Source organism: Lytechinus variegatus, chromosome 6 (genome assembly GCF_018143015.1).
Source record: "Lytechinus variegatus isolate NC3 chromosome 6, Lvar_3.0, whole genome shotgun sequence".
Classification (NCBI taxonomy): domain Eukaryota; kingdom Metazoa; phylum Echinodermata; class Echinoidea; order Temnopleuroida; family Toxopneustidae; genus Lytechinus; species Lytechinus variegatus.
This window is the reverse complement of record NC_054745.1, coordinates 2436618-2508706: the sequence shown is the minus strand read 5'-3', so window position 1 is coordinate 2508706 and position 72089 is coordinate 2436618. Positions and strand designations below refer to the sequence as shown.

General features: G+C 35.8%; 4 protein-coding genes and 1 long non-coding RNA gene across 7 annotated transcripts; all 5 read left to right on the top strand.

The window, feature by feature from the left end:
- The first annotated feature begins 1635 nt into the window (after positions 1–1635).
- On the top strand, positions 1636–3908 carry LOC121416442. The gene has a single exon (XM_041609939.1). It carries the CDS (start codon positions 1711–1713, stop codon positions 3367–3369), a length of 1659 nt encoding a protein of 552 aa, XP_041465873.1. The 5' UTR covers positions 1636–1710; the 3' UTR covers positions 3370–3908.
- Positions 3909–18663: 14755 nt separating this feature from the next.
- On the top strand, positions 18664–54503 carry LOC121416823. Of its 2 annotated transcripts, XM_041610338.1 has the most exons (9): positions 18664–20327; positions 23658–23692; positions 24944–25309; positions 25728–25996; positions 47576–47686; positions 48872–49022; positions 49651–49807; positions 51692–51984; positions 53701–53790. In XM_041610338.1, the coding sequence occupies exons 1-9, from the start codon at positions 18664–18666 to the stop codon at positions 53709–53711; spliced, it is 3057 nt and encodes a 1018-aa protein (XP_041466272.1). In that variant the 3' UTR covers positions 53712–53790. The 2 variants fall into 2 exon arrangements, with proteins under 2 accessions (XP_041466272.1, XP_041466273.1); XM_041610339.1 differs by lacking the exon at positions 51692–51984 and having other exon boundaries at positions 53701–54503.
- LOC121416824 lies at positions 27498–38104 on the top strand. Its single transcript, XR_005970260.1, has 4 exons — positions 27498–27608; positions 29543–29672; positions 35682–35794; positions 37620–38104. It is a non-coding gene; the product is annotated as an uncharacterized LOC121416824 (long non-coding RNA).
- Positions 54504–61699: 7196 nt separating the features above from the next.
- On the top strand, positions 61700–69377 carry LOC121416821. The gene is made up of 2 exons (XM_041610334.1): positions 61700–62821; positions 68438–69377. The coding sequence occupies exons 1-2, from the start codon at positions 61709–61711 to the stop codon at positions 68972–68974; spliced, it is 1650 nt and encodes a 549-aa protein (XP_041466268.1). The 5' UTR covers positions 61700–61708; the 3' UTR covers positions 68975–69377.
- Positions 63575–67815, top strand: LOC121416822. Of its 2 annotated transcripts, none has more exons than XM_041610337.1 (3): positions 63575–63880; positions 65444–65543; positions 66503–66714. In XM_041610337.1, exons 1-3 carry the CDS (start codon positions 63709–63711, stop codon positions 66537–66539), a joined length of 309 nt encoding a protein of 102 aa, XP_041466271.1. In that variant the 5' UTR covers positions 63575–63708; the 3' UTR covers positions 66540–66714. The 2 variants fall into 2 exon arrangements, with proteins under 2 accessions (XP_041466271.1, XP_041466269.1); XM_041610335.1 differs by lacking the exon at positions 63575–63880 and adding an exon at positions 67646–67815 and having other exon boundaries at positions 64872–65543; positions 66503–66657.
- Positions 69378–72089: the final 2712 nt, after the last annotated feature.

Here is a 72089-nt window from a genome sequence, read left to right as displayed (position 1 = left end):
TATAGGTAAGTACGTAGCTTAAAGAATTGTATTTTATTTGTGGGGATAGGAAAAAACATGATTTGATAACTTATTCTATGAAAATAATGCCCTATGAATCTTTCTGATAAATTCCCTTTTAATGACGCCATCCCTACAACACACGAAATACAGCTCGTCTCATTTTCATGATTTTGTTTCAAACATGTTTGGCTTATAAAGTTTGCCTCTGTATTTCCCCATTAATATGTTTGTTTACATTGTATCTATGTCTTACACTATATATTATAATAAGATTGTCTGTTGGTTATATGTCATTTAGGCAAGGGCTCCGTAACACAAAGATTAGCGATCAATCGCTAAATGAATTGACCAATCAAGATCGATATTACACGCGCATTTGTCGCTAAATACTGACTAGGAACCAATCAGAAGAGTTCTTTCATATTTACAATTCATCTCGTACCTTTTGTTACGGAGCCCAGGTGGGTGTTTCATAAAGCTGTTCGTAAGATACGAATGACTTTACGCACAACTGGTGATCCTTTCTTGTGCTATGTGATATCCCTGTGTAATTGAGTTATGACCTAAGAATATGTTCCAGTCATGCGTAAAGTTGTTCGTAACCTTACGAACAGCTTTATGAAACACCCACCAGATTACCTTTTCATGCATCCCGTACCATTACACACAAAAAATACATGTTAAGATGATTTGTACATCATAACCCTGAAACGTCGGTCTTTTATGAATTTCAGGCATTAACTGTAGTTGATTATGTTATGTTTTATCAGTAGGCGTTGTATAGAATCATTTTTATTTTATTGCCTCCTTTTGGGGTGGCAGCACTAAAGGTGCTTTTATGCCTTCAAGCTGTCCTGCTCATTTGTGAATTCTGTCTAGGTTTTGAGAGTGGCTGTATATAAAAATTGTCACACATGCATTTTAATCCATGAATGAAATAAATTCATATACATGAATGGGATTTTTTATTTTGTTTATGCAAGTATTGGTAGGGATTTATCTGTACTCTATACATAAGGAATTTTCATATGATATTATTAACCATCAAACGAGCCTTTAGAATTTCTTCTCTTCAAACATTTAAATTTCGCTTTGAAACGCACTATTTGCAAATACTAAACGTAGGCCCTAGAATTGCTAGAAATCCTTTCGAAGTTGTTTGCAGCTTGTATCTGCGCACTATTATAATTTTATTCTCACATTCTTTGCAATTAGAGCAATGATCCACGGTTATCATGAACTAAAAATAAGCACCATACCTCCTAATAAATGTATACACTGCAGTCCTCGTTTATCTTTGTATAATAATACATTATACTACGATATTATATAATTCAGCTAAAGAGAAAATTCGTAATAAATTAAGTGTTGTTTTATCGGTTCACAAAACAACGCAAGAAAAATTAAGATTAAGTCTGAGAAGACTTTCACTGTGAAGGTTTTTGAGAAAGCGAGAGACTTATAAAATGATATATACAGTTTGATCAGAGCTTATCAGTCAAGGGCGTTAATTAAGTGTGGATGTGTTTCTGTTTGTGCGTGAGGATGTCTATCTGTGTTTAGGTGTGTTTGTGGGAATTACCTGTATCGCTATATTAAAGGTGTTAAATAATGTTTATTATTGTCTGATAATTTGTTTCAAATGTTTCTTAATTCACTTTTACGTTTTTGTTTTAGGTAGGCCATTGTCCCTACATTTTCTTCGTCATGGCGTCTAAGTTCCCAACAAAGAAGAGTCGAGAAGACGAGCTTCGTACAAGGAAAGGTCATGACATGACATGGTCATGTGACAAGCATGGTGAGCCAATCAAATTGTACTGTGTACAACATAACATTTCTATTTGTCATGTATGTGCTACTAAAAATCATCAGAAACCATGTAAGCTAGACGACATTGAGGATGTCATCTTTCAAAGGAGGGAGAATTTGGATGATAAAAAACCAAAGATAGAAGAAACGAAGGAACATCTGAAAACTCTGGCCTCCAAAATAGAAACCGTTAAAACTGCTGCTAATAGGAGCATTGATGCAGTCGAGAACCAAGTGAAGAAGACATTTGAAGACAAGTTAAAGAATGTAAGAGACAAGAAATTGAGAATGCTTCGAGATATTAACGAGGAGGCAGATGAAGAAATTAGAATGATTAATGAAAAAAGGGACAAACGGATCAGGGATTGCAACACTGAGATAGAAAAGGAAGAAAATATCATCAAAGATAACGAAGCTAAATTGTTATCAGATACAAAGACAATCAGTGAGGTAGTTACTAAGAAGACACATAATCTCTTTTGTAAAAATAATCATGTAATAAACACTTTAATGAACATTGAATCAACCATCACACGTATAAACCAACATGATGAAACATTGGTGAATGAAGCTCCTCAAGTACTTGCATCTATTGATGAAAATCTAAGTTTGAATATTCATCAAGATGTTAGCGACTCTCTTGACCGAATACAGAGTGAAGTTGAGAGAGTGAAGTTTGTAGAGGGGGAAGTAGGTGGAAAATACTATCGTAGAATTGATGGGTATATCGGTAAATGGGAACTTGTCAAGTCAATCCACATTCCATCAGTTGTTAATTACCCGTGGGTGCGTGGTTTGGTCAGTGAGAATGAGATATGTGTGAAAGACGGCAATAACAAAAACATGTATGTTACAAACATCAACACGCGACACACAGAGAAAGTCATCGATGGAGGTGCGTGGATTACATCATGCGCGCCCATAGACAGTAACGTAATAATATGTAATAAGATGGGATGGGATTTCACGGTCGACAGGTTGGATGGATGCATTACTCTCTATGACAGACAATGGAATGTGATTAGAGACATCAACATACCACGGAATGGAGGCAGTAATAGTGTGTATGTTGATGTTGCCAGGGATGGGATGATCATCGCTTCTCAGTACAATCAGTCTAATATCTACGTCATCAATCCTACTGATGGTAAGATAGTAAACACTATTACGATGCAGGTTAAGAATTTGTTCGGTGGGATACAAGCCTTGTCATCAAGTAGTATCGTTGTGAAGACAGGTAATCAATACACTATCATCTCACGATCAGGAGAAGAGAAGGCTGTCATACACTGTGATGAGAGGGACGACTGGCGGTCAGAGTGTCGCGTTGACAAACTGACAGACACACTCTACATCGCGTACTGTGATGGAGATCTTAATACCTACGCAGTTGATCAGGTGTCACGTGATGGAATCATCCAGGCAAGGAGGATCGTGGAATACGTAAAATCAGATCGCCTTTACCTCATGAGCCCTTGTCTCGTTACTCCTTCTGGTAACCTTGTAGGATGTGATGGAGACAAACTTCTTATCTACAAGAAGACATTCATCTTGTAAATCATCTAGACTATCAAAGGGATGATATCGGATTTGTAAGAGAAATATAGACCAGAGATTTGTTTTCACTTTTACTTCCATTTCAATTTACGTCATTCTAGCTTGATATGTACGTGACTACATATTCATATACACATGATCATGGTGTGTATAATCCATATCAAATAGAAAACTGTCGCTCATATCCACTTCGTCTAGATTTAGGTCTGTAATGAATGCACTAAGATCCAAATGAATAGTTAACTCGTAACCTTAACAAAATAAATGCAAAATGTGTTAACGAATTGCCTACTTGAACCAGATGGTTATTGTAGAAAGTCTTTAAGAATGGCTGAATTCAGTATTGAACGTGTTAATAACTGACTTGTGTGAACTAAACCCGATCATTTACCAAACGACATTTCATTCAATTTCATTCGATGTTATTCACCTAATAGTGATCGGGTTATTACTCGATTGAAATTGCTCTCACCTTTTTTGTGGTAAAAAAAAGAACGAGGAAGGGGATAAATGGTATGAAATGAAAGTTTCGTATTGTATACACCCCCCATGAATGTTAGAGAAACAAAAAAAAAAAACAGATGAAATCTCGTATAAATAGCGGTGACCAATAGGGTTCTTGCGTAGTCTGCATTCATATGACGGTATATATGATGAAAATACAGAGAAAGGGATAATTTTTCCTTTTTATTTTTTTCGCCGATCAAAATCTAGTGATGTTTGAAAATAGGTGAGATTTATCTCAATGTTATTTAGCACACGGCCATATTCACGAAAGTATTACATCATACACCTATTTCAATCAGTTAATTTTTCTTCGTTTGAACAGATTGTACAGCAATCACGCCTCTCGTACAGACAGTGACGTCATCAATTTCGAGTTAATTCAGAGACCGATGCGAGGCATATTTCGGAGAGGCATTTTAGCGTTTTTTAATCGGCGATTTTCACCTTTTGTATTATTTTTGGTATTTTTGAATGACCCACTGATAATCCCCACATCATTACCTTTCCATTGATATATAATAAGACCACATTCATAATCAATACTTTCTCCTTTAATTAATTTGTCAAATAACTGCACATAATGTAATTTTTGCTCATGGTTTCATGTTAATATGATATTTAATTCAATTCAGTTCATTTGTTTGTATTCTAAATTGTGTTTAGTGTGTAAACAGGAAGTCTATTCCAGAGGCATTAGCTAAAGTGAATATTCTAAAGATGAATATGATTGCATTCTTCTGATCATAATTGATCCGCATTGAAGTTATCCATATACATTTCCCCCCCCCCCCTCTATCTCTCCGTTTAACCCCTACATTACCACTGTACTGTATAATACGACACGCGTATCAATGTTGTTACAATAAGTTGTATATACATCGTTATTGTCTTAGGTGTATCGTTTTCATGTATATTATAGGAGTATATTATTTATCGAAAATATTACTATCGAATTTATTCTTACAATAATCAACTTTGTACAGGTTGAGTTTAGCTAAGGTTATGCTTTATTTCAACTATCGATTCGATTGCTCGTTATTGTCAATATAGTATAGGTTATTAAAAGTCTGTTCCTAAAATGGAATGGGAGAAAGTGCAATAATTATATCAATATTTTCTTCCAGCAATATATCAGATTTAACGAATTTTCTTCATTTTGATTGTCTGAGCGCTATTACCATAATTACTATGGGAACTAGTATCGAATGAAACGCTCGACAATGCCAGCATGCTGTTGGATCTTAAACAGCTATAACAATTCGCTTTATACAATTTGAAAAAGGTACATAAAGAACTGTTCTATTATGATATAAAAAATATGATGATTTATAGTCAAGATCTACCGTTTTGAAGTGTATAGTGCGAGATAAATAGTAAGTATACGTTTCGTTTTTAGTACAATATATTTCCATTATGCTTTGTTTTGATTTATTAACACTGTGGAATAGAAAAAAAAGGCCAATGTTTGTTGATGTATAGACTTTAATCAAGGTGAAATATAACATATAGAGGGAAAGGTTTGTCAATCCACTATCAGTTGTATACGAATTATTGACCTTAACGCTAATTATCGACAAATCTGAATCAATTTTTAATTTTTCAAATTAATCAGAATCTTTGCATGGTGAGAGGTCATAATGGTCACGGCAAGAGTGTTTTTATATTTGTTTTTTATGAACAGAAATAATCATGTAATTTTATAATCAAGTAATGTGGTCAACATACATGTATTAAATATTAAACTTTATATGCAGCTCATCTTTTAATGATACCATATAAGACTGGCTTTAGAAATGATAAAATGATGTTGAGAGACAAATGGGGGAAGAGATTATAAAAAGAAATAAAGAAGAATTGGAAGTAGGAAGAGAGAGAGAGAGAGAGAAACGAAGAGAAAAGGTATTAAGAGGGAGATTAATATATTTATAGAGATAAAGAGAATTATCGGAAAAGAAGAGGGGATGCGAGGGGAAGATAGGGAGAGAGAAAAAGACACAAGGGGAATATGGACAGAGAAAGAAAATAAAGATTAGTATAAAGCAGAAAATACAGTGAAACTGAGGAAACGGAAAAATTAAGAGTGAGTGTGTGTGAGAGGGAGAAAGAGAGAGAGGCGATATAAATATGGGAGAGACAAAAGACGAGACGCAAGCTATAGTCCCCAACTAGACAAAAACGTTAAAATAACTATATGATTGCGATTTTGTGCATGGTCAGCCGAGCCCCCCCCCCCCCTCCTCTTTGAAAACCGTTCCGCGGCCCCTGGTTTGTGTGTGGTTGTGTGAGGGGGAAGAAGTATTGAAGAGATATTGAGAGGGTGATAAAGAATGATAATTATAGAAGTGTAGCAATGTTTTTTGTTCTCATGAACTAAGTAATATCATGATCATTGTCAAGTGAATCATAGCACAAGTTATGTCAATAATAGGAATTCTTAGCAAAACTGAAAAAAATGATGAATTTGAACTTCGTAGAATAATATTGTTTCGTGAAAATAAAGTAAAGGAAAACATATTTAGGAGGCTTGCCAGAAAAGTTTACGTATAGGAGATAGAAAATTCCCGGGGGCAATCAAAAATATTGCTGTACACACGCGGGACCAAACAAAAAAAACGCCTTAAAAGGAAGTGTTTTTCAGTTTAGGACGCGGTCCTCGCGTGGACTTGCTAAGTCTATCAAAAAACACCGATTTTCAAAAAAAGGGTGGTTTGGAAAGATTGGTCAATGGTCAATCGCGGGGTCAAACGTATTTAGGGTATGGTTTTTCCCCATGCTTTTTTGTGTAAGACCAGCCAAACGTGTGTAGGGTATGTTTTTCCCAAGCATTTTCCCCCGAGGTCATATTTTGGTGACAACTTGTTTAACCCTTTGCGTGCGGGCCCGCAAAACCGGATACCTCTCCCCGCGGAGGAGCCGTTTTTGTACATTGCTGAGATTTGGATCTGTGGCGGTGTTTTCCTAATCTATTGCTAATTGCGCCAAACTGAAGTATCTTCAGGATTTTTAGTATATGTAAGGATGAAAGATCAGACATTTTTCTTTCTAGAATTAAAGGTCTCGCTTCTCAAATCAACAGAATACATAAGAAATTAACGAGGAAAAGTACTGGGGCCAATTGCACAAAAGGGTCTTTCCAAGGACCGTCTTTCGTGTCGCCCATCTTTTATGATACGCTATAAGCGGGGGTGTTTCTGAAATTTATGATAAAAAATAAGATTTGTTAGCTTGCTTTTAAATCAAATTTTATACAATTTTATGATATATCATATAATTTTATAAACAGATATATATTTTTTTAACGGACGAATGACATATGTTTGCAGATGATTTATTTAAAATGCGTTTTCCATGGCGCATCATAAAAGATGGGCGACACGAAAGATGGTCCTCACATAGACTCTTTCGTGCAATCGGCCCCTGTTATTTTGTCAAATCTTCCCTTTTCCCAAGTCAATAGGCATCGTGTACAAAAATGCGTAAGGGCAATCAGCACGCGCGGACAAGTCGGGTTCGATCGATACCGCCTTGTTGTCTGCTCTGGTGTCTTTTTTTTCATTGCCTATTGTCCCGCTACTCATGAATGGTATCTTTACCCCCTTGTATACAATCATTTGCAAAGTATATAATTACGACGATAATCCGTTTTGGGTGAAATCACAGTATACCAAATACCTTCATTTTCCAGAATGAATAAAAGGGGTGAATATTCCCTTACAAGTAGGGGAAGGCGGGGTAAGTTGTGACAGTTTTTGCTTTTTGCATGTTAGAATTGATATGATTAATAATCTTGTCGAAATAAGTACCTTGCCTTGAAATTTAATTCTTCTGAAATATTTTCCACCTATATATAACTTTCTATCCCCACACTGAAAGTCATCGTGACCTTTGAAAAAAAGGATGTCAAATGGCTCAACTTGCCCCATATATGGGGTAAGTTTGAGCCACCTTCTGGGGTAAGTTGAGCCACAAAAACTATGTACAAAATGTATGAGGGGAGAACCAGCATGTCAGTTTTTTGTTTAAAGTCTTTTCACTTGCTAATTCTCTATAAATACTAACATCCTTTAAAAGGAAAAGAGCAGTCATGTAAATTTGCTCCTTTCAGCCAGCATTTCAATCGATTTTTATGGTTTGTTTGTTTTTTAAGATACATTACCATAGGAATTACCATGGCTCAACTTGCCCCATGCTGTTTGGCTCAACTTACCCCAGTCCAAACTTAGTGCGATAATTTTGTATCCACACATTTATTATGCATCCATCATATATAAGACTATGACAAGAATGAAGATCGATACCTGGACTAATAATGTTGTTATCATGTCTTTATTATATTTAAAGACGTGTGTGTTTATAAAGCACTTATCTATTTCACACTCTTTTTTACTTTTTTGGCTGAAATTCATATTTTTCCCTCTAAAAAACTACTTTTTGTTTCAAAGTTGAAAACAATGTGGTGGGGTTAGGGGTTATGCTATGGGTCATCAATACATGACACCACCACAATGTCTGACTCATTCATTATTGGCCTGGGGCTGGTGGCTCAACTTGCCCCTATGCTCAACTTACCCCGCCTTCCCCTACTATGACGATGCTGCGCAACGAAATTTGAAAAATGATGTTGAGAGACAAATGAGGGAAATAAGTAGGGAGAGGAGAGGGAGAGAGAGAGAGAGAGAGAGAGATGAAGAGACAATGAATTTAGAGGGAGGTTAATATAATAAAGATAAAGAGAATTATAGGAGAAGATGCGAGAGAAAGGTGTGGAAAGAGAAAAAAGAAAGGCACATGGAACATAGAAAGAGAGATAAAGATTAGCATAAAACGGAAAAAAGAGTGAAAGGAAAAGGGGAAAAGAAAGAGGGTGTGTTTGTTTGTGTGTGAGAAATAGAGAGGGAGGGGAGAGGAAGTATTACAATAATATAGAGAGAAAAGAAAGAATGATATAATAGAAGGTTAGCAATGTTTTTGTTCTCATAAACAAAGTAATCTAAAGTAATGTAAAGAGAAATATATCACAGGGCATGTCAATCATAGGAATTCATAACAAAATTAAAGAAAAGATGAATTGGAACTCAGTAGATAGATCTGGTTTCGTGAAAATTCAGTAAAAGAAAAGTTAACTATAGGAGGCTTGCCAGGAGAGATTAAGTTTAGGAGATAGAAAAATGGGGATAAGAGAGAAAGAGAATAAAGAGGAGGGAGATATCAAGCAAGAGTAGAAAGAAGCAGAAAGAGGGATAGAGAGAAGAGGGAGGGGGCATAGATCTCAACGCCCCTAAACTTTGTGAATGTCAGCGCGATTGAAAGCTGGTTGGGCGGCATGAAATGATGTCATTTTTCTTCGACGGTCCATATTGGGGAAACCCCTTTCTTATTCCAATCCATTCTACTTCGAAGGATGGCGCTCACTCAAGCCTGAATACACTCACATTGAACAATGTTGAAGCACTTGTTAAACATGTGGTTTCAGACATAAAATCATTTAAAATCAGAAGCCATGGGAAGTCTACTTTACCTTCATTTAATAACTTCAATAAGCTAAATACAGACCCCCTTTATACAAAACACTAAAACGACATTATATTCGGATTCAGTTCAGTTCAGTTTGGTTTATTTCATTTCAACTCAAATCAATTTTAACAGCAAAAGAAATCATTACAAAGATATAAATGAATATGCAAGTATATACAGTATGACAATGTGGCATATATAAGTAAATATATACAATAGACACGGAACAATATAATCATTATATAATCTTTACTATTTAAATAAATGTTGAGGAAATGGAGGGATCCACTAAAAAGCAGGGCTTGTTGAGTGTGGATTCCTCAAAGAATAAGTTAAAAGACAGGTTTGTAGGTATAAGTATAAATGCAAGAACGAGAAAAAAAATCGTAAGAAAGCTATTGTGATGGAATACAGAAATGATGGATGAAAGTGAAAAGATAGATAACCGAGAAGAAAGACTGGTGCACCTGTGTGGATGAAAGAGAATGAAGGGGGGGGGGGGGGAATAAGGGTGATGGCAGATGAAAGATAAGGACATAGAGGAAAGAAGAGAGAGAGAAAGAGAGAAGTTGGGTCCTGAGCGCTCAATTTGGACTTACTCTATAAGATTCGAGAATGTGCTTTTTTAGCTTGATTTTAAAACAGTTCAGACTAACGGAGTTAATGATGTCGTGACTGAGTGTATTCCAGTATTTAGGACCGTAAAAGGAAATTGTTTTTTGTGCGAGTTGAGTGCGGGTACGGGGAAGGTGAAAACGGAGTGATTGTCTTGTTGGGTAATTGTGAATGGCGTTTTTTTTTTTGAAAACATGTTAATTAATATGTTTGGGAGTTCGTTTGAATTCAATTTGTACATAAATTGCCCTGTTTGAAAAAGAAATAGATCTGGAAGTTTTAAAATATTGGACTTGTAAAATAAATTGTTAGTATGAGAACGAGGAGGAGCATTATGTATAATTCTTATAATGTTCTTTTGTAAGATGAGAATTTTGTCTGTAAGATATTTGTCATTTATGTATATTATAAATAACAAGGGACCTAGTATACTACCCTGTGGAACTCCACAATTTATTGGTCGCAATGCAGAACTGTGATTATCTATTTGTACAAATTGTTTTCTATTCGATAAATAATTCCTGAACCATTCCAAGGCTTTCCCTCTAACACCATAGTGTGACAACTTTACTAATAGGATATCATGGTTAATTGTATCGAAAGCCTTGGAAAAGTCCAGGAATATTGCAATTGTATGTAAATGTTGATCAACGGCATGTGATAATGTATCGATGCATTTCAATACCGCTTGAGTTGTATTGTGATTTGCTCGAAAGCCAAACTGTGATTCGCAAAAAATATTATGTTTGTTTAAGAAGTCTGTTACTCTAATAAATACGATCCTTTCCAAAACTTTGGATAAGGATGGTAACAGTGATATTGGTCTGTAGTTTTTTTGTTTCAGATGTGTCTCCTTTTTTGAATATCGGGATTACTTTCGCAATTTTAATGTTATTTGGTACAATGCCACTAGTGAGTGATAGGTTAAAAATGTGGGCCAGCGGAGTCGCTATTGTTAAGATTATGGATTTGAGGATACAGTTATCAATTTCGTCGTGTCCTGAGCTTTTCTTTCCTTCTAACCTATTCACTATACCGATAATTTCCTCACGGTCAGTAGGGACAAAAAACAAAGAAGATTGGTTATTATTCCCCAGATAATTATCAAATTTACTGCCAGTTGTCGGAATATTTTCAGCAAGTTTTTCTCCAATTTGAGAGAAGTACGAGTTAAAAATCTCAGCTATCGCTTGAGGTTCTTCAATAAGATCGTTAGTCTCTGATTTAATTTTGATAATATTTTGCGTTTTACTGTTTCTGTTTAATGTTCTGTTAATTATTTTCCATGTGTTTCTCATGTTATTTTTATTAAGCTCAAATTGCATTGCATAATAATGTTTTTTCGCTTGTCGTAGTAAATTGGTCAAAATATTTTTATATCGAGTGTATTTTTCACGAGTCTTATTATTTGGATTAGTTTTGTATTTATAAGACAGATTATTTTTCCGGTTTATAGATCTTAAGATAGATTTAGTCACCCATGGAGATCTAGGGTATTTTTTATAGTTATTCACTCGTTCTCTAAATGGTATACAAATATCAAATTTATCCTTTAAGATATCAATAAAATTATTTTAAGCCTCATTCACGTCTTCAGAATCATAAATTTGTTGCCAGTTAACTGTACTTAAATTTTCATTCAGGCGCTCTTAATTTCTGGCATTTAAACATCGAGTTTTTATTTTAGAATTACGACTTTCATCTCGTGTGTTTAAAAGAGTAGTTCTACAGAAAATAGGGTAATGGTCAGATATATCAGAAATAACGATTTCTGAAATTCAGAAATTCAGAAATAACGAAGTCCAAGATTTCTAGTCGAACAGACCGAAACCCATGTCGTCATCAGACTCCTCAGACTCTTCCTTCAAGATATGATCCTGAAATTTTGCATCTTTGCATAGAACAAACATGAATTCGAATGATTCCTCTTTCAAAAAAAGACATATCTGCCATATGCATGCTACTAACCTTCACGCTTCACGTTCACAATGTGTCCAAACATTCTGAAAGAAGATCAAATTAGATATTTCAAAAAATAATTTCGAGGCATCATGGCGATTGTGTGCCTGTGTATAAAAGCACTTCATTTCAATTACCCCGTCTCTCAGATATGACGCAAACTTAATGTCTCGTGTTGACTTAAAAAAACAAAGTACTTCACTAGAGAGGACTTCTGACACCATCAATAACTTTACAAATTGTTTATTATTGCAGAACGAAAATGATAAAAAAAAATTAATGAAATAAATTTCGCGAACTTTTTTTTTGGCTTCTTTCAGGGTTATTTATATATAAATGATTTTATGGAAGTAGGAAGGATGAACATCATCTCTACTTTGGAGTTTTAAAGATGAAAGTATTTTAGTTAACTATAAACTTTTTTGCATATTTCTAGGGAGTATTTACCCTGTAACAATATATCTATCGTAGATGGTTGTTATATGTTTTGTATAATGAGGTATGTACGCCTTGCAATGAAGTGAAACCTTTTTATAGAAAGTTTAATGAGGTATATTGAACGCCTGATTTGCAAGGATACCCTGTAATGCTTCAGATCTAATTTCAATGTAAATCACATCTTTAATGTACATTATGGTGCATCTGTAATGTACATTATGTTACAGCTTTAATGTACATTATGTTACATTTTTAATGTACATTATGTTACATCTTTAATGTATATCAATTTCCATTTTAATGTACATTAAGTTACATATTTAATTTGCATCAATTTACAATTTTAATGTACATCGATTAACAGAAATAATTTACATTATTTACATCTTCAATGCACGTTAATTTACATTCTTAATGTATATCAATTACCATATTCAATATATATCAATATACACCTTTATGGCACATCAGTTAACATAACTAATGCACATCAATTTACATCGTTAATGTGCATCAGTTAACATCTTTAATTTATATCAATTTAGATCTTTAATGTATCAATCTACATATTGAATGAACATTTTTTTTTACATCTTTAATTGATTTACATCATTTGAAACTAGATTGCCTACCTTATTTATTTAACCATCTTCTTTTATTTTCCATTTTCATCACTAAACACCCCCAATTTCAAGTGTTTCAACCAAAATATCTTAATTTAGGAGTCAATAATGAACTTCGTTCAATTGACTTTTCCAATAAATGTATGCACTTGGTGAGTGCTTCTTTTTCTTCTATCTCAAGACATTCAGTTAATTTATCCGAAATATTTTCATTCATCTTTACTGCACAATGATAGCAAACGAACTTTATCTAAAGATCTCCAAACTCTGTTTTTTTTTGATTAATCTGAGTATATTAGTTTTCTCATTAAGACATCCAAACTTGTCATTCAATCACCCCCCTTCCTTTACTCATCAATGCAAACCAAGGAGAGTCACTAAACTTCATTTTGATAACCCTATTGATTAGTAGAACTAGTTGTTGTTTGAGATTCTCTTTTAAATTACATTATTTTTCCCTCCAACTTACCACAGTATTGAATTGTTCCTCTAAGTATATTATATATTCCATCAGAGTGTCCTTTACCTTTGATTACCTACTATACAAAGTTTACGCGTTCTTTGCTCGGTATATTGTTATCAGCTTCTCTAATGATTTGTAATCTTGTACCTCTTAATTTTCGTTTAACTACTTGTAATTTGTTTTTCGTTATTTCACTGATTTAGTTCAAAATAAATACAACAAGTTTTTCTATTATTGTCAGCTACTGATGGTTTGAAATATAAAGGTCGACAATTTGAACCACACGAATCATGATAATGTTTTCATAAATCTATAATAAATTCACCCCCGTTGAATACAAAAAAATGCCATAATTCACCTATTATATTGAAAATATGCCATTGCGTGTCAACCCACACCGTTCTATTATGTTGAAGATATTTAATTGCGTGTCAACACAGACTGTTCTATTATGTTGATACTAATGTACCGGCACCCGCTGGAACGGTAACTAACATGCGAAAATAATAATAACAAAAAAGAGACATGCGTAATTTGGCAGGCTTTTTTTCATAAAGTTGTTCCCAAGTTACGAAAGGCTCTACTCAAGACTGGCGCATGTTCTAATCTGACAAAGTCAGCTACATAGGGATCCGTTTAATAACCAAAGAAATGTTCACCAGTCTGTGTGAAGGCATTCGTCATAACTGACAAACAGTTATATGATACACACAGCAGATAGATTTTCACATTCACATTGACTGATAACAAAAGATTACCAAAACGTTTGACCTCAATTATTGAAAGCATCTTCGTTTATCATGTTTATAGTTCGTGTATGTACGGTTTGAAGGTATGACAGAATAATTGTTAGCATGAAAAGCGGATATAATATTCTAACCTCCGTGGATGAGACCCGCTATAGAAAAATGACTATCTGAATATAAAAACGGCCAAATCAATTTGAGTTAGAAAGGAACACTGTTCCTTATACAATGACTTTTCCTCTGTATAAATGATGAATCTGAAATCATTAAAAATTGCCTTAAATAAAGGGTAAAGAACCTAATATACCTTCATATCATTGCGCCCTCTCTCATTACATTCAACTCTGTACATACACTAAATGCATTTTATCAGTTTTTTAAATTATTATTTGACAGAGATGTGGTTCAATGGTTGTGACGAAATAAATACATTCATCTGAATTTCTAATTTTATGCAGTTCTAGATTAATATTATGATTTTTTATTTTACAAGATGAGAGGGGTATTTTCATTATTGATCAGATGTAAAGTGAAATCTTGTTTTGTTTTGGACCTGGTCTAAAATGTTTAAAAAGTAATAGGTAATTGAAGACCACTTGCAGATGTCTGTGATTGTGTGTTATTTGGGTATAATAATACCCTATGTATGTGTGTGTGTGTCAGAGGATTGTGAGGGTGTTTGGGTGGGCGTGAGTAAATAAAAAAGTAGCTCCTCAAAAAAATAAGAATTGTTACACTAATGTGCGTGTGTGGAAGTGGGGCATGCAGGGACGGATTAAGTATTAATATTTTCATACAAAATTTGCTCACAACACAAATAAAGGTTTTTTTTGGAAGAATCACCCCCTCCCCCTTCACTCACTAGCAAGCAATAAAAAAGAAATTCTGCAAATTTACAAAGGCAGTTAGAAAAAAAAATATCTGGCAAGCATGAAATAAAGGCCTTTGCCAAGGAAAAGTTCTCACTACTATATTTTCGTCCCCAACCTGAACTTAAATGGGGACACCATCTGTATTTCTTGTTTTTTTCTATTTAATTTAAAACATAAAAGGGGAATACCATACCCACCCCCCCCCCTGATTCTTGAACTGTTGTTTGTGTGCTTAAGACTTCTTGGTGTCATGGATAGAGGAAGATAGAACTGTAAATTATGAATGATACGTCATTTTCCAGATTCTTTATTTTATTTTTTTATTTTGCAACACATACGATACGCATGTCCTCACATTTAACACTCACACCAACGCACAAACACCCACTTGCTCATCTCAAACACATCAGATATGAAAAAACCTAAAATACAAAAGGACAAGTGGCACTATTTCTATGATACATAAAACAAATCTCTTGGGTATCTTTTTTTAACATTCAGTAGTACAAAAATCTTGCATGCAAATGAATGTAAGAATGACCAAAGACCATATGATTCTAGAAACGATCCAAATCCACCAGACAAAAGGCCCCGCCCATAAGCAACGATAATATTAATATTCATAAAAATACAATTTGTTTACTGATGTTCTCTGATTTTGGCGAAATATACTTCAATTGCCTAAATAAAAAAATACCTTTTTTTTCTTTTTTGTCGAAATACTTTCAGCGCGCTTTGGTTTTTTATATTCATATACTCAATTATATCATGGCAATTACATGTATAGACCATGGTAAACATGAGATGAATGTTCAAATAATAGTGACAATGATTATGCCCCTCAAGCAAGTTGAACATTTACAGAGTGAAACCTAATTGGAGCTCCATATGTAACATCACATATGAGTATCCTTAATATTATCATCATGTAAATATATGTTGTGGAAAATGTTAAGTTTTCAAATTTTCAAATGTTCTTAAGTGTAGGATGAAATAGTTAATACATCATAAGAAGTCTTTGATGTGAGAGATAATGGGTAGTTTATTCAATAAAAAATATACGATTAAGACAAGACTTTCTTTACATTTATTTAGCCGACTCCATTAGGGATAATCAATCAATTTCAAGCAAATTATTATTCTTTAATTGTTGCCTGTATATAACGTGATTGAAATTCTTCACGGCATGGTCAAATTGTTCATTTTGGAAGAAAAGGCAGTTCAATTTACCCAACAGTTGCATAGAAAGAGACAGGGTGTTTGATTGTTGGTTCATGTTCAAATTTAGCCACGTGGCCAGGTGTAGTTATAACAAATGTTGGATTCTTAGCACAACTTGCTAATTGTTATTCATATTTTTAGTGTAATTATCTATAATAGAGACTTCGTACTGAATTTTCTGTTGGAAATAGAGTTAAATATCTTGACCGGACCGCAAAATGGAAACATGTCATAACATTTCTTACAAACATGACTTGATGAAATCTTCAGTTTTGTGATATCTAATTACGCCTATTTGGCGCAGTTTTCCAATTCTGCATTAAAATCATATGTGTTAACTTCTTCTGACAAAACAATTTAGGTCCAATAAGAGCCAAATATTAAACACATCACAAAATACATCGTTTCACTATTAGTTCCTGTTTGGGTCTTGAAACTTGAATTTGAATATGAATAATGTCTCGAGCATGGGTACTAATCAGTGTATATGGTTGATAAGTGTTGATAAAGGTGGGTGTGTATGTGTGTGTGTGTGTAGGGGGGTGTGACGGAAAATTCAAAAGATGTCAGATATTGCGTTTTTGGCAAGACGACAGAGTTTCAGTTGCGAATAGTTACTACGTTTCTACTTCGCAAACCATTGGCACATTTGCTAAACTGGAAGCCACATTAAACATGTAGTTGTATAGTCATGATAGTTGTAAAGAGATGTGAAATGTAATAAATAATATCCAACATTGAGCATTTCATTTGATTTGTGCACTAATCCATGATGTGGAAAATCCCAAATGTTTCACAATATACACTGCACGTCTACTCAGTTGTACTTTGTATACATTCATTCACACAGTGTATAGAGATTGCATGCTGATATAAGGTGTGTACTTGAACTTATAGGTAAGTGCAAAGCTTAAGAACTATATTTGTGAGGATAGGAAAAACATGATTTTGATAACTTATCATATGAATATATTTGATATTTACTTTAACTCATGTTCGTAACTGTTTGTTACGAACATGAGCTTCGAAAAAAATGCCCTAATGAAACTTTCCGATAAATTCCTTTTAATGACGTCATGCCTACATGTTATGTATACAGTAACTCGTCTCATTATCATGTTTTTGTTTCAAATATGTTTGCTTATATAGTTTGCCTCTGCATTTTCCCCATTAAGTTGTGCGTTTACATTGTATTTATGTCTTAAATTGTTATACACTGTATGTCATTTAAGCCAGATTAGGTTTTATGCATCCCATGATTGGAAACAAAATAGTACCATTTCACCAAAAAATATCATTTCAGTTTTCAAATAAAGATGATATGTACATCATAACCATAAGTACCTCTTTTACAAATTTCAGGCTTTAATTCTAGTTGATTATGTTATGTTTTACCTTTAGGTGTTGTAAAGAATCGCCCTTTTATTATTATTTGCTCCTTTTCGGATGGCAGCACTAATATGCTTTTCTGCCTTTAAGCTGTCTTGTTCATTTTTTAAATTCTGTCTGGGTTTTGAGAGTGGGTTTATATAAACATGAATGAAATAGATACATATGAATGAATGATAATTCTTATTTGGTCTATGGAAGTATAAGAAGGGACTTATTTTACTTTATAAAAGGATTTTTCATACAATATCTTATTTTCTTTTACCATGAAAAGAGCCTTAGACTTTTTACCCTTCGAATATTTGAATTTCGCTTTGAAGTATACTTATTGCATAAACGCAGGCCCTAGACTTGCTAAAATTGTTTGAAGTTGTTTGCATTGTTATTACGCACTATCAATATTTCATTCCCACATTCTTTCCAATTCGACCACTGATCCATGTTTATCATGAACTAAAAATAAAAATTATACCTCCTAATATGTTTATGAACTGCACCTCTTTGTTTATCTGTGTGTAATAATACATTATACGAGGATCGTAATTCAGCTATAGAGAAAAATAGTATTAAATTGAGTGATGTTTTATTGGTTCGCAAAACAAAGCAAGAACATTTAAGATTAAGTCTGATAACACTTTCACTGTGACGGTTTCTGAGAAAGCGAGAGACTTACGAAACGGCTTAAAACGTTTGATCACAGTTTATTAGTTCGACAAGAGCGTTAATATACACGTTAATTCAGTATGAATGTATTTATGTTTGTGCGTGGGTGTGTCTACTTGCGTTTACGTCTGTTTGTGATAATTTTGTGAGAAGTCTGTATTTAACGTTATTAAAGGTGTTAACAAATCTTTAATATACCCTGGTAATATCTAATTGTTTCTTGAGTTCATTTGAACTTTTTTTGCATTTTTTAGGTATTCTACTGCCCCTATATTTTCTTCGTCATGGCGTCTAAGTTCCTAACAAAGAAGAGAGGAAAGGTCGATCTTCGTATAAGGAAAGGTCATGACATGACATGGTCATGTGACAAGAATGGTGAGCCAATCAATTTTTACTGTAAGAAACACAAAATTCCCATATGTCATCAATGCGCTACTAAAGATCAGAGTCAGAAACCATGTGAGCTAGACGACATCGAGGATGTCATCTTAGAAAGGAAGAGACAACTGGATGAGAAACGGCCAAAAATACAGGAACTTCGGAAACAAGTGGAAGCCCTCGCCACGAAAATAAAGACTTCATCAACGTCTGGAAGTACTCATCTTCAGACAATTAACAACAACATTCAAGCATCATATTACGACAAGATCAAATCTGTTGGAGAAAAGGAGAACAGGATGATTAGGGTTATTAACGAGGAGGCAGATGAGGAAATAAGACTAGTAAATGAGAAGAGAGAAAAACGGATCAAGGATTGCAACATCGAGAGAGAAAGGGAGCGACAAATCATCAAAGACAAAGAAGCAAAACTTCTATCAGATGCAAAGAAAATCAGCGAAATCGTTTCTAAGAAGATCAAAGATCTTACTAATAAGAATCAGCATGCAATAAACACTATTAAGAACATTGAATCAACCATCAAACGTATAAACCAACATGATGAAACATTGGTGAATGAAGCTCCTCAAGTACTTGCATCTATTGACATGATTGATGAAAATTTAAGTTTGAATGTTCGCCAAGATGTTAGCGATTGTCTTGACCGAATACAGAGTGAAGTTGAGAGAGTAAAGTTTGTAGAGGGGGAAGTAGGTGGAGAATACTATGGTAGAATTGATGGGTATATCGGTAAATGGGAACTTGTCAAATCAATCCACATTCCATCGCTTGTTCAAAAGCCGTGTGTGCGTGGTTTAGTCAGTGAAGATGAGATATGTGTGCAAGATAGATATAACCGTGACATGTATATTACAAACATCAATACTCAACGCACAGAGAAAGTCATTGATGGAGGTGTGAGGATTACATCATGTGCGCCCATAGACCGTAACGTAATAGTATGTGGTAAGATGACACGTGGTTGCCCAGGTGACAGGTTGGATGGATGCATCACTCTCTATGACAGACATTGGAAGGTGATTAGAGACATCAGCACACCAAGGAATGGAAACGATAGATATGATAGTGTGTATGTTGATGTTGACAGGGATGGGATGATCATCGCTGCTCAGTACTGTCAGTCTAATATCTACGTCATCAATCCTGCTAATGATAAGGTAGTAAACACTATTACGATGCAGGGTAAGAAGGTGAAGGATGAGATACAAGCCTTGTCATCAGGTGATATCGTTGCGAAGACAGATTATGATGAATACACTGTCATCTCACGATCAGGAGAAGAGAAGGCTGTCATACACTGTGATGAGTGGCGCTGGTCACAGTGTTGCGTTGACAAACTGACGGAAACACTCTGCATCGCGTACCGGGAAGAAGCGCGTTATACCTACACAGTCATTGATCAGGTGTCACGCGATAGTATCATCCAGGCAAGGAAGATCGTGGAATACGTGAAATCAGATCGCTCTGACTGGATCAGCCCTTGTCTCGTTACTCCTTCTGGTAACCTCGTAGGATGTGATGGAGACCAGCTCCTTGTTTACAAGAAAGTGTAAGTATACCAAAGATTTGGGAATATTCACCTATTATCTGCTTCAGTTGTATCGTTTTCAGTAACTCGTGATATTTCATTCCGCACCAGACCTAGTCATCACCACAAGCATTCAGTGTGAAGCGCGATTCAAATCTACAGTACACTTTTGTTTTAGTTCCCAAAAAAATCTGAGGAAGGGGGCAACAATCCTGTCTGGCAATAAAATCCCCTGTGCCTCCTACATACTTATGCATGCAAGTGGGAGGGGGGGGATTCATTATGACAGAAGTTCTTAGTATATGTTAGATTTCTTATTGCAACAAGATTCGTTACTTCCAACATGTAGTAGATCGTTAATGCATCGCGCGATGAAATTTATTGAAAACTTACCTTTAAAATGGGCAAACTCAGAGCGCTCCTGAAGGTTTTTTCACGGTTCTTCCCCCTTTCTGCCCTGTTGTAAAAGTACAATTTTTCATGTTTTTGTAGGTTCTCTAGCAGTGGCGTACCGTGGGTCACGGCGTCGGGGGGGGGGGGGGGCACCATCAACAATTTTGAGTCACTTAGTGAGCGCGCGAAGCGCGCTCAGTTGCCAGGTACATGTGTACTGACCGAATAGTAACATTTTAAGGACAGTGTCATAAAACGGATATGTATCTCACTGATCAAATAATGCGAGCGCGTAGCGCGAGTAATTTTTTTTACATATTCAGAACTAAAAGGGAACATTGTAACATTTTTTTGTAATCATGATGCGTACCTGTGTCACGCGAGCTGAATTTTTTTTTATATATTGACCCCAAACGGAGATTTTAAGGACTATATCTTACGAATCCATTAAGAGTAAAGATATATCTCACAATTGTGATCTAATGCAAGTGCCAAGCTTGCTGATTTTGTTAGAATCAAATCTAAACACATGAAGCACTTTTAGTCATTGTAATCATGATTAACATACCGTAAGGGCACTAGTATTCAACCCGGCATCATTCAAAGATTTTGACATATTTCCGAAAATATTTAGAAATATAGAAACTATCTTAATTTCATACCTTTGTTATTTCCAGGGTAATCTGTTGGCGGTATTATCTTTATCAATCTGTCGACTGTATGCGCGTAGGATCGAATTATGCGCCGATGGCCTTTTGCACTGAATTGCACTAGTATTCAACCTAGTGAGGATAGATAGCAAATCTCAAAAGGGTTTGTATTGGTAAATTAGATCTAGATCTATGTAAGTCTCTGGCTTTGATTAATTCCCCTGTTGGTCTCATCTCAAATGGTCTAGTCCATAGTCGGATGGGACAGGGGCAGATTGAGAGACAGGACCATCTTTCAGCGCTAGGTTGAATACTAGTGCAGACGGGTTGAATACTAGTGCAAAAAACCGTCGCCGTATAATTCGATCGCCCGCGCACACAGTCGACTGGTTGAAGAAAAAAATAACGGAAAAAGAATAACCAGCATTTGCTCTTAGAAATAAGACGTGTCTGAAATTCAGGTAAATTCTATGTTTCTATATATTTGAGGAAACTCTCCAAACGGGTTGAATACTAGTACCCTTACGGTACGCATGTCACTAATCAAATATTGCGATCGCGACTGAGCGCGAGCTGAAAATTTAGGAAATTCACACCTGAAGACGGGCATTCTAAGGCTTGTTTGTAGGAATTTACTAGGACCATACATATTTCTTTAACCAAATGATACACTTGGTATATATTGACTTGGAAACTTGAGGTTTTAATGCAACAGGATTATACATCCTGTAAAACAGACAGCGCGAACACCAGGAACGATGAAGACATATAGGCCCTGAGCAAATTTATGTTTCATAAAGTTATCATAACAATGTTTCTTCTGTAATATAACATAAAATAATTATAAGATAATATTATAGTTAACAATAATTTCATCTTTCCCATTACGTTTCTTTTCCTTTCTCCCTCTTTCTCCCGGGTTTTTTTTGGTCGGCCGGTGTGAGCAGTACATGTTTAACGCTATGCGCATTAACGTTACAAAGGATACAAAGGCTGGTGATTAATGAATTATAGGCATCAGCTGATTTTTTTATATGATGTGCCCCAACTACAGATCCGATCTTTTATTTCATAAAGCTAATTACAATAGCTGAAAATAATTCATGGACCAATATTAATTTTAAAGGCCACTGCACTTTATGAATACTTCACCCTGAAGTGCTGCAAAGAATGACAAATATTAAGAATTAATGGTATAGTGGTTTGTAATTTTTCCTCACATTGATACAAAGACTCTGGCGTGTTTTTTTTGCGTTAAATAGCATACTTGCTCCAACAAAAGTGCTGATAGCTTGAAAAAAAAGTAAACATATTACCCCGTATTTTGTTCAATGTTTACACCGTTTTAATTACATCTTCCTACAAGCATGCATTTTGGTAAAAATAGTATGGATTTTGAATGTACATCATTTAACTTTTCAGATTTGTTTAAAAAATTCAATCTTTGATGAAGTATTTTTGTCATCTTTTTTTTACCGTTTGAAAGAAATGAAGGCGCCTCTTCCCTAAACGAGCAAACGAATAGAAAATGAAGTATCCTTCTTCAGTAAGCCCAATATAACTCTTAACTATATATTGTACAATATGATGAAATTTACATGGATCTGGACTCAGTAATAAACAGTGATAAAGGTTTAAACTTAACATCGTTATTTCGTCGATTCTAAAAATGCCAAATCCTGATGTGCAATTCTCGAGAACTTCCAACTGGGTGAACTTTAAAGCAAGCGTAAAATCAAGCACATAAACCAATGCTATATTTTGCATATTTGAAATATTCAAGTGCTAAAAGTAAGGCGGGATAAACAATACGTTCAAAGGGGTGGTAAAGTAATCGGGGCAAACTCCATGCGCTTGGTTGCGTGTATTAAAAAGATAATGTCATGCCTATACCATCATGTTATTTTTTTATTTCACCATCTTCTTTTTGTAGCAATATCTGAAAGGTATGGTTTTATCAGAATATTAGTCTTAGACTTTACGAGGGGCAATAGGCCATGTCCACGAGAGGCATTACAGGGAAAAATGGTAATTTGTCTCATTTGTAGTTTATTACATTACTTTAAAATATAAGATAAATGTCTCCAATCTTAATATTGGATATTTTAGACATATCTCAACTGTTTAACCTTTTGTATTTCAAAGTTTATATAAGGCATCGCCGTTCAATTTAGAATAAAAATGATAATATATAAGCAATGTTTCTTAAAAAACTAATTTATCTCTAACAAAAAAAAATATTTATCTCTAAAGTATTACTGTGTGAGCAATTTATTCCCGTTTGCTTTTATCATATTCTCCACTTTAGCTTCATGAGTTATAGAGAGAGTCTCCAAGGAATGGGTATGTATTCCTTTTTTTATTTTGTAAAGCAGATATATATATACATATATCATATACATATACTTTAAATGCATTTTTTTCATTATTACTATTATTATAATTATTATTATTATTATCGTTATTATTGTATATTTAGGGGACTCAGATTGAGGCAAGAATTTCTTAATCAAGTGATAACTATCGTAAAGTATGTTCTGACAATAATCCATAATGAAATATCTTTAGATTCAACTTTGATGACATCATTTGGGGATGGGTTTTTCTGGGTAAATTTCATATGGAATATTGTCAGGACATACTTTCAAGAAAGTCGAAATTTTGTCAGTTATTATTGTTGTAATTATCCATTTAAGGTCACTTTTTAGCAATTTTTCTCCATTGCTGGCTTATTTACATTACATCCTGAGAAGATAATGATAACCATAGCGTGTGAAATATTCGTAATTGTTCAGGAGTACTTAGTCGTTATACAAAGGAATTATATTGATGATAAATTCTAACTAGCAGAATTGGTTCTGCTCAGTGGTTCGAATTCCACCGCCCCCCTACCGTCTTTTGGAAAGGCGTTGAAATATCTGAGGAATACTAGCCTAAATTTGACATTTTTAGCTGGAAAAATAAGATTAAAACATATTTATAACATTCCTTTAAACCAATTCCTTTCAATATAAAATGTGAGTAGGCCAAAAGACAAAATAATGTTTTTATGAAAGGCCCATTTAGACAGAGTAAAATAAGACACATGAACCTAGAAGCCTCAACCTTTGCTTTATCTTTGCTTACTATTACCTTCAGTTGAAATAAACATTATATTAATGACATTGTTGCTGTCTTAAAATGCCATAGTTTATTTAAATGTATATCTTGTGGAATTCGGAAATAAAGATTGAAAACTCTTGAATATATTTGTGGATTACTGAGCAAGAAGGGATCCCTTTTTCTTTTCTGAGTAACTAAGCATATGAAATGCCTGATTTAGCTGATGGCTTAGGTTAGCACCACCAAAGCCTTACATGTGCACGCTTGTGATTGAGCCGGTTTTATTTCGCGTGTGAGGAATCACTTCAGGTATCGAGTCCTGAGATTTAAAAATAAAAAAAAAATATTGTATTTCCAAAACAGATCAGATCCAGTTTGTGTTATCTCCAATAGATACTAGAACTATTGGTTTAGGCGAAAAAAAATTATAAAAAATCGGCCTAAGCATTTTAAGAAACAAGCTCACCATCTATAAATATTCTTTTTGGGCAGATATGGGATATATCGGTGGCAGTAGTGATTCTTCAACAAGAGCCCAACAGGAAGAAGTTCACACTCCTGAAAGCAGAGAGGATTCAGGTGATATTCCTGAAATAATTCGACTTGAGAAATACGGCATAGAAGTACGAATACCACCAAACGAAGCTTACAGTGCAAAAGATATTACGGTTGAAGTGATTGACGATGTTCCACCTGAGTTGAAGATCAAGGAAACAGAAGCAATCATTACCTATGGTTTGAAGATGAAGGCCCCTTCTAATGCAATCTTTGAACATCCAGTTCAAGTGACGATGCCTCACTTTGCTGTTTTTAAACGACCAAAGAATGCGGAAATCATTTCATACTATAGGAAAAGTGGTAATTTGTTTTAACTTTTAAAATTCACATTACCCTTTTAAAACAAGCACTGAATTAACACGACATACACGGTAATCCTATGAAATATATGAATAACATATTCCAGTTTTTTTATAAAATGCATGAGAAATAAAATAAATCAAATGATATAAACATTTCAATCTTTGTATATTTATTGGTAAATAAACCCCCTCCTCAATATTTATAAAATGAAAAAGAAATAAAAATATGAAATAAAAATGACTGAAAGAGAACGCTGAAAAAACAACTTTCATATCAAAAGGTCCTTAGAAAAAATAACATTTGTTCATTTTCCCACACATAATTTCGATATGAACCATTAAAAAAAAAATCCTGACAAACTAAAACAAGCAGGCAATTAAGGAAAGACGTATTTTGGTGTGTATTTTATTTTCAGCTTCTAAAGAGTTTGTTGCAATACCTTCTACAAAAGACACCAGTCCTTGGTGTGTGGTAAGAGAGAGGGACCTCGATATCAACTTCCATCACTTCTGCGAATATTGGTTCGTTGCTGTCCGTGCTGTCTACAACCTGTACAACAAATTCAAGGAGATATTCATTGGAAAGCGTCTTGTCTGTACGCCCTATGTTCCGATACCACCTTTTCTGAGCAAGATACACATCCTGTTTGTCCATATAAGAGATGCGCACAAGAAAGAGCTGGAGGTTTGTTTCTTTACTTTAAGTGATACGATAACACTTGCACGATTTTGGGCCCCGAATAGCTTTTTAAAGTGGTGATTGTAGTCTGGCGCGTCGCCTTTTCCAGATGGAGGGTGTGGAGGCCCTAATTACCGACAAATATCGGTAGCGATGGAGGGTGTGGAGGCCCCAATTACCGACAAATATCGGTATCGATTACCGGCGTCCAGCTACCATGAATCTTGAAAGTGTTTTACATTCTCCTTAGTCATTTTTTTCGCCAAACACATGGTCAGTTTCAGCTTTTATTTAGGGGGGGGGGGGTTGTTGTCATCAACATTTCCTCGTCGCAGGCGCCGAAATCAGATTTTTTTTTCTTATTTGTTTCCTAAATAGTCCTAAGTCCTAAATAATTTTTCATTCTTAGAAGCATCTATTAAGTAATTCATGTAGCTTGGATATAAATTACCACGTGAGCGCGAAGTGCGAGCTCAAATTTTCGAATACTTTTTACATTTAGCCTTGGAAATTGAACATTGTGAGCAGCTTTTGTAATAACCATTGAGGTATCTAACTAAACAATTCATGTGAACGCAAATCGCGAGCTGAAATTGTTCATGTACTGGCCAAAAAGACAGTGTTCGCAGTGATCAATGAAATAATACATTTCTATCCAATCCCAAAATGCAACGCAAAGCACCAGCTATTATAAGTTTATATTTCGACCTGAAAACTCGATTTAAACCAAAAAGAGGGTAGATATATCAACCAATCAATTGATGCCAAGCTCAAGCTGATTTTTTTTGTTCCATCCAGAAAAATCACATTGTAAAAATTGTATGTATAAATATTATGCATAAATAACAATTTATAAGAGGGCGAGCTGATACTTTTAATTAGCCTTTCTCAAAAGTAACCCGTTTATTAACGGTTTGCAGTCACTCGTGAATATTATACATTTCACATCAATCATGCAGACCGAGCACAAAGCGAGAGCTGAAAGTTTTTGAGATATTGGACCTTAAATAGGGACTGGTAAAACATATCATTTATATATATATATATATATATATATATATATATATATATATATATATATATATATATATATATATACTTGTCGCAATAATCCCAAAACGCAGCTCCTTGGAAGCTATACTGGGATGTTGATAATGTCATGTGCCAATGGAGGTGACAAGGTGCAGGATTCGGGTTAGCTCACATATATACAATAAAAATGAGCATGCAGGGGTGCGAGTAAAAACGGCTTATGTCGAAAGGGTGGGTGCTGTCGCGTTAGGGTGCGTCAACGCGAACGCGAAGATTCGTCCAAAGCCCCCCCAGTTTGGCCGAAAGGGTGCGTTGGGAGCGTTAGGGCGCGTCAGTGTCGACAACGCCCCCAAATGGCACAACCGGGGGGGGGGGGGGGGGGGCTTTCCCGAACCTTCGCGTTCAGTACATTTTTATTTTACAAATCGAGGTTGAACGAGGTTCGCTGACTAATTAGGCCACGCCCACTCCCAAAGTTTTGATCAAAATGTAAAGTTTGTTTGATGTTTTCGCCGCGACGATTCGAAATGAAACGAAGAAATTAGCAGAAGTGAAGGTCACCGGAGAGGTGAATGAGGATTTTACCGTAAGTAAAACCATTCAAAATGTCGTTCATATTATATGTAAGGTGATGAATAATCTGTGGTGCGTAATTATCAATTGAATTACAAGAAAAGATAATCTTCTGGCAGGAACCCTGTCGATACCAACCTCGTTCGTAGGATGAGTGGTCGATACGATCGACAAACTTGACAGTACATAATCCAGTCTAGTCCCATACCCGTGTTTCTGTGTCTGCAGAACTAAGTATCTGACTGAGGTCCACACAACGACCCATCGCGACCCTGTCCATACACGTTTTTATGATCCACACAGGGCTGTAATTTTGCTAAGAGAAATCTTTATATTGTTTTACCTTTATGACATTCGGCATTATCGTGATATAGGGAACCACCGTTCACTTCATACAGCAGCGCTTTATTCAGTCACACGCGCACGCACTACCCTATTTCCACCTCCATTCACTTTGTACACAAGTGCGCGTACACAAATCTACGAGTGGTTCCCAAAACCACGATTTGGCCTGACATTCTATATTAAAAATCATAATTTTTCTTTTCCTTTGGTTTTTGTATTAATTTTGTTGCTCGGTGTGGTCGGGGATATCCTCGATTACCAGCGTGTGCAATAGATGTACACAAATCCAATGTGGCCATCCCAATTCTGTGTTACAGTCATTGGAATTGGACAGGAGCTAAATCACATATTGATAGTGTGAGTGATAAATTGGATATTCTCAACTTATTTAGCATATAGGCTTAGCGAACACAAGTCAAACGAAATGGAGGCACTCGACAGCAGGCGAGGATTCAGGGGGGAGTTATGTGGCAGAGGTGCGTTCACACCCAATCAAAATCTAGATATTATAAGTTTTAAATGGTGCACCCGTGGCAGTAGACCAAAAGCTTCGGTCCCTGTTTTGCTGGTTGTTCAGCTGAACTCCGTTGGCTTCACTCACCAAATACAGAGACCGAAGTTCTAGCGCGATCTGTACAGGGGACTCAATGGCCATATGTTTACGTACTTAAGATCGGATAAAAAGGGGAAGTGAATTTGCGCGACAGCCGAGGTAAGTCACTGTTTTGTTCCTTTTAACTTCAATTTTCTCCGTTTTGGGGAATTATTGCCAAGAGGGAATATAAATTTGCATTTTGGTCGCGTTAATTTTCAAAATTGTTATTCATTAAAGACAAAATTGAAGAGCCCCGACGGGGGGATTTTGCATTGTAAGTCCCCTAATGGTGGCTGCACAATAGCAAGCCGTCTGTGTATGAGAAATAAAAAAAATGTTTAAAAACTCCTCGAAACAGACAGCTGCCAGCTGTCTAGCTATCGTGCAGCCACCATTATGGGACTTACAATGCGAAATCCCCCAGTCGGGGCTCTTCAATTTTTCAATTTTATTTTTCATTTTTATCGTACCACATAAAGTTAGAGTCTAGATCTAGTCAAACCTAACCTTAAATAGCACGTAAAGGTACTTAAAGGTCCATTCATTAGAACAAAAATAAAGGGGAATATGCAATGGATCTCATCAAGCCCAAGTATTTTTTTGCCTTTGAATCTCATAATAAAGTACTATTGAACAAAGTCCAGTAAATTAAACCAGCAAGGTATCCATGTGCTATTGGGTTAGAAAAAACTTTTATTTTAATTCAAAAATATATTAATGACAAAAATGTTTTATTATTTGTATGATTAATATGTTAATGACTGTCTTGCTTATAATCAAGTGGAAATTATATGAATTAACAAGAATTAATTGTTGACCGATTGTTGGTCGATTCTAGAAATTTCAGGATAATACAACAAGAAAGAAAAATGATTGGTATATTTGAATCATTCCCCTTTATAAAATGTCAACAATATTCATAGAAAGTGCAATATTTTTCAATGATCACTGTGTCAATCTACATATTTCTTTGTTATATCAATGTAATATTAATGTTCTAATTTCAGACTGGAACTAGAGAGCTTGGCTCTGACTGGTCTACTACAGCAAGGAATGTGCCAGGGGCCAATCTGATGAACATGTGGCAGAAGATTTGGCAATGGGTGAAGAAACACTGAGATTGAAATGCAACCACAGGTAACATGTAGACTAGTAAAATGCTATAATGATGACAAAAAAATGAAGGATATTGTTTAGGTTGCAGAATGTTAAATCATTAAAACCCACATCAATGATAATGAAATCGCACTGTACCAGATTTTAAAGTCCGTTTGTAATGTAGACATTACATAGACATGAAAGACCATGACCATGCAAAAAATCATCCAGATGGTCATTTTTGTACATGGTTTTGGAAAACAGTGCGGGAGCTGAAAAACATAAAAATTACCATTTGGTCATGATTTTTTGCATGGTCGCTCACTTTAAAAACTCTACAATTAACATGCGACCCCAGCCCCCCCCCCTTCTGTTTGCGTAGCCCCTACTCACACCCCTCAATCCATTTTTCACTACTTGCTCATGTGTATGTACATACAAGCTACATTACGAGGAATAATTTCTCTAAGTTTCTCAGCCAGAGCATATGTCATTTACTATTTTTATTTTTGATTAACATAATAAAAGCTTGAAGGGCGCAATTCAACTTCGCTGGATAAGGTCACGACCGTTCCCGGAGAGTGATTAAACCCTATATTTCTAACGTTTTTGGATATATATTTTGAGAAAGGACTAGTGGAATCTAAGGTAAATATAGTGACATAACATATATATCTATTTGGAAACTGGATGTTGTTGCATGGTCTTGATATTTTGAGATTCCAACTTTGAGGTTAACGCCCAGGCTATTTTTGAAAGATGGCGGCCTACGCAGAAAAAGCCCGGTTTAAACCTCCAATAGACTCAACTGACATTAAACCGGTGTTTGTGAAACACAAGGACATCCCCTCTAGTAATGACAAAGATATATCAAGTGAAGAACTTTTCAAGTGCATTGCTCGTACAACAAAAAGTAGCGGCATTAGAGGGATTCAAAAAATCGGAGGTTTATGGCGTTTATATCTGACGTCCCAAGACTCCCGTATAGAGCTCATCACAAAAGGCCTGAACGCAAGGAATGTCAATATCGCAGTATACGATAAAAATCCATTCTTAAATGATGGAATGGATGGATGTATTCGCCTCATAATTAAGGACATACCCCTGTCAGCCCATGACTCCTTGATTTGTGACGAACTAGAGAGGAGGAAATATAAAACTGTTGGGAAACCCACGTACCAACGGCTCCGTGTTGATGGGCAGTTGACAGACTGTCTAACTGGAGATAGGACTGTTTACATCCAGCAACCATCCCAACCCCTCCCTCGTTTCATGACCTTCGGCCTCTTCAAAGGGAGAATCTTCCACCCAGGGCAAATTACAACCAACACAAGCAAGGTGGTAGTATGCTCCAACTGCTTGAACGAAGGGCACCATCGTTCAAGTTGCATTAACCCGGTTGTGTGCCGCAGTTGTAAACAACCTGGACACATCCAGCGTGATTGCAGCTGTACGACCACGCCCACCTCGCAGCAACAGGCAGATAACACCCGCACAGCAGATATCACCCCCGATGCCCAGGCGACAATTGACCAGTTCATCGCGTCCAAGCGAAATGCAGCTACCCCCGTCACCGAACAGACGCCTCACCTTGACGACCCCATACCTATGGAACCAAAGATTACGCGATCTAAAAGCAGCCGCCAATCGCAACAAAAGAAAGCGTCGTCATCCAGGCAACCAGGCATATCTGAATACCTACGTAGCGAGAAAGCAAGTTCACGAGAGTCGGCAGTCACAGAGGAAGAAACAAACACAGACGCAACAGCTTCGGGAGATGAAGAAGAAGAATCCGACTCGTATCTATCTCCTGAAACACCTAGCCCTAAGAAACAAGGGAAAAAACCCGTCAAGCGTAGGAGAAAACAGAAAAAATGAAGAAAAAAACAACAACAATTGAACAGTAATTATTCCTGAAGGTGCAGAGATGGTCCATATCTGTTCTAACTTGAAAACGCAGAATCTACACCTCATTTCTCTTAATGTCAGAGGCATTCGGAATAAAGTAAAACGAGGCGTTATTTTTTCATGGTTATCTTTTCAAAAAGCGAATATAATTTTATTACAAGAAACCTTCTTAACAACTGAGCTAGAATATGCGTTTAGATCAGAATGTGGTGAACTGTGCTTTTTCAACCATGGAACGAATCATTCTAAAGGCGTTGTGACTATAATAAAGAAACAGGATAACATTGAAATACTCGACACTTTTGTGAAATTCAACGGAAGGGCAATTGCTGTAAGATTGAGTGTTAAGAAAAATACATACTTTCTTCTTAATGTTTATGCCCCAACTATTAAATCTGAAAAAGAAATATTTTTCAAGATAATGTATAACTGGATAAGAGATATAAAACAAAAGGGTGATTTACTCGTATTTGGAGGTGATTGGAACTGTGTACAAGATCCCAAGCTTGATACCCAAGGTTGTTCACAGGCTTATAAACAAATTAAAGGGTTACAAAATATCCAGAATAAATTTAGTCTAAGTGACGTATGGCGAAAATGGTATCCACTCGGAAAACAATTTACCTGGCGTCAATTATCGTTAGGGATATCATCTCGACTCGATTACTGGTTGATTTCTTCATCATTGTATTGTAATGTTCAAAGTACTGATATCAGACCTGCAATCAAGTGTGATCACTGTGCTATATCACTAAAATTAAGGATAGAAAGTGTTACGAGAGGAAAGGGGACGTGGAAATTTAATAATTCATTATTATATGATTCCGTCTATAAGAAACGTATTAAGTGTATTATAAACTCTACATCATTTCAATGCTATATGAATGCAAGAACCAAATGGGATATGTGTAAAATAAGGATTCGAGAGTTTACCATGAAATTCGCTAAGCAAAAGCAAATTGAAAAGATGGAATGGTATAAAAGAACGTACGAAAAGTACATGTTATTGTGCAGGAAAGTTGACAGTGGAAATTATGAAAGAAACGACATAGCAAGAATGAACGATCTGAAAACAGATATTGAAAAATGGTATGCACATAGATGTAGGGGCGCATTTGTAAGATCTCGCGAACGGTGGATGGAATCTGGCGAAAGATCTAACAAGTATTTTTTTTTTTTCAATTTAGAAAAAAAAAATGGAAAACAAAAAGAAATTGACTGTATAAATAAAAATGGAAAAATCATTACTGGTAATGGAAACGTTATTAAAGAAATAGCAAATTATTACAAAGACTTATACTCAAAAAAGTCTTCAAGAGTACATTCCGAAATAAAAAAGTACCTAAAAAATACAAATTTAACTACTCTTTCTGAGGATGATGCACTGGCTTGCGAAGGCTTAATAACAGAAAAGGAATGTTTTGAAGCGTTAAAAACAATGAGAAATAACAAATCCCCTGGCAGCGATGGACTAACTGCAGAATTCTATCGGTGCTTCTGGGATGATTTGAAGTATATGTTGATCGATAGTTTAAACGAAGGCTTTGAAAGTCAAGAGTTGTCTGAAAGCCAGAAACAGGCTGTCATTACATTGTTACATAAAAAAGGTGACAAGAGAGTAATAGACAACTGGAGACCAATTTCATTGTTGAACATTGACTACAAGATCCTTGCAAAAGCACTTTGTAAAAGATTGTATGCTGTGCTAGAAAACATAGTCTCTGCAGATCAGACTGGTTATTTAAAACAACGTTCCTCTGTACAAAACATCCGCCTTGTTTTAGATACTATTGAATATTGTCACTACAAGAACTCCCCAGGGATTTTAATTTTTCTAGACTTCAAAAAAGCATTCGATAACATAAGTCACGAATTCCTTTTTTTGTTACTAGATAGACTGAGTTTTAAAGAAACTTTTAAAGTTTGGGTTAAAACTCTTTATAACAATGCGATAGGGAAGGTAATTAATAATGGTTGGGTCTCCAAAGAATTCAAAATAGAGCAAGGTGTGAGGCAGGGTTGCCCTTTATCAGGTCTCCTCTTTATACTGGTCGCCGAAGTCATGGCAGTGAGAATAAAACAAAATGCTTACATTCATGGAATTCAAATTCCCTCAGAAAATCCAGTCATGCCAGTTGGTATTGTTCAAGAGAATGTCGTTATGTCACAATTGGCAGATGATGCTGTTATATTTGTAAACTCTATAGAGTCGGGAAATTTGGCTCTGAAAGAAGTTGAAACGTTTGGTCTTTTAGCAGGCCCAAAACTAAACTTAATGAAAACAAATGCTATGTCTACCTCTTTCCAAGAAAAGGAACTGGACAATTTAGCATGGACAAACCAGCCCATAAAATACCTCGGTATATACATTTCCGCCAAACAAAAAGAATGTGAAAGTTTAAATTGGGATTTTAAAATTGAGAAGGTGAGATCTCTTTTGAGGGTATGGAAAATGAGAAACCTGACATATTATGGAAAGATAACAATTATAAAAACACTTGTTGTTTCTCAATTTGTATACATTGGGACATGTTTACCAATTCCAAAGAATATTATGACTAAACTTAACAAATTAATATACAGTTTTCTTTGGGGTTCCAAAAAAGAAAAAGTCAAGAGAGCGGTTGTTACTCGCTCTCCAGCAAATTGGGGTTTAGATATGGTGAACTTAAGGACCAAATTTTTATCATTACAATTGTCTTGGTTCACAAAATACCTTAAAGGTGACAAGTCACAATGGAGACTATTTTTTAAATTCTGGATAAACCGCATCGGAGATGTATCGGAGGTTTTGAGAATGAACTGTTCGAGTAAAGATATGCTTTTTTTATGTACGAAGTTCAAATTACCAGAGTTTTATGTCAACCTACTTATGTACTGGAGTGAACTGAGATATATTCATTTTTATAACGTAAAAGACGTGTTCGATCAAGTCTTATGGTACAATAGCAATATTAAACACGGAAATGACCTCTTATATTTTAAAGAGTGGAAAGCTAACGGGATTGAAAAAGTCAGTGACCTTTTTGAAAATGGGCACTGGATATCGTGTGTCTCATTGCAAAGACGATTGGGCACAAATTCATTGTTAATAAATTTCAAATTTTCTAAATTGAAAAAGGCATTTCCAAAAGTATGGGTGAGTGAAATAAGAAATTCAGTTTACACCAAAGTTGAAACTGAAAATGAACCAGAAATGTTTGAAATATCATCTGGTGATTACATTAAAGTTTGTTGCATGAAAGCAAAACATTTTTATTTATTACTAAATGAATCAGAACAAGAGAACCCCCCTGTTTCTGGTTGGTGGGAAGAAATCTGTCAACTACCAATTGATTATGAATGGAAGAACGTATTAGATTTTAAATTGAAAAATATCAGAGATAATAAAGTGAGACAATTTAATTTCAAATTATTGCACAATATTTTACCTTTTAAAGAAAATCTTTTTAAATGGAAGATCTCGTCAAACATTATTTGCTCATTTTGTAACGAACCTGAATCATCTATTCACATTTTGTTGAAATGCCACCAAGTAACTGATTTTTGGAAAAAGATTCACTTTTTAATATTAGATTGGTTTAAAAAAGACATTTACTTAGAAGAAAAGATTATTGTAATTGGTTTTAAAATCAGCGAGTCTAAATTTGATTTGATTAATCTATTATTAATTTATGCACAATATGCTGTGTACAAAGTATATATGTTAAATTACTTTAAGAATAAATTGTTCAATAGTCAATCAATTTGGATGGTATTTAAAAGTGATTTCAGGAATTATGTTCAGTGGAAATACAAAAATAAGAAAGATGTTTTAGAAGAACTTGAAAAGTTTCTGTTTTAGATACTCTTACAATTTCTGCATTTTGTATTTACTCCTTCTTTTCTATACCTGTTGATTAATTCTGTATACATGTGACTATATCGTTATTTTGATTTTATGAAATAAAGTACCTCAGAAGAGGAAAAGAAAAAAAAAAATAATAAAAGCTTGAACCCTTTGTTTACCCCCTTCTATATGAATTCTGGTAATCAAAAGATGTTTTATTTCCTGTTTTTAGACATGTACATATACATGTGAGAAGAAATACAAGATTGTGGCAAATATTTCAATTAGTTCAATACTCTTTTTTCCTTCAGGTGGAGGCTTCACCCAAACTTTTCAGACGGATGCGAGATACAAAGTTACCCAAGTATAAATGGTTGAAGGTTTTGGAGAGCCAGACAAGAAGGCAGGAAATGTGATGTCACTTGTAAGTTAAAACACTCTTAAGTATGACTGCCTCACTTTGGCGAAGAAAGTAGTCACATTAAAAAAAAATTAAATTGCCAGTACTGTTCTCTTCTTTATTTGGTCTTCTAGCAGTCAATATTTGAAAACAGTGACATCTATAAGTCTATAAGATAATAAGTGCTTAGATGCTTAAATGATTAATGATGATATTTCTTGGACAGTTGTAAAACATCCAATATCAATCAATGCTAGATGCTGTGACTTGCTTTCTATTGCCAAAGTAGTAAATGAATGTTCCATTGTTCTGCATTCCTATTAGACCCCCCACACACCATCACCCTCTGCTTTGTCAGCTAGGAACACTGCAAAATTACCCCAAAAAGAACACAATTTTTTTTATATCTCTTGTAGGCATGTATAAATCAGATAAATTTAATGACTACAAAAGCAGTCATTAAACCTCACTTATTCAAATGATCTTGGTAGGGGGGGGGGGTGGCTCAGGATCTTGCCTGTAGATTGTGCACTCACTTCAGAAATCAGCAGGTTGGTTCTGAATCACGAAATAAAAAACAAATGTGATAATTTTGGATTTTGACTCCCTTTATTTTGTCATTAAAGTCATTAAAATCAATTATGTATACATGTACATTTTAATTTTTTTCTTATGCATTTTTTTTTGGTTGTTTAACCCTAAGAAGACGGGGGGGGGGGGCTCGACATTTTTCGCGATAAATCAGCTGCTCAAAGTTTTTTTAATGTGTCGCTCGCTGACTTTTTACTTTCAAGACTCTCGCGCAACTTTTGAGACCAAAATTGTGACCCCCAGGTACGCATTTCCGAAATTACGCAACATTTCGTAAGTGCATGCAGACCCAAAATTGCTCAAAAACATGAATTTGTGTACAAATCCAATGCAAATAGTGTTTTTAGCCAAAATTCATAAAATGTATCATTATGTTTCCTTTTACAGCTTAAAATCATTTAATTTTATCTTGTCTATGGTAAAAATAAAGTCCCCGAAAATTTCCATTGAAAACACAATGAAAAGCAAAAAGTCATAAAACAAAGAAATACATAAGAAATTTAGAAAACAATAGAATACATAAGAAAATAAATGTGATGTGTACATTTTTGAAAAATAAATTTGATCAGATGCCTATCTAGAGTATGTGAAACAAAAATGAGCATTTTAGGGGCTTTATTTTATTAATAAGCCAGTTCGTAGTTCCTTTCTGCGCATGATCAAAAGATTCTATGCATGATCAGAAGAAGGTCATTTGTACTAAAGTGACATGGTGCTTTAAAATCTAATGAGATAAGCACCAACTTTGATGTCTTGATTATTCATATATTCTTTTGAATTGTCATTTTCATTTTCATCCACAAAAAACAACAATGCTTCCACGAACGACTGGTATTTCACAGTTTGCAAAGTACATTGTGCAACATGCTAAGATATGCATTCAAAGTAGGAATGCAACAAATGCCTTCATTACGTGTTCATTTGTGTGCTATTCTAGTCACCTGGTCTATTCAATTTCTTCATCCTGCTATGTAAGGCAAGCTTACGTAATATCTTGCTTTGAAATCTGCCTATCATGATGAAAGAAATGAAAGGTCATTTGACCAAAATTGTCCACGAAGTAACTACGAACTGGTCTATTAGAGCAAACTTATGATTTTACGCATAAATTTTCATAATCAATGAGCAGTGAGATTTTTCGCAGAATTTTAACAGCGATAATTAAATTAGGAATAAATGACTTTGGTATCAATAATCATGGAAATTAATATCTTTATTAATAAAATATCACATGCTCTATAAATTAATTCCATTTCAGTTACTTCAATAAACATGAACAGCAGCAGGAGCAACAACAGCATCAGCAGCCGAAACCTCAACTGCAATAAGAGATGCAGCAACCGCACCAACAACATCAAGAGCAACAGCAAAAATACCTACATGTATTACAGCAGAAATGCAACAATCACATTGGCAACATCAACAGCAGCAGGAGCTCCAACAACCATGCAGGGAACATCGCGCGCAACATGAATAACTTCATCAAGAGATGCAACAACCACAGTGGTAAACATCAACAGCAGTAGCGACAACGACAGTAGAAACAAAGCCAATGTCAAGGATTAAGCAATCATACAGGAAACAACACAAGCGGCAACATCAATAAATGCATCAGGGGATGCAACAGCCATACTTGTAAACAGCAGCAGTAGCAGCGATGACAAGAGCAACCACACAGGCAACACCTTGAGCAACATCAGTAGCAATGCACCAGCAATGAAACAATCACACCAACAACACCAAGAGCAGCAGCAAAAAGAAAATAAATTCCAGCAACCATGATGATAACAGCAGCGGCAACACCAACAACACTAATGAATGTTGAAAAACTTGTACAAAAGTCAATGACACCACAGTTTTTTTTTAGAATTTATTGGACATTATTGATTAAAAAATGCACAATGATTTATTCAGGTTGAAGAAAATTATGTGTGAAAAAATTGTGTACATTTGAAGATGTTTCCTGTGTATTGAATAATTTTTATGAAAATATAGTTTTATAGATGAAAATATGATTCTTGAAATGTCTACTTTTTATTTGTCATTGACTAAAGATAAATACATTTTCTTTGAATTTTCTTAATGAAATGAAAAAAAGGGAATTTATTCAAATGTTATCATTATTATCATCGTTCTTATCTTTATTATTATTATTATCACTATCATTATTACTATTATTATTATTATTATTGATATTATTATTATTATCATTATTATTCTTATCATTATTGTTATTATTATTATCGTCATTAAGTATTATTTTTCTCATTATTATTATAATTATCATTATTATTTTTTTATTATTATTATGATCAATAGGACTAGTAACATGTTAGTATTTGGATTAATTATTATAATTATTGTAATTAAAATCATTCCTTCATTTTTGTCTCACCTGCGAAGCAAAGTGAGACTATAGGCGCCGCTTTTCCGACGGCGACGGCGGCGTCAACATCAAATCTTAACCTGAGGTTAAGTTTTTGAAATGATGTCATAACTTAGAAAATATATGGACCTAGTTCATGAAACTTGGACATAAGGTTAATCAAGTATTACTGAACATCCTATTACAGTTTCATGTCACATGACCAAGGTCAAAGGTCATTTAGGGTCAATGAACTTAGACCATGTTGGAAGAATCAACATCGAAATCTTAACCTGAGGTTAAGTTTTTGAAATGTCATCATAACTAAGAAAATATATGGACCTAGTTCATGAATCTTGGACATAAGGTTAATCAAGTATCACTGAACATCCTGCATGAGTTTCACGTCACATGACCAAGGTCAAAGGTCATTTAGGGTCAATGAACTTTGGCCGAATTGGGTGTATCTGTTGAATTACCATCATAACTTTGAAAGTTTATGGATCTGATTCATGAAACTTGTACATAAGAGTAATCAAGTATCACTGAACATCCTGTTCGAGTTTCAGGTCACATGATCAAGGTCAAAGGTCATGTAAGGTCTATGAACTTTGGCCATGTTGGGTTTTTTTTGTTGAATAACCATCATATCTCTGTAAGTTTATTGGTCTAGTTCATAAAAAGTGGACATAAGAGTAACCATGTATCACTGAACACCTTGTGTGAGTTAGAGTAGTATTCAAAGTCAGAACTGCTGCTATATTGAACCGCGTGATGCCGGTGAGACTGCCAGAGGCATTCCACTTGTTTTCTTTTATTATTCTTCTTTTTCTTCTTCCTCTTCTTATTCCTCCTCTTCTTATCATTATTATTATTTTTATTATTATTATCATTAAGCATATCTTATCATTATTATAATTATAATTATTATTATTTTTATTTTTATGATCCATAGGAGAAGGAGCATGCTATTATTTAGATTATTATTATTGTAATTAAAATAATTCCTTCGTTTTTTATTTTCTTCTTTCTCCTCCTCCTTTTGTTCTTCCTCGAACTTCTTCATCTTTTTCTTCTTTTTCTTCTTCTTCTCCTCTTCTTCTTCCTCTTATTATTATTCTTATTCTTCCGCTTCTACTTTTTCCTCTCCTTCTTCTGCTTCTTCTTCTTCTTCCTCTTATTATTATTATTGTAATTAAAATAATTCCTTCGGTTTTTTGTCTCGCCTGCGTAGCGGAGCGAGACATAGGTATCACTATTTCCGGTGTCGGCGGCGTCGTCGTCAACAATTGTGTTGTACACCCAATAACTTTCTACAGCTTCGAGGTGGGATCACCAAATTCATACCAGAGGTCCATCTCGTGAAAGCACAGGTCAAGTTCGAATATGAGTTGAATTTGAATAAGGTCAAAGGTCAATGAACTTTCCATGACTGGCACTGTGCTATGTTGTACACCCAATAACTTTCTACAGCTTCGAGGTGGGATTGCCAAATTCATACAAGAGGTCCATCTTTTGAAGGTGCAGGTCAAGTTCGAATGTGAGTTGAATTTGATTAAGGTCAAAGGTCAATGAACATTTTACTTCAGAACTCAGTACTCTCTATAATTGAACCAGATTTTGTATTTTACTTGTTTATTCTTTAAAAGCTGTTGTTGTTATTTATTTAATGAGCTATAGTTCTTGACACCATTTATAATATTCACACAAATTTGCCAAAGGTACAATAGAAAGGCTGTCAAAGTTTTCACTCACATTGTTATGAATTACATTCTTTTTCACTAACATTAATTTCCTTACTTCCATGGAAGTCATTATACATGTAGCTTCATAGTATTAACAGCACTTCTTAGTGTTATCTCATTTCCTAGGGATAAAGTAGGCCTATAGCATTCTTGCATATGTAAACTGTCAGAACCACAATTCAGCCCCTAAACTGCTGACAGCCTCGGAAGTCATACAGCATAGTTTTGACATACATTCTCTTCATGACTGCAATATGCAGGCGAGACAACGCTTGGCGTTTGCCTTGTCTTCTTCTTTCTCTTCTTCCTCTGCATCCCTCTTCCTGTCCTTCATATTATTATAATTACTATCATTTTAATTATTACTAAATTTGTATTTTCATAATTGTTGTCTGTGATATTTTTTTGTTATTGTTGTTCTTCATCATTATCGTATACTCCTTTTTCTTCTACATCATTTTCTTCTTCTACTACTACTACTACCTCTTCTTTTTCTTCTTCTTCGTCTCCTTCATATTGTAATTATTTTTTTACTATCATTGTTGTTGGTGATATTATTTTTCTTGTAATTGTTGTTTTTCATCATCATTATCTTATTCTCCTTCTCCTCCTCCTTCCGCTTCTTTTGCTTATTGTTATTGTAATTATTATTATAATTATTAATATTACCATTATTATTATTATCATTATTATTGTAATTATTATTATTGTTAGTATTATTATTACTATTATTATTATTATTATTATTAAAAACAAAATAAAACGCACCCTTTCGGCACTTCCGGGGGGGCTTTGGACGAATGGATGCGTTCCAGTGAACGCGACGTGACGTAACGCTCCAAGCGCACCCTTTCGGCCAAGCCGGGGGGGCTTTGGACGAATCTTCGCGTTCGCGTTGACGCACCCTAACGCGACAGCACCCACCCTTTCGAAATAAGCCAGTAAAAACATGCATTGGTCCATTTATAGCATGTGGGACCCAACAGGAGGCTGCATCATGCTGATGATAGGTAGTGCAGCCTCTCTGAACATAGTTGGGTTTCCATGGAGAATGAATATATATATATATTAAAACAAACTCATATATATATATATATATATATATATATATATATATATATATATATATATATATATATACAAAACACTGTAAAAAAGTGCGAAGCGCAAGCTTAAGTTTTCTTCAGATTTGGAATTAAAAACATAACATCCGAAGTAATGTAACCTTGAAGAATGTCGGCGTAGAAATAAGTAACTGTCGCGAGTGTGATCCTTTTGCAATAATAAACGCAATGGTTATCCAATTAAAATTTAGATATGAAATCGGACATTGGCCATGTAGTTTTGTACTCATGAAAAGGAAGAGTATTCGCGCGAACTGAGAATTTCTGGATATTTTGACTTGACTTTGGACGAATGGATGCGTTCCAGTGAACGCGACGTGACGTAACGCTCCAAGCGCACCCTTTCGGCCAAGCCGGGGGGCTTTGGACGAATCTTCGCGTTCGCGTTGACGCACCCTAACGCGACAGCACCCACCCTTTCGAAATAAGCCAGTAAAAACATGCATTGGTCCATTTATAGCATGTGGGACCCAACAGGAGGCTGCATCATGCTGATGATAGGTAGTGCAGCCTCTCTGAACATAGTTGGGTTTCCATGGAGAATGAATATATATATATATTAAAACAAACTCATATATATATATATATATATATATATATATATATATATATATATATATATATATATATATACAAAACACTGTAAAAAAGTGCGAAGCGCAAGCTTAAGTTTTCTTCAGATTTGGAATTAAAAACATAACATCCGAAGTAATGTAACCTTGAAGAATGTCGGCGTAGAAATAAGTAACTGTCGCGAGTGTGATCCTTTTGCAATAATAAACGCAATGGTTATCCAATTAAAATTTAGATATGAAATCGGACATTGGCCATGTAGTTTTGTACTCATGAAACGGAAGAGTATTCGTGCGAACTGAGAATTTCTGGATATTTTGACTTGAAAATAACCGGGTTTTTTTTACATGTTTCTACATTAAAACAAACTATTGAATTTTGGGGATATTTTTTTTTACTTTAAAGCTTATGTTTTTACGTTATTCTATATAAAGCAAACACAGATTCGGCATCGTTATTCGAACAAGCTGTGTATCCCAATAAGCATAATGCCAGCGCGAAGCGCGAGTTGAAAATTTTGGGATATTTTGACTTGAAAAGTAAATATTTTAACGTGTTTTCACATTAAAACAAACTCATATCCTGCATCTGCATTACACAAGCTGAGTATCTCAATAAGCAAAATCCGAGCGCGAAGCGGAAACTATTTTTTTTAGATAGTTAGACTTGAAAACTTAACCTTTCTACATGCTTTTTGCATTAAAATATCTCAGTTTATGCATCTGTAAGTAAACAAGCTGTTTATTTCGATAAACATGTGCGAGCGAAAAGAGCATGATGAAATTTTGATTATCTAACCCGAATTGGAACATTTTAAGAACGGTCCAAAGTGAAAAAAATGGTTAACTGTCAATACAGAAGAAGAACAAACTCATATATGCATATGCAATTTAACAATCGTTGTATCTTAATGCGAGCACAAGCGGAATATTTTTTTTTTATTTAGACCTAAACCAGGACTTTCTAATCATTTTTCGATAGCCTACAGAGAACTACCCACGATCGCTTGAGAAGACATGTAATTTCACGATAAAAGTGTGCTAACGATAACAATATGCTATGTCATGCAATGGAGTAGTTGGAACAGTCATACATGACTCGACAGTTCATCATTTTCCTGACTAGCGTCAGTCCAGTTAAGCATTACACATATTATTTGTTAAGCCCAGCAAGGGTATTCAAATCTTTCCAATACCCCTCTTTATTTCTTTTATATTGCCTGGCGTTACATACTTGTTAATAAGGTTTGTTGAATGTATTTTTTTGGATTTTAATAATGTGTAATTTTATATACCTGAATGTAAAATACTCTCTCAATGTTTTTTTTTCCATTAATACTCGCATGCCTCTGGGCAATATTACTGAATTTTATTTTTGCAAGCCCTGGCCAATGAAAAAAAAAATCTTGCTCTTTTCTTATTTTCTTTTATTTTCTACATATTTATTTTTGATTATTCAATTTCCAATTGTATTTTTGCAATAACATTGTACAATTTTTGTATGTTTTTTATGGCCAAATAAATAATAGTAATAATAATAATTTGACATTTTCTTACCTTCAAATATAATGGAACTCAATAAGATCATGTAAGATCAAGGTACATGGAGTAGTTGGAACAGCCATGCGTAACCCGACATTTTTTCTTATTTTCCCGACAAGCGTCAGTCCAACAGCCCTGCGCTTGCGTAAAAATTTATTATTTTACATACATCTCAGAGACCGCTTCTTTACACCGGCAAAAAGTTTAATTAATCAAAACCTTGTCTACCCCTTTCATTCCTTGTGTCTTCCTCCTCCCCTTTTTTTTCATTTTCCCCAGCGCTGATTTACCGATGATTACCGACGAAATTAGGGTGGGAGGCGTTGCACCCCACCCCCCCCCCCCCCTTTACCGACAACCCTGCTTGTAGTGTCGTCCCCCCCTCCGAAAAAAACTAGATTTTGCATGAAAAAATTTCGGGGACGATGGTCGACAATTATTGGATAACTTTGAGCGATTTTGTCAAGACGGGCCTAAAATGGTCAATACACACCTGGCAAGCCTTTTACGACCAGTTGGAGACCGGTTCACGGCAATTAACAAATCGGGATCGCATAACGTCTCACATTTCTCAAAAATTTTCACTCCCCCCAAAAAGACATGCACAAGACTAAAATATAAACAAGGCAATTTACAAACTAAGCCAGGTTTAGACCAAAACCGCATTCTCTCGAATAAATTGCGACCAATTCTGTCAGAATATGGCCTAATTTTGATGGATTGAGAACCTATTCGTCTCTGATTTGTTAACAATTTTTTCGGCATTACTCCTGTTTGTTTAAGGTCGGTTTGCTCGACCTGTAATGAAAATCATAAGATCAGTATGCTCGATCTGCAACGAAAATCATAAGATCATAAAGTCAGAAAAAATTGCAACCAGATTCGAACCTGCCATCTACTTCTTTCGGGGCAGCGAACCACCAGGCTATTCTAGTTCACGGCAAAGGGCGTCGGAAGCGGGGGGGGGGCCCCCCCCAAAGAAAATTTTTTGGGGGGCAAAACGAGATTCCCCCCCCCCATGTGCCCCCCCCCCCCTAAAAGTAGAAAAATTATATTATTTAAGGACAAAAGTAACGATGAAGGCACTTTTCTGCCTAAGAATTGTCATTTCCATTGTCAAAAAACGGGGCAATTACACATAGCCTTGCGTCTTTTGACGAATATCTCCCTCTGTGAAACATACCTTTGATAAGCCCCTTTTCCATCTTATCACAGTGTGATAACGTTTAACCTTTTAATGAATACATTTTAGACTAAAACCGAATGGCAAATTGAAAGTGGTTCACCAATGCTGTGTCGGCTAACAAACATGTGGTCGCCCAGAAACGTTCAGACCGGGATGGTGTTTCATCAATATTTTCGTCCGACAAGTTGTGAGATCTGACAACTTTCCTGTATTCTGATTGGTTGAGAAGCATTGTTACCATAGCAACTGTCGGATAAAACGTCCGACATTAAGTCCTTTCATGAAATGCTCCCCGGACCCGATATCACCAACGCGCGTGAACGCTAGTTACTCGAGCAACATAATCTGAAAATAGCTGTAAAACCGACAAGTTTAAAGAGTTATAGAGGCTTGAGTAGTTGCTTATTGGATAAATGAGAAGATGCTAGCTTGAGTTTGCGAATGGAGTGCAGAGCAGGAGTACTCATCTATCAACTAATCAAGCCTCTTCAAGTCTTCAACCTTTTCTAGTTTACTTCTTTATCAGGACTACGCTCATTTGAAAAAAAAATTACTCGACTATCAACTGTCCACTTCCTCCTAACTTCTTCCTCTATCCACTTTTTTCGAAAACTCCACATGGTGTACCGTCAACCACATCTGCTACAATGTAATTGGTTTCTTCTAAATAATGTTACGTAATGTACATTTTGAACTGCCGTAGTTTGCTAATTCATGATTACTTACAAATGAATGTTTCCTGGAATTTGATAGTCATCATTTCCTAGTTATGGTCACATTTTCCCCAGAAAATATGTAAAGAAAAATAAGATTTTTAAGGGGTCATCCAAAAGTGATTCCCAGCCATACAAAACATGTCAAAGGAAACACATAAATCGAGTAATGGTTTAAATTTTCAGAAACGTTTAAAATTGTTAGACAATAATTAAGCAGGTCATATTTCTTTTTCCTCCAGTTACAAAATATGAAACGTTTTGCCTATGCATGGATAATCAGGGACCGACTATCTCCAATGCTGAGGTCAGAAATGATTTGCATAAAATGATCGCCGTCTGCCACGTCAGAACAGTATGACATTTTGAATTAAAAAAGACATTCATTAGAATGTATATTGTTTCTATTGTTACGCTTCTTCTGCTTAATACACTCCTTGAAACTTATGATAATTGTGCTCTCTCGCGTCGTCCGTGTATGTAAATGTACATAAATAAATATTTCTGAAAGGATAATGCATGAAAAATGTAATTTCTGGTATTTTGAGTCAATATAAGCGTATTACGTAATTTAGTTAATCAGACACAAAAAACACATTTTGCGCGTAGATTTTATAGGTTCTCATAAACTCTGAGTATAGTCTTTCGTAGTGAATTCTATGTTTAATTCTCAAGAAATTTATTTTTGAATTCTCTTAGAAACGCAACTTTTATACTCCATTTTTACACAAAGTCCTTACGGGGGGTCCAACCCACTCTCCCGCTCGATCGCTTCTGTATCTCACGCTGTCAATTTTGCCCCCCCCCCCAAAAAAAAAAAAAAAAAAAAAAAAAAAAAAACTGAAAGTGTTCCGGCGCGCCTGTTCACGGCTATTAGCCACGATGAACTGGAAATCAAATACCTCGATCTTCTTTCTGACTCATTAATATTTAAATGCCGTCCGCCGTGGACAATTCGTTTCTGGTTTGGTGAGCTCCCTGAATGAATTTGGGAGAATTCTGGAGTATTATGAGAGATTTGGGGAAGGATTTGGGAACATTTGCGGGGGAAATCGACTCATTTTGAAATATTTAAAAACCACCCTAATTCCATTCAAAACACTTGCCAATGATGCCACGACGAATTTCTGGATAAAATTCGGATTAATTCTGGGAGGCTTTTGTGCTATTCTAGGAAGTATTCTTTTGCAATAACGGTGCTCCGATTAGGGACCTATTTTGGACTGATTCGCCTAAATTCGATCCAAAATTATTCGGGATAATTCGGATCCTGGGTTAAGCCCGTGTTACACCAATTTTAGCCGAATTCGGCCAATAAATTCTGAATGTTTCGGTAGATTCGAGAATGTTCCAAATCCTTCTTGACCTTTCTCCCAATCGCTACGGGAGAACAGAATACTCCCAAAATAACAAGATTACATGATCCGTTGTCATCCGGCCTTTACACAATATTCTAATCAGCTGCGAATCCATCCGAATTCCACACGCTCGGGATCATAAGGTAGTATGCTGTTCTCACTCCCTGAATGGGAGAAAATGCGGAAGGGATTTAGGAACGTTTTTAAACGGGTTCGGCTCGTTTTGAAATCTTAAAAATCACCCAAATACCCTTAAAATTGCTCGCAAATGTGATTAGGACAAATTTCATTCGGACCAAAATCGAAATGTCTGATGTAATTCGTCGGATTCGAGGTTGTTTGGGCTCTCTTTTGTAATTCAGCTTTAAATCGGATCCTATTCCAGACGTATTCCTCTTTGATTCGCGTGTGAATGAATAGGGTTCGAATTCGTCAAATCCATCGGAATCAGGCCATATTCGTGCAGGATCAAATCGAATTTATTTGGGAGAATTCTATTTTGGTCTTTTCCTGGCTTTCATGAACTTTCACACATTCATCACGTTCATATTCTCAATGAATGTAGATACATGATGTAACTGAAACTTTTTCACTTGTCTCACCCATCAGGTCCCGACTGGATATAAAGCTCCATTTAAAGGAGATGAATTCTTATTTGAGTGGGGAAGTGGCCCACTGAAGATAACCTGTCCAGATAGCACCATGGGTGATTCTCCAACGGTAAAACTCACATGGATATAAGTTGGTTTGGAGTTTAAAGCTTGTAATGCTTAGTTTCTTGGTAGCGGAATTTGAGCAATTAATGTTAATTTTACCCTTCTCTTTTTTGTATTGTTGTATCAAAATTTATTTTGTCTTTCAATATTATCGATGATGAAATAAAAAAAATATTTGCTGAGTTATTTATCTTTGTTTACGGTGATTAAAATCAAACCTCACTAGGACCTAACAAATAACAGTTCACCTCATCATTAAAATCCTCTAGTCTGTTGTCAGCGGTTAAATCTTCCTGACTTCTGCCAATTTGCGCTCAATTTATCATCTTTATGATTGAGCTCAAAATTGGCAGAAGGAAAGAAATTTGAAAATTTAAATAAAAAAAAAACTTCTCGGTTTTCTTTTATTTCGTGATCGAAGTATTCAGTAATACCATGGTCACATTTGCTCTACGGCGGCTGCACGGCGAGTCGAAAACAGCCGTTTAACATTTCTGTGTAGTAACTACATATACGTGGTCTTAATAAAAATAGATATGAAACGGCTGTTTTTGACTCGCCGTATACTGCCGCCGTAGAGCAAATATGAATGAGGTATAACTGTAAGGCAAAACGTACCCTTGACGTGGGAGAGCCAATCACGTCTCTCGTACACACATGCACGTTATCAAATTCGAGTCAATTCAGAGACCGATGCGAGGCATATTTCGGAGAAGCATTTTAGCGCTTTTTAATTTGCGATTTCCACCTGATACATAATTTTCATTATTTTTTAATGGACAAGGGATAATCCCACATCATTACCTTTCCACTGATATATAATAAGGCCATATTTATAATCAATATATTTATCCTTTAACTGAGGAACGCCCTGGGGAGTGTTTCATGAAAGGACTTGTCGAACGTTTTATCCGACAAGTCCTGTTTTATCCGACAATTACTAGTAACAGTGCTTCTCAACCAATCAGAATCCAGGAAAGTTGTCAGATCTGACAACTTGTCGGACGAAAATATTGATGAAACGCTCCCCTGAACTCATTGAATTCATTTTTGTAACACAATTTTTCGTATAAGTAAAAAGCAAACAATTTAGTAATGATGACGATGCCCCCCAAAATAAGAACACCAAATACCTTCTATCAAATCTAATTTGCTGAGTTTACACTCTACATTGATTCATGTAATAAAGATTCTCGAGGAAAGCAAGATACGCTACCTGACAAACCTCAACCCGAAATTCAAGGTGGACACGACGAATATCCCAGATGCTGAGATGATAGTTACTTTTTTATTGAAACAGAGCACAACAAGTGAACTCCCGGTTCCAATGCAGTTAATTGGTAAGTCTTCATTTTGTTTAATTGAATAAACCGTCAATGGCATCGCATCATTCTATCTCCTTAAGCAGCTATGAATTTGAATATCAATAGTGATTTCTACTCGTTGCTATGCTTTCATTCCTTTCAAATGCTTTCTATTCAATACTGTGTATATTCATTGAATATTATTTTGTACATTCTTGGGAGATCTGTCCATTCGAAACATTTTGCTCTTGCACGTAAGCAGTTAAACAACGGATTAAATTTTGCTGAAATATATATTGTAAAAAATCACAAATATTCATGACGATACAGCGTGATTATGAAAACAAAAAATATGCCATACATGTACATTGAAAGTATAAAGATAACGGGAGAATTAGGAATACTGGAACTATTTTGAAAGATTTAAGGAGGGGGAGGCTGACTATTTTTTTTGACCTCACATATCTGGAGGAACTGCCCCCGTCCCCCCGCTTCCGCCGCTTTTGTTAATAGGGGGGGGGGGGGATTATAGGCGATGCCGAAACTTAAAAAAAAACTCACACTAAATTATAATTAGCTGCAGTGGCTTCGCATGAATTGAAAATACTTATCATTAAACATATCGTTTTCCTGGCAAATCGACTTGTTTGTTTCACACAATTAGAGACTTCTGGTACATCAATGAGATACCGCGATTCTAGAACCGATAGTTCATCATCAACTTCACACTTAGATATATTCCAAGAAGAACAATGGAACACTGCTCCTGTGTCAGTAGGCGCTCAACCGAGAGTTGATTTATCAGCCGGCGCAACAAGAAGGTTAGTTGACAATTGCAATTCATATTGTTTTTCACAAACATTACTAATGACTAACCACCATTTTGTTTTAGCATGAGGACGAAGTCTAGGGAGGAGTTTCATGAAAGCTGGAAGCACTGACCAAATTATCAGCGCTTAAGACAATTTCTATGAAATCCTAGTTTTGATTCACTCAGAAGCTCAAGCCTCTGACTGTTGTTTTGGTAACTGTCGGCGAAAGACGACTTGTCAGTGCTTCGTCTTCTTCTCGGGTCCTGTCCAGCATGTCAAGTGGAGGGAACAAGTTTGGACTTTGAGGAAAACGGACTCCAGATCTTTTGCAGTGCACGACTCTAGTAGGAAGGGACAGACAAAAAGGTGTGACATCGTCTAATCCTTCCCACAGTCACAATTAGTGTCTTCATCGATGATGTAGCCACAATTCTGCATAAGGAATTCGCAATGTCCTGTTCCAGACTGTAGGTGATTTAATACATAGCCGGGTTGTCCATTCCCCACTTCAACTTGGGGGATTTCTAGCGACAGTTTGCCTCGTCACAGACTGTAGGCGGTAGGACCATAGGGTGACACTTTGGTTGTATTTTAAGCCCCTTTTACACCTTCACGGAAGCAACACGGATCATCCCGGATTGTCAATCCGGGGTCATCCGTGTACAGTCCGGGACTACCGTGTACACTCCTGCTACTCATCCGGCGCCATCCTTGATGTACCGGCATGTCCGGGAGAAAAATTGAACATGTTCAATTTTTCATCCCGGAGTACACGGACTGATAATCATCCGTGTTCATCCTTGTAGCCTCCTTGTACATCCGTGTAGCTACCGAATGCACCCGGGAGGCTCCTTGTAAGAACCGGGTGATCCTTGTTGATACCGGCTTTATCCGGGGTCAAATGTTTGTATTGTTTGCGTACATGAACAATAGTACGTATTCATAACCAAGCACGAGTATGCTCCAGATGCTGCAAAAAGGGACGAAACTTTATTCTAGCCAGTACAGAATGTGAGCAACCGTGAAGGTCCGTGTAAAGACCCAGTAACATCCGTGATCATCCGGGTATTCCGTGTTGGCTCCGGGAGCATATCAAACAGGATCCCTATTGCTACCTTTCCTATCCTTGTAGACTCCGTACTTTTCCGTATATATCCGTGTTAATAACCAGTTAACTCCGTACTCACTCCGGGAATGCTAGGAAAATACAAATTTGGCACCCCGAATCATCACGGACTGAGATCCGTGATGATCCGTATTGCATCCGTGAAGGTGTAAAAGGGGCTTTAGACGAAATAGAGAAAGGTTACGTGTGGGGGAATTAGTATGGACTTGTCGAAAGTATTTGACACCATTGTTCGCCAAATTCTTTTTAAAAAAAGATTAAAAAGATATGGAATTAGATGTTCGCCTTTACAGTGGTTTCAACATTTTGGGCTACTTATTAAACAGAAAACAATTGTTCTTTTTTTGACCATCTGTGTCAGCTTAAGGTCCTTTGTCATCTTAAAGATTTTTTATACGCCATCATATTCAGCCACCTCAAATTTGTGGGCTCATTTCGCCACTTCCCCGTGAAAACTGGTCCTTATGCATTTTCTCACTAAATTCGAATAAATATTCTGACCTTCTTACTATAATCATATACCCTAAAAGGGTCTGTGGTTAATACCCTCTCCCCCCTCTCAAATGGGATGGGGAAGGTTGAATTTCTGACTGCAGTAGACAAAAATCAATGTTACTCGTATTTCAACTCGTACGCTGTTCCGCTTTTAAGTTGTCAGTAGGGATATCTTCTCTTCTGATATATACATATTCATTTTTAGTTATCAAGTTCTTCAGAAAATTATGTTCCTTCCCTTCTCAAAAAATACATTAATTTTTCTTTACCAGTTCATCTCAGGTAGATATGCCAAGACATAAACTGAGTGATGCCATTCTGCTTGAACTTGCCAACCAAATTAATTCCACGGTTTATCCAGTCAGTGAGTTTGCTGTAGATCTAGGTTTTGATGATTCCACCGCAGCTGCTGCAGAGCAGATGGCGATACAAACTATGCATCCACAGAGAAAATACAAACTTATTCTTGACAAGTTTATCATGGTGAATGGACGAGATGCTCAGAAACTCATAGATATATTTACAGAGAAGAATAAGAAACTCCTTGTAGACGTACTAACAGAAGGTAGGTTATATGATTTGTAGATGGGGTGAAAGAAAACTCCGAAAATCTTACATTTTTCAAAACAAACTATTAAAAATTCAGGACATGGATGAATATGGCACTCTGTGATCATGGTGATGTAATTTTCATTGTGAATAATATTGGCAAGGTAATGTAATTAATGCGTCCCAGAGAACGAAGAATGGGAAGAATCACAAGAAACTTACCGGAATAGAAAATGGACATAAAGACTTGAATACACCATTACAATGTTGTTCTCTTTGGTTCTTTCCCTTTTGTCTTTTTGAGGCAATTAGGCCAGTAATCACTGGTAGAGAATATGACTAAATAAAGCACCAAAGATAAGTCCTTTGTGGTTTCCCCTCAATAAGAAGTCGACCAGATCAACCAGTGCTGCTCTTTATCAAATTCGAAAAAAACCCTTTATTTATCGGCGATAAACTAGCTATTTTAAGCGATAAACTTGGTTTTTCAATTCTAAAACTCAGTTTATCGGATTTGAAAAACTAAGTGATGTAAATATTGTTATTTTTATAATTGATAATGAAGGTATGATTAATAATGTTACTTTACAAAATGGCGTCTAGATGAGGTCACGATGACCTTTCGACCTCGAATTTGTTTCAAACAGATGACATGATAAGTTCCCATACCTGATGATATTTTGAAAAATGGTATTATGTAGATTTTGAGATTTCTTGTTCACAAGAAAAGGAAGGAAAATGAAAATGAATAAATACAGAAATAAAAAAGAAAGTTCGTACGAAAGTGATATTGGCAGGTCATCTAATTAACAGTCCCCTTTTTATTGAAAAACCTCAAACCGAATACTATAAAAGATCATTTTATTGTCATGGCCCTAAATATGAAATACTTTATCCCATTCTCCCCGTATAGCAAATTCACTTAATTCTTAACAAAAAAAAAACAATGTAAATCGATATCCCTCACTCAAATATGTTTTTGAGATTTCCATGAATACTTTTTTATTGTCATTAGTTTATTATTGATTTTGATTTATTGTTACTTTTATGTGTTACAGTTTTTTTCTCATTGCTTATGATGTTAATTTTCCTTTTTAATGTAGTATTGTTTTGCTATGCTCTAATTAATATTAATTGATTAATCGCAAAAAGCCTTTTATAAATCCAGCTACTATTATTATCATTATTTGGTCGAGCAGTTCTTGTAACAGAAAGAGCTTCCCTAATAAAATAAAGCCAGAAATAAAACAACAAATAAAGAATATATATATATATATACATATATATATGTATCTATATTGCTAAATGCATTATTCCCACGTTTAATTATTTAATACACAATGAATAAGCTGATGGTATAGTAGCCAGATTGGACCTTGTTGTTTGGAAGTGCCCTTTCCCAAAAGCTAACATAGAGGGCACATGTCTCCCAATCTCTAATCAGCGCCAATCTACTCATCTTGACTACCTTAGATTAGCAGAGAATGTACAAGGGAACTGCATTTAATAAATCATTATTCCGTAATTCATCTGAATGAAAAGTTAAATTATTGCGTAATAATATGTGGCAAGGAGTGGTGGGATTGCACGGGTGACAGGTTGGATGGGTACATCACTCTCTATGACAGATAATGGAATGTAATTATTGATATCAGCATACCAAAGGGAAGGGTCAGTTCACCTGATACAGTTTTCTAAAATTTGGTTTGCATGTATATGTTGATGTTGACAGGGATGGGGTGATCATCGCTGGTCAGGACAACCAGTCTAATATCTACGTCATCAATCTTGCTGATGATAAGATAGTAAACACTATTACGATGCATGCATGCAGGGTAAGGAGGTGAGGGGTGAAATACAAGCCTTGTCATCAGGTGATATCGTTGTGAAGACAGGTAATCAATACACTGTCATCTCACGATCAGGAGAAGAGAAGGCTGTCATACACTGTGATGAGTGGGGCTGGTCACGGTACCTCGTTGACAAACTGACAGACATACTGTACATAGCGAACTGGGATAGAGTGCGTAATACCAACCAACCATACCAACTTATTAATATTAGTGATGAACACAATTCTTGCTTATTGGTTCACATAACAATGGACCTGGTGAGAATAAAAAGAAGCTGCTACCCCTATAGAGATAATCTTGTAATCAATTGAATATGCTTCCTAATCATTTGTCCGTATCGGTGAAAGACATCTCTACTTGATTCGCCATTCCATTGACGAGTGGATACCATGCGCGACCATGGGGTGTCGAAAAGCACCTTGAACACATATTTTCCATATTCTGAAAATGCCCCCCTTAACCAAGTATTGGCGTCTGAAATCATACCCTTAACAGGTATTGGTAACAAAACGATACTCTTGGCAAGTATGCCCTGAAATGGACCCCTAAAAAGTACAGCGATTTTTAATTGTTATATCACGGGTCCGTCGGTGGACTGTTTTACTTTTACAAACCATTTGGTTTAGTACGGCCCCACCTTCCACACCTCGCACAAATCGGACATTAAACACCTAGTGTTGGGGCAAAAAGCACATCCTTTATAAAACATTTTAATTTTGTTTTATCATCCCCGCAAATCTGACCCTAAATACCAGAATACGTAGCTTTCATAGTAAAATAAATACCCTTTTTCATTATTTTTGTGATTTTCATACCCTTATCACGTTACGTACGTAACGTACCCTATCTTGAAAAAGACTTCCTTTTTACGTGTTTTTGGTCGTGCATGGTATCCACTCGTCAATGTAATTGGCTACCGGTGGTTGATTCCATAGGCGGCGGAAGCGAGGGGGGGCGGGGGGAAAGGTCCCCCCCCCAAAAAAAAAAAAATAGTTGATGACCTTTTTTTTTTTTTTTTTGCTTGTCATTTTTTTTTACGTGTGTCCATCACAAAATTTCAAATGGAACCCCTTAAATTTTTGGGCTTCCGCTGCCAATGCTTGATTCAGTACACGGTATATCATATTCATGAAAGAATCGCATGTATTTTCATTACTTAGCAGTCCTTTCATTTCCTTTTGTTTTTACATTATTCCCTCTCATACTTGATCCAGATCACAAGAATCCCTGTTAAATTACGTGAACCTTTTTAGGCTAAAAAATACCCATTATTCCTGCATTCACATCCCCCCGAAACATACCCTTCGGGATGAATTCCTGAAGTTACAGCATGCGCAGTATGGTCTAATAAGCAGGCAAGGCATGAGATTCAAAACCACCAGCTCAGCAGCCACCCACTGCGCCCAACTACACGGTGGTCTTTCAAGGATATTACATGTAATTTCCTTTCACATTGCTAATATTACCAGGAATTTTCTGATTGGGTAAAATCAGAAAATACCTTAAACTGACGAACTTTGAGGCGGTCTGAAACCAGGACATGTCATTGAAATGATATAATCCATTAAGAAAAGATGATGCGTAAACATGACAACATCCAGTAGAGACGATGACAACATTCGAAAATTTTAAAAATATGCAATGAATTTAGTTTTTTTTCATTTATATGTTACAATGTTATGTTCACACCTATGTCATATATGCTGTTGTAACCGTGTATCTCGTTTGACAAGAACTGATATCCTGGATTTATAGTTATGTTTATTGCCTATGTTATATGATTTGTCAATAAAGAGGTGGTTTATAAAAAAAATCCGTAGAAATGATTTCATCCTGTAGAAATCCTAACATTTGCTAGAATTTATGATATTCGATACAGCTAAATATGATGGCATTTGACGCCCTCGATATTCATTAATGTTTACATGATACGACATTAATGAAGTCAATTTAGTTGAATCATCGTATCACATTTACTACCGTTTCATGGCATCTCAAGTAAAGAGCCTGCCTGGAAATAGTTACTTTCAATATTTCAAGACATGCATAATGTGTATAGATAAGACATGTTCATGTTTGTGTATTAGACTGAATAAGACATGGCAAATATTTTACGTTCGTGGTTAAATATTAAGAACGCTAGATCATTGTTATTGTTTTTGTTTGATGGAATTGAAATAAATAAAATTGAATTGAATTTAATTATGTATATAGATTTTGATAATGTTACTTTGTAATATATTCTATGTCATCTAATACAGTGCGTATTTTATATATATATATATATACATATATATATATATATATATATATATATATATATAAACGGGACAGTTTTGAAAAGTCTTTAACAGTTGTGTGCAAAAACTAGAAGCTTGAATACAATCCGGGAATGGACAGGGAGCCAATGTAATTCTCTGAGAACTGGAGTAATTGCTTCATACTTGCGTGTTCGTGATACAAATCTCGCAGCTGAATTTTGAATGGTTTGCAGTTTTTTAATTTGTTTATTAGGTGAAAGGAAACTATTGCAGAAATCAATGTAACATAAAACAAAAGCATGTACTAATTTTTCAGTGGTGGGTTTGTCCAAGAATTCACGATTAGAATGTATCTATGTACAGCTGTAAAATATTTTGAACTAGAGATTTTCGGTGAAGAATAAAAAAAGTGTTAAGAGATTTCTTCACAACTTTTAGCATGGGTGGTGGAACTTTTAAAAGCTATGTCGAAATGGGTAGGGCACTTTCAATAAACGCGCACGAAGCCGTTGATGTTTAATCTTATTTTGATTCTAAGGCCTTTTTTTTTTTGGGGGGGGGTCTTGTTGGTATTAAACAAATCCACCATTTAGGGTTCTTTATATCGGAACAAAAACGGTTGTAAAGAACATTTTTAGAAGATGTTTTTTTTTTGCCTCATGTTCTGCTTCTGTTTTCTGGTTCTGAATATTGGACAAAAGTGTTTCTTCTAACCATTTTTTTTTTTTCAAAAGAGTTTGTTTTTTGACGACAAATAATAACTTTAGAAATAAAAGAATTGGGAAACATACGTGTTTAACACTACGGATGTGTAAAGCGCAAAAATTAGCACCAAACACAACATAAATGATAAATGTTAATAGACTATAATAACAGTGGCATGCTCATTTATTACATCCTTTATTAACCATCCTGGATTGATCGTAGATCTTTTTGTAGCTTATATACACCCTTAAAACAAGTCAGCAGAGTCGACTAGACCAGTAGTCAGCTAGGTGCAACTGACATGACAATTCACTGATAGTCATATTTCCGATTATTTTCTAGTCATACGACTAGGAAATAGTCAGATATGACTAGAATAAGACTTGCACCCAGCTGGCCCTATTAACTAATCATTTTTGACTGATTTCTTTTTAGAGTGTAGTTTAACCAGTAACCCATTCTGTAAAAGTATATTGATTATGTATTGGTATATTATTAAATATTTGAGATATGTCTTATCATCAGTCATCACATAACATTGATTGTAGAGAAGCTTTAAATGTATGAGATGTCCATCCGATAATATCCTCAGCATCTAACAATAAAGTTTTAAAAATAAAATAAAACACGTTCTGCAAGACATTCAGTTTTAACATCAGTTGAGCTATGGTCTACGAAGAGAATAGAGATGGGAATTTTACAGAAAGATGGCAATAAAGGGAAGAAAGTTGAAATTAAAAGGAGATGAAAATGAAGAAGAAGATGAAGGGGGAGGAGAAGAAGAACAAGACGATAAAGGAGGAGGAGAAGACAAAGTAGAAGAAGAAGGAGAGAAGGAAAAGAGGGCGAGAGAGAATGGTTAAATAATGGGGAGTTCAAGAGAGGGAGAGGGAGGAAGATTAACACATACAAGAGGACATCAAGATGTTGTACATGAGAGAGTGGAGGAAAGAGGGAGAGAGAGAGAGAGCATGAAACGGGAAGAACAGGGCCCCTTGATATTGATCCAATCAATCATAACTCGATGGAAATCCGTTAGTGTCATATTTTGTATATTGCAAATTTGTATAATGTCCTTTGCATTACAAAAAGAAGCACAGTGAAATTTAAAGAAAACAATGAAGGCACGAATACACATCATAGTTAGAAAATATTTTGAATAAACATGAATAATACATGTTGACATTGCTGGCCATCCATAGTTGCGATTGATCGGATCAATCGTAACTCTTGGTCCTGGTCTTTATTCGAGGTGAGAGGTAGTAAGATTAATATATACAAGATGGCATCAAGATGGTGTACATGAAAGAGTGGAGGAGAGAGTGAGATAGAGCATGAAACAGTTGGCATTTGGAAGAGCAGGTCTGTATGGGGGGGGGGGTAGTACGTACTCACCCCCCCCCTCAAAAAAAAATGTCTCAAAGCTCCAATTTCGATAATAATTGAATGATTTTGAAATAAATCGAATTTATGAGTACGAGAATACTGTTAAGGATTGCATAATGCTTAAAAAGTTTTGTTTCACTCTCGAATAATTTATTTATGAAGATATCAATGCTTTTCAATAATTGGAAAAGTGCAGAGAATGCATTGTTTTTCGGTCAATTAAAAACTTTCACGTTGCGCTCGGAATTATCTTGTTCCTTAATTGGCAAACATTACCATGAATCTACTATGAATGGTTATTGTAACATTTCACTCCGTTGATGTTAGAACATTCCTATGCACGTATAACGTAATAGATAGTTATCTACCAAATGGTATACGAAGTCAATTTTCTTGACTAACGCCCCTCCCCCTTGAAAAAAATCCTAGCTCATGGTGAGGTGTGTATGTGTGTGAGAAGGAGAGAGGGGGGGGGGGAGAACATGAAATAGGATCTGAACTCTTGGATGAGATGATGGTTAGTTGTATGGAAGGCCATGAGTGTCAGAATATACGAGAAGACATGGAACATGGACGGGGGTGCACTTTTACTAGCAGGTAAACATAATGATCGTAAACAGACTTCCCCAAAATGTTCCTATTGATTAGCCCATCTTGCAGTACCCTAAACAAATATATTATACATATTTTTTTTAGAAACTAAATAATGTCTCAAATGTTGTATCGTAATGAACAGATGAAGCTTATACCCTTTTTACGAAATGAGGACTCTTTTTGGGGAATTTCTAGACCCTTTTTACTGAATGTGCTAATATTGCCTGGCTCTTGAAAACGAGCCCTTTTACTAGTTATTTTGAATGTGCATTGTGACTAACTTAATCTTTATAGTTGCTCCATGTTGAAGAAATTTACTTGAAATAAAAGCAGCTTCACAATGAACATTCTGTATTTTTTTTATTCTTGGATTTCTGATTTCTTGTTTAATACATTGTTTTCATCTATTTAGTCCCAAACTTTGTTAAAACCACATAATCATTATATTTATTTTCAATCAATTATTCTTAAATTTAAAACGAACTGACTGGTTATTTTGAATGTGCATTGTGACTAACTTAATCTTTGTAGTTGTCCTACGTTGAAAATAAATTACTTGAAATAAGAGCAGCTTAAAAGTGACCATTCTGTGTAGCTTTTCTTAGATTTCGGATTTCTCGTTTTTAACATTATTTTCAACTATTTAGTCCGGAACATTCACCACAAAATCATTACATTTATTTAAAAAAATATTCTTAATTTTAAACTAATGACTGTTTGGATCGTCTTGAAGACTGCACAATGGAGGGGCGGGGGGGTATGATGATTACACCCCACGGTGGATGTATCATCATACCCCCTCCCCCTTCAGCATAAAAATTGGCACACACCTTAGTTCACATATCTCACATGAAGTAAAAGACTGTACATAGGCCTATACTGTAAATAAACAATAAAAATATGTTTCATCAAAATTGAAATAACTCCAGATAGTTGTTTAATATCAGTCAATAATTCACCTATTTGACTTGTTCAAATTACTAATTGTCTTCTCTTCAGCGTCACCAAGTCAACATTGATTCTTGATTGAATCATTTAATGCAGGCAAGACCTGCCTGGGGGCGTTCCTTTTGTTAATTATTTGTCAACTTGAAGTTGTTTGCTTTTTCATATCAGATAATATCAGTTCATGCGATGGCAATCTTATTTATCTGTGAGCATTACAACTTTTGATCTTTCATATCTAATATCATAGCTAAAGTAAATATGGTAAGACAGAGAGGACGTCACATATTGAGGAGGTTGGATATACATGCACTATGGAATATATATAGCTCTTTTGAGTGATATATTGCTATCATAAATTGAATCTGCACCGGGGGGGGGGGCAAATAAGATATCTTGATGAGAGGGGTGGGACAAAATAAGTAAAAAGTGGCATCTTTCTCTTTAATGAAAAATGAAAATCTATGAAGTATATTAAGTCTAAACCTACCTTCCTGTCCTTTTGCTTTTCTTTCTTCCTTCCTTCCTTCCTTCCTTCCTTTCTTTCTTTCTGTCTGTCTTTCTTTCTGTCTTTCTTTCTTTCTTTCTTCTTTCTTTCTCCATTCCTTCCTTTCTTCCTTCCTTCCTCCTACTTCTTCTTTTTTTACTACTTTTTTTTCATTTCTTCTTCTTATCCTGCTCCTCCTCATTCTTTTGTATTTCATTTTCTTACTTCCCTCTTTAATTTCTTTCCTTCCCTGCCTGAAAGTCACAAATATTGGAAATTGTAAGAATATAATTATATGCAAGTTAGATACTAAACATATTAGCCAGACTAACAGAGAAGAGGAGGAGGTTGGCAAAACATGTCTTAAGAATTATTATATTCTTAAAAATGGAATATCCTGGTAACATAATCGAAGAAGGAAAAGCGGAGGCTGTCCCAAGTACCCCTGGCTACAAACATTCTTCATAGACCATGGCCCGTATTCTGAAGTCATATTTAATTTAGACCATATGGTCTAACTCTGTACTAACACAATGGGGATCCAACAATTTTAAATTCTGTTTATATTATATATTTCTTTTGTTTACTATTTTGTTTCCCTTGGCTGTCATAATGAATGAATATACTTGAGATACCATTCAAAGACAATTATGGACAATTTAAGTGTCAAATGAGTTAATAAACTGGATGTCTACTGTCAGGGAATGGTGCCCAAATTGTCTCTCCATAGTCAAACCATTTCTTTACACCAGGGTTTAATTAAAACCCGAGTTCAGAATACGGGCCTTAGAGTTGACCCATATCTTTATACCAATCTCTTGGAGGTTAAAGCGGTCACAGAAAATGATGGCTTTTTGCCTATAAATGCACTGCACAGGAGGTACTAAGTGGTAAGTAAAAAAAAATAGGAGAGTTTTGTATTCTGATATCCCTTCCCCACCTCCCATTGGCACCTATAAATGCGGTCCAAAGTATCACTATTCATATTTAGTAATGTATTTGATACGAATGCAATTTGCTCATCAACATCATATCATAAAAAATATTAATATTGCTCTGATAAGATAAGGAGAGCTTTAAGTGTTGTTAATATTGTCAGAGTCATAATCTGTTTCTGGCAAATTGTGATCTGAATCTTATTCTGCAGTTTTTTTCATTTGAAGTCCGGGTATACATATTCAGATTTAAAACGATTTTGAACAGGTATTGTAACTTCTAAATTTTCAAATGATCCATCTTAAAATAGTAATTTGTTTTTATAATGGGATAGGAGATGATTATGATATGCTGAAACACAATATACATTAGGTAAAGTAGAAGGTTTTTTTCATTATCAAGTTTAGTTTTTGCATAAGTGTTGACATATACGAGAAGAATTATTGGTAAGGCACACAAATTATTTCTTGCTATTGAAGTTTATCTTAATTTCATTTCTTCTGAAGCTTTTTATCCATCTCTTACATTTTTTCCTCTATCATCCAGAGTTAAACAATCTTCAGACATCACATTATGGCATCAAGATTTCCCGAAGGAAAACAAGTTCAACTCCGACCTAGAAAAGGTCATGACATGAAATGGTCATGTGACAAGCATGGTGAGCCAATCAAATTTTACTGTAAGAAACACAAAATTCCTATTTGTCATCCATGCGCTACCAAAGATCACAGCCAGAAACCATGCAAGCTAGACGACATCGAGGATGTCATCTTCGAAAGGAGGAGACAGCTAGATGAAAAACGGCCAAAAATATTGGAACTTCAGAAACAAATGGAAGCACTCAACACGAAAATAAAGACTACATCAACGTCTGGAAGTGCTCATCTTCAGACAATTAACAATAACATTCAAGCATCATATTACGACAAGATCAAATCTGTTGAAGAAAAGGAGAACAGGATTATTAGGGTTATTAACGAAGAGGCAGATGAGGAAATAAGACTAGTAAATGAGAAGAGAGAAAAACGGATCAAGGATTGCAACATCGAGAGAGAAAAGGAGCGAAGTATCATCAAAGACAAAGAAGCAAAACTTCTGTCAGATGCAAAGAAAATCAGCGAAGTCGCTTCTAAGAAGATCAAAGATCTTACTAATGAGAATCAGCATATAATAAACACTATCAAGAACATTGAATCAACCATGAAACGAATAAACCAACATGATGAAACATTGGTGAATGAAGCTCATCAAGTACTTGCATCTATTGATGAAAATTTAAATTTTAATGTTCATCAAGATGTTAGCGACTGCCTTGACCGAATACAGATTGAAGTTGAGAGAGTAAAGTTTGTAGAGGGGGAAGTAGGTGGAGAATACTATGGTAGAATTGATGGGTATATCGGTAAATGGGAACTTGTCAAGTCAATACACATTACATCGGTTAATTACCCATTTGTGCGTGGTTTAGTCAGTGAGAATGATATATGTGTACAGGACGTAGATAACAATGGCATGTATGTTACAAACATCAACACTCAACACACAGAGAAAGTCATTGATGAAGGTCTGTTGATTACATCATGTGCGCCCATAGACAATAACGTAATAGTATGTGGTAAGTGGAGAGATGATTGCACGGGTGACAGGTTAGATGGATTCATCACTCTCTATGACAGACAATGGAAGGTGATTGATGTTTCCTATTGTTGGTTACGTGCTTTGCATTCCAAGTATGCAAATCAGTTGGAGAGGCGGGAAAGTTAAACTGTGTGCAGTCATGTAAGAGTAGTTTGAATCATTGACCGTTTTCAGCACGCAGCGGACAAGTCACGCTTCTAATATCCTCCTCGCTGGACATGTTTTATTGTAACCTTTCCTAGCTTAGCGACGTCGTATAGCTGTAACTGTACATTGGGTAAGAGCCATATTATGGCGGAATCCTCCGACGCATTCGCATTTGTTTTGGGATCATTACCTTCCTCTGTTAGAAAGCCTGATAATAACTTATCGCTTAATGTGGACTCAGTCCCAGTAACTAACAATTCGGTAAATCATAACCCACAAGGGCAACAGTTTCTAATCATCAGCGCCGATAATATATCGGCCATTATAAAAGAGGCTGTGGGTGGATTTAAGGATTACGTTGACCAAGCAATAGCTTCTCAAAAAGAAGCTACCTCTAAAGTAATTGAATCAGTTAAAGTGAATTTCAAATTCAAAGGTAACAAGCTTCAATTTGAATTTAACAATTCCCAACTTGAGCGTGTCCAAACTGCGACGAAGGCTATCAAGGAGGGAGATAATGCTTCCGCGATTTTAGAGCTTCAGAAAGTAGAAGATGATATCCTCAAGCGTAACAAGCTCATTAGAATTGCAGAAAAGTCTGAAGATGGTTGGAAGGTGGTTGATGAGTACCTATCGGAGGAACTCGCAAGTGATTCCGATGACGACAAGAAAATCAGAGCTGCTCAAAACAGACCAGCTTCAAAACGTAGGAAAGCGAAGATTTAACAGGTCCAAGGCTACACCCTACAAATCCCAACGTCGGCCTCAGGAAACTTTCCCTAATCCTGATGCTACTTTTCGTAGCTATATGCAACAAGGTCGACCTCAATTTAACCAGGTTCATACATCGAGACCATTCGACTTATACTTCGGTTGCGGCAAGTCGGGACATTGGAGGAGGAATTGCCCGAATACCAAACTCACCAAAGAAGGCACAGGCCTCTAAAGATACCGGATTCGGTAAGCATAATTTTGACAATTATAGACATGTTTGAAGCATTTCTCTGGATATAATCCTATAGCATTAGTGTGAGTACGTGGTACCATTGGTGTGTATTAATTGTTTGAATGTAGTGGGTCGAATCGGAATCTCAGATAATCATACGGTAAAACTTATATCTTTCATTTTAAAATGATTACTGGATAGACCTTAAGAAGGCAAATCCTTTACTGAGAGATACTGTCACGTTGTATGGGTCTTATAGTAATCATGAAAATTGTCACTCTTATAAGAATTAAAAACATGCATGCAATGAGCACAATTTATTTTGCTTTCATTGGATATCAGTATGTTTGCTTGGATTCTTGTCTTTCAGCAATACCTGAATTAAGCGAAAGAGTCGAAAGAGATCTGAAATCGGAGAGGGGAGAGATGAATCGGTATGAAATAGAAGATTACAGAATCAACTATTTTGAATACGAACAAGGTAGAGCTGAACCCATTGTTAGAGGAAGAATGAAAGCCAATGTTGACTTCTGGAAATGAATAGGAGCCACAGAAGAAGTAGTGAACATGATTCAATTTGGTTATAAGATACCCTTTCTTGAGACACCCCCTCCAAAAGTGTTTCAAAATAACAAATCAGCCCTTGAGCACACAGACTTCGTTTCTGAAGCTGTTCTTGAACTATTGAATAAAGATTTGATCTCCGAAGTGAGTTCTGTTCCAGAATACGTCAACCCTCTTACAGTTTCTGTTCAAAATTCTGGCAAGAAGCGCCTTATCTTAGATTTAAGATATATTAATCAATACGTTTGGAAACAAAAGGTACGCTTTGAAGACTGGAATGTAGCACTGGAATACTTTCAAAAGGGTGACTACATGGTTTCCTTTGACCTTAAGTCGGGATATCACCATATTGATATATTGAAGAACATTGTAAATATTTAAGTTTCAGTTGGAACTTCAACGGAATTATTAGATATTTCTCTTTTAAGGTACTTCCTTTTGGATTGTCCTCTGCTCCATATATTTTCACTAAAACAATTAGACCTCTTGTCAAGCATTGGAGAAACAATCATGTTTTTGTAGTTGTATTTCTAGATGATGGATGGATTAGAGCATCCTCCTTTCAAGAATGTGAAGATATTGCCACAGCAGTCAGAAATGACTTATTGAATGCGGGTTTAGTGCCTAACGTAGAGAAGTCAGTATGGATACCTACTCAGAAAATTGATTGGCTTGGTTTAACTTGGGATTCTAAAAGTGGCACTTTACATGCATCAGATCGTAGAATTGTCAATATTTTGGATTGCATAAACGATATGATCACAGAATTACCACACACTACCGCTAGAAAGTTAGCGGCCTTTATAGGTAAAATTATTTCCTTGCTACCTGTAACTGGGCAGATCGCACAGTTGAGAACTAGATTTTCTTCAATTGCTGTTGCCTCATGCAAACACTGGGACAAAGAAATTAATCTATCCACACGAAATGATATCATAAAAGAACTGTTCTTCTGGAGAGATAATGTGAAGTCTTTAAATGTACGAAATATCTTGCATTATTCTATACCGCAGATACTTGTCTTTTCAGACGCCAGCCACATCGGGTGTGGAGCTTGGTCAGCAGAGTGTGGCGGACTCAAATTCCAACACATCTGGTCAGAAGAAGAGCAAGGTAAAAGTTCCACTTGGAGAGAACTTAACGGTGTTGCACTGGCAGTACATGCATTTGGAAAGAGTATAAGAAACCAGACAGTAAAGATATTCACCGATAATACTGGAGTAGAGAAGATCATAAAGAAGGGCAGTATGAAAAATGATCTCCATCAGCTGAGTATTGACTTAGCAGATTACTGTAATCAAATGAATATAGTAATGGAGGTACAGTGGATACCGAGAAAGCAAAATCAAGAGGCAGATGCCTTGAGCAGAGAAATAGATTTTGATGATTGGGGTGTTTCAGAAACCTTTTTCTCTTTTATGGATAAACTTTGGGGACCACACACAGTTGATAGATTTGCAGACGATCACAACGCTAAGATTCCGAATTTCAATTCCAAATTTGCATCCCCTAAGACTAATAAAGTAGATGCATTTTCAGTGTCCTGGGAACATCACAATAATTGGTTAGTTCCCCAAATCAAATTGGTGCCAAAAGCTATCAGACACACTAAAGCAAGCAGAACAATAGCTACTCTTGTGGTTCCTAATTGGCCTTCTGCACCCTTTTGGCCTTTACTTTTCTCAAGAAATAGTAAATTTTCAAGCATTATCCGTCAGATCATCAAGTTTTCTGATCCAACTAAAATTTTCGTTCAGGGTCGAAATAGAAATACAGTTTTCGGATCCGATAAATTCAAAAGTGGAGTAATTTGTCTACGTTTAGACGGTAGATAGAATGAGTGACAGAATCTCACTGGAGATGATTATGAATGACACTGTCTCACTGGAGAATATGTAAAATTAAACACTGGTTTTCCTTAATTGTGAAGTATTGTCTGTTTGCATCTGCACTGGCAGTAGCAACAAGGATATATATATATTATTAGTGATTGCACTGGCAGTTTTTCATGGAAAACTCATCTTCACAGAGGAGGATGTATCCTCTTTGCTTTCATTTTGTATTTTATACAGGACATTGACTTCAAAGACACACTCACGAGAGTTTTAGAAGATTCCCGGGCAGAGAGCACGGTCAAGAAATATAAACGTGCAGTAGAAGCATGGAATGCGTGGTGTAGAAACAGTGGCACGTCATGTCAAGACTTATGTCAAGAAAGCATTGCAAGGTACTTTATATTTTTGTTCAATGGAGGATCTCCATATAGCAAAATAGAGACAGCTTTTTATGCTTTGAAATGGCAAGTTGATTGTTCAATTAATACAAGGAACAGAAGTAACCCTTGCGAATCTAAGTTCTTGAAATTGATTTTAGAAGGGATCAAGAGGATCCTAGCAAGACCGGTGAATAGGAAAGAACCTATTACCCCTGACATGCTTTTGAGTATCGTTCATAAGTTTGACTCTGGATCTGTGAAAGATCTTCGTAATTGTTCTATGTTATTGTTAGCATATGCAGGTTTTTTAAGATTCGATGAACTTTCCAACATTAAGCTTAGTGACATTGAATTATTTGACTCCAATACGAAAGTTTTCCTTGAGAAAAGTAAAACTGACCAATTTCGAGAAGGAGCCTGGGTAATCGTTTCTACCACTGGAAAAGCGACATGTCCAGTTAATATGATGCGCAGATATTTAGAGAGTACACAATCTGTATCTAGAGATGAAAATGATTTTGTGTTCAGGCCTCTTACCTTTTGTAAATCTCAAAATTGTTACAAACTCAGAAAAGGAAAGATGTCCTATTCGAGATGCAGGGAGATTTTCAAAGAAGTTCTAGAAGCTATCGGAGTAAACTCGAAACAGTTTGGGTTACATAGCCTGAGGGCGGGAGGTGCTACGGCAGCAGCCCAAATCGGAGTACCAGATCGCCTATTTAAAAGGCACGGCAGATGGGCATCAGATTCTTCTAAAGACAGAATGATATGTAAAAGAATCTCTTAAAAATAAGATGTTTGTTTCATTAAATTGGGTATTTGAAATTTATGCAAATCATTGTAATGTTTTAAAGTTGATCTCAACATATCATTCCAGCATTGATACCCCAGTAATAAATTACTGGATAACTTGATAATTTTGTTTAATGATTATCTATATGAATTAAGAACGAATAACTAGCAATATTGATATCCTTTATACAACATACCCGTTCTTTAGTCTTGACTTAGAGAGAGCAGAGAAAATGTCTTGTCCCTGCAGCTGAAGTACGGTGCCTCTCAAGGTAATATAATTCTAATTTATTAATTATATAATGTATGTTTCTTTTGCAAAGAAAGAGGCTCAATAGGAAAATATTTATTTCCGGTTGAGCTAGCGAATTAGGAAATAATGTTTCCTATTGTTGGTTACGTGCTTTGCATTCCAAGTATGCAAATCAGTTGGAGAGGCGGGAAAGTTAAACTGTGTGCAGTCATGTAAGAGTAGTTTGAATCATTGACCGTTTTCAGCACGCAGCGGACAAGTCACGCTTCTAAAAAGTCATTTACAATTTCCCTTCAGTTTTTACACGAAATTCGTAACATTTGAGTGAGTACTGATGAATTGCAGTTACGTGGTTTGTTATTGCTGCTGAGATCAACTTTAAACGTATTTTTCCACAAAGTAGTGGATAAATGAATGAGCCTTATTGTGTAGAATGACTTCTTTAATTTAACTGGAGATTTTTTTTTTTTTTATGTCAAAGAACATTAATAAGCCCATGACTATGAATTAACCATTTTTGATAATCCAGATATATAACTTCCTTTTTTCTGATTCCTGTTTTATTACAAACGTAAGTCAAAGAAGAGAGAGAGAGAGAGCAGAGAAAATGTCTTGTCCCTGCAGCTGAAGTACGGTGCCTCTCAAGGTAATATAATTCTAATTTATTAATTATATAATGTATGTTTCTTTTGCAAAGAAAGAGGCTCAATAGGAAAATATTTATTTCCGGTTGAGCTAGCGAATTAGGAAATAATAGACATCAACATACCAAGGAATGAATACGGATTTTATTGTAGTGTGTACGTTGATATTGACAGTGATAGGATGATCATCACTGGTCAGTCCTATCAGTCTAATATCTACGTCATCAATCCTGCTAATGATAAGGTAGTAAACACTATTACGATGCAGGATAAGGAGGTGTTTGGAGAGATACAAGCCTTGTCATCAGGTGATATCGTTGTGAATACAGGTTATGGTGGATGCACTGTCATCTCCCGATCAGGAGAAGAGAAGGCTGTCATACACGGTAATGAGTTGGACGCCCCAGAGTATAGTGTTGACAAACTGACAGACACACTCTACATCACGCATAGAGTGCGTAATACCTATTCAGTTGATCAGGTGTCACGTGATGGTATCATCCAGGCAAGGAGAATCGTGGAATACGTGAAATCAGATCGCACTAACTTCATGGGCCCTTGTCTTGTTACTCCATCTGGTAACCTCGTAGGATGTGATGGGGACAAACTTCATCTTTACAAGAAGACATTCACTTTGTAAGTCATCAAGTATTTCAACGAATGATTAAAAAGAAATATAGACGAGATACTTATTTCATTTTCATTCACATCCCCCAACATGACTACATTTACAATGCGCGTGGTTACGGTGTGAATGTTGTATCAATATACAGGTGCAATGTATTGGGGTGTTGCAAGATATTTCGATCGATTTCAAGTGAATTTTAGATTCCTAAATCAATTGAAACTCGTGCATTTCATTGGAAATTTGCAACTGATTGATGGTCAGCTTATGTTACATACAAATATAAAATGATTTGCTTTGGTTAAAATTGATCTATCAATAGCTACATTTGCATATGAAGCAACACCCCCTATGTCTTACAAAATGAAGAGGCTAACATTCAACCATCTTTAGATTTATATTTTGATTAAAATGTATAGTTTACTTGTAAAAAAATAAACAAATAGAAATTGATTAACCTATTGCCTACTTTAACCACCTGATCCCTGCACGTCTATGGGAATGGCTGAACCCAGCATATGACAAGTTAATTACTAACTTGTGTTAGCTGAACTCGATCATTTACCAAACGCTATTTCGTTCAATGTGATTTGGTATCATAGATCATTTTACCCCTTAATTGGATTGAAATCGCGCTTAGCTTTATTTGGGTCTTTGAATCCAAACTATCCATCATATAGATTTCTTTTTCTTTATTCTGTTGCAAAAATGGTGGGGTAAAATAAATTGTATCAAAATTAAGAGGAAAAAAGTGATGTGAAGTACAAGTAAGTGTAGGAACCCGTGGTATGTTGGTTCTGACTATCACCTTGTAAACAGGTCGAATCCCAACGAGGCCTGGCGTCATTTGGCAAGGCGTTTTAATCCACACTTTGCCACTCTCGACCCAGGTGATAAATGGGTACCAGGTAGCACTTGATAGTCAATGTAGCTTGATGCATACATTATGTGCGGGAATAACTGATTGAATCCGGTGACCTGGAGACCGTTTCATAAAAGTTGTCAGCATTGGCAAATTGTCTTTCTTCGACTGTTACCATAACAACATGTCAGAGCCTCTGAGCCAACCAAAACCAAGTATCTCAAGGAAATTGTCCGTGCTTACAACTTTATCAGTGCTAAAAACTTTCATGAACACCCACTGGGGTAATGATATCTGCAAAGCGCTTTGACTCGTCGTTCCGATGTATTAAGAGCTATATAAAAGCACACTATTATTATTATTATTATTATCATTATTATTATTATTGTTATTATCATTATTATGATAAATTCTAAGCGTACGTAATCCCTCCTCATGAATATTAACAGAACATAACATATAACCCATATTGTGTGATAGAATCCTTGCTCAGTCAGCATGCATATCGCAATCGATATGATGAAGATAGACAAAAATGCATATTTACTTCAATAACTCCATACATCTACTTGATTTGCTAGTTCAGCCCTCTGGACTGCCATACCCGAATAGAACTCCCAAGGATTTAAAAAGCGCGAGCGCGCCCTCTCCCGTTCAGGCTTACTACCCATGATCACCGCGCAATTAGCGTCCATCTTCCTCTTTTGCTTTCGGCAAGCCACCTGTCAAGACGTGCTCAGATAAGTCTCCTAAGAGCTCAAATCTTTTTGAGCTTTGGTATATTATTTTCGCTTATCTGTGGTGCATTCTCCCTTTTAATTTCAATCTTTCCATTTGTGTGTAAGATTGTGTTCAGAATTTACACTTGGCGTGACTTTTTAGACGTGTTTTTGGTGACACTTAAATTGTTTTTCTAACGTTTGAGTTCTCGTCGCGCCGCATCGCTAGCGCGTTCGCGAGGCACCGGGCTTGGCCTGCCTACGTGGCAGCAAGCCTTCACCACCTGTCATGGTTATTGTTCTTCACGTTCAAAGCGTGGTGGCTTTTGGTGCCGTTTTTTAATTAAATTCTAGACAGCCTCTACACTTTGTTGTCGAGGGTGTTATTGTTATTTCTTTTTGCAGGTTGGGATCTTCAACTCTGTTCCTTCCTTGCTTTCTGGAATTGATTTATTAAGATTTTCGATTGATTATTGATTGATTAATTCTTCAATTCTCTTTCCTTTCTGTCTGAATAAATTTCTTAATTGATATTTTATTCACAGGCGGATCTTAAAGCTCAATTCGTTTTTCCTTCTGTTCTGAATAAATTTCTTGATTGATATTTTATTCACAGGCGGATCTTAAAGCTCAATTCCTTTTCCTTCTGTTCTGAATAAATTTCTTGATTGATATTTTATTCACAGGCGCATCCTAAAGCTCAATTCCTTTTCCTTTCTGTTCTGAATAAAATTCTTGATTAATATTTTATTCACAGACGCTTCGGGGATTGTTTAATTCGGCTTACGCAATTATACCTGATGATTGTTTGGTTATTCAATCCCCCCTAAAAAAAAAAAAAAAAAATTTTTTGTTCTTTACAGGTGGGGTCTCCTTCCTGTTAGAAATTTTTTTGACCTGTCCCGGAATTGTTTTCTTCGTTCAATTCCCTCTTCCCTCCTAGTCTTATATATTTTTTATTTCGACAGGCGGGCTCTACGATTCCCTTTGAGGATTTACTGTGTCGTTCTTCCTCTTGGAATCGTTACTAGAGACGTTCCTCCTTCCTCCTGTTCTGAATTTCTTTACCTTTCCACAGGAGGTTACTTTTTTTTTTTTTCCTCTTGGAAATTATCGTAAAATTATTTGTCTCTCAATCCCTTTTCTTCCTGCTCTGAAATGCTTGTTTTTGTGTTTCTTCGCAGGTGGAAAGTTCGTTCTCTTCTGAACTTGCATTCAATTTTGAATTTTTGTTTCGAATTTTTCCTTCGGGCACAAAAAAGAGAATATAGTAGGGGAACCTTGTAGGAGTTTCTTTTTTCAAAGTCTCCGACCTCCTTTTTATTTTCTTACAGGCAGATACCTAAACTATTCTTAGTTTCTTCTTCCTCCCTACCCCTCCCCTCTTGTTTTGTTCTGTTTGCTCAAACAAACTCCTTTTAGGAGGAGGGAAAGACCACTCCGGTCTCCACCTTTAATCTAAGCGAGATCTTTGTAAAAAAAAAAAAAAAAAAATTCTTGTTTTTCCTTTTTCAGGGTAGAGAGAGGTATCTTTGAATGGGACTAACAC

Bases quoted from the DNA above. Each gene is read 5' to 3' on its own strand.
- LOC121416442 (XM_041609939.1), top strand. From the start codon at position 1,711: ATGGCGTCTAAGTTCCCAACAAAGAAGAGTCGAGAAGACGAGCTTCGT.
- LOC121416823 (XM_041610338.1), top strand. From the start codon at position 18,664: ATGGCGTCTAAGTTCCTAACAAAGAAGAGAGGAAAGGTCGATCTTCGT. The intron at 23,693-24,943 runs GTATGTATTCCT...CTTTTTGGGCAG, and splicing joins AGAGAGTCTCCAAGGAATGG to ATATGGGATATATCGGTGGC. The intron at 25,310-25,727 runs GTAATTTGTTTT...TTTTATTTTCAG, and splicing joins TTCATACTATAGGAAAAGTG to CTTCTAAAGAGTTTGTTGCA.
- LOC121416821 (XM_041610334.1), top strand. From the start codon at position 61,709: ATGGCATCAAGATTTCCCGAAGGAAAACAAGTTCAACTCCGACCTAGA. The intron at 62,822-68,437 runs GTGATTGATGTT...CTAGCGAATTAG, and splicing joins TCTATGACAGACAATGGAAG to GAAATAATAGACATCAACAT.
- LOC121416822 (XM_041610335.1), top strand. From the start codon at position 65,409: ATGTACGAAATATCTTGCATTATTCTATACCGCAGATACTTGTCTTTT. The intron at 65,544-66,502 runs GTAAAAGTTCCA...TATTTTATACAG, and splicing joins CTGGTCAGAAGAAGAGCAAG to GACATTGACTTCAAAGACAC. The intron at 66,658-67,645 runs GTACTTTATATT...CCCGTTCTTTAG, and splicing joins TGTCAAGAAAGCATTGCAAG to TCTTGACTTAGAGAGAGCAG.